This window comes from Mus musculus, chromosome 8 (assembly GCF_000001635.26).
Source record: "Mus musculus strain C57BL/6J chromosome 8, GRCm38.p6 C57BL/6J".
Classification (NCBI taxonomy): Eukaryota; Metazoa; Chordata; class Mammalia; order Rodentia; family Muridae; genus Mus; species Mus musculus.
Genome location: NC_000074.6, coordinates 12,208,301 through 12,280,389, shown reverse-complemented (window position 1 = coordinate 12,280,389; position 72,089 = coordinate 12,208,301). Strand labels below are relative to the sequence as shown.

At 48.0% G+C, this 72,089-nt stretch overlaps 1 protein-coding gene and 1 long non-coding RNA gene across 2 annotated transcripts in view; one reads left to right on the top strand and one right to left on the bottom strand.

Annotated features, from left to right (window-relative positions):
* The window catches only part of A230072I06Rik (RIKEN cDNA A230072I06 gene), a 6,216-nt gene extending 2,758 nt beyond the window's left edge, over positions 1 to 3,458 (bottom strand). Inside the window, exon 1 of the mRNA XM_030243896.1 lies at positions 1 to 3,458. This exon is cut by the window's left edge and continues 2,758 nt beyond it. Coding sequence (XP_030099756.1) covers positions 325 to 843 — 519 coding nt within the window. The 5' untranslated portion in view covers positions 844 to 3,458 and the 3' untranslated portion in view covers positions 1 to 324.
* A 36,828-nt stretch (positions 3,459 to 40,286) lies between these two features.
* Gm33029 lies at positions 40,287 to 45,724 on the top strand. Its single transcript, XR_378716.3, has 3 exons — positions 40,287 to 40,937; positions 42,400 to 42,543; positions 44,007 to 45,724. It is a non-coding gene; the product is annotated as a predicted gene, 33029 (long non-coding RNA).
* Positions 45,725 to 72,089: the final 26,365 nt, after the last annotated feature.

Here is a 72,089-nt window from a genome sequence, read left to right as displayed (position 1 = left end):
TCTTCCATTTCTGCTGGGTTTTCTCCGTTTCAAACTTAGGTCCAATGGACCTGTGTGGAGATGGCTACCACATGTTGGTACTCAGGCCTCCAGGAGCTGCAGGGCACTGATCTGGCCTCAGAAGGGGCTTTGAAGTCCACCTCCTCATTCAGGGTTGGCCTCCTTGCCCCCTCCCAGCCTCTGAGCCTGGCCTCCTTTTCCCTTCTGGAGGCTTCTGGGTTCTCTGCAGTGCTGGCTTTCCGATTTGTAGTTGAAAATTTCATTTCACACAGAGACCTGATACCTCTCTCTTCCGTTTCCTCTTGCCTTGGGGACCTCACAACCCTAGAACATCCCCCTCTGTTCAAAACTGCCTTGACAGGAAAATGGCTGAACGCCAAAGCCAGAACTCACATTCAGAAACATTTCCTGCCTGAGTGCTTGCTTCGATCTGGCCCCTGATCTCAGAGATGAACTACACAAAGAAGAGGCCGAGGGTCTGAAAGTTCCCGAGAGTCTGCAGTCTGTCCAGATCTGTCTCGCTGGCAAAGCCCTGACTCCGTGGAGCCTTCTCGGAGGACCGCTGAGGAGCTGCTGTGGTGTACTAGCTAGGCTCTTTCCACTTTCCTCTCTACCAGAGCACGTAGAAGCTTCCTCTCCCATGCATGGCATGCCTCTAGTTCCTTCTGCGGAGACCAGGACTGGGGAGGAGGAAGCTGATATGTGGGTGTCTCTTACCCCCAACTGCACAGTCCTTGCTCTCCCAGAAGTGAGTTGGCACCACTCTTCCTTCTTCTGGAGTAGCCAAGCCTGCAGCCCCACCCTCTCTCTGCCTCCCGCTACTCTCCTTTCACTACCTCTCATAGCTTCCTTTTATCACTACAGAAACCAGGCCACTGGCCCTGGGTGACAACTTCCACATGGTCCTGCCTCAGTCTCCCTGGGAGACTGCTTCTTCACTCATTGCACCAGGAGAGGACAGCCATACTAGACAGTCTCTCTTCATAATTCCCTGCCTAGGTTGTTGGGATCCAGGCTGGAGTACTGCCTGGCTGTAGCATCCCTTGCCTCTGGCCCCTACCACTTGCTCTTCAGACCTTTCTCCTCAGCACACAGCGGCAGTACATTTTCCAGTGTTCATCCCATAAGCTCCTCTGTCAGGGCCAGAACCCTATCAGGCTCCCTCACCCCTCCTGCAAAACGCCCACTTCCAACCAGTCATATGCCATGTTAATTTTATCTTCTGAACCTCTCTCCCAGGCAGCACCCTATAGGCACTCCCCTATTGCAGAGAGGGCCATCTCTAGGGTCCCCACTGCCCAACCCTCTGCCCCAGGCGAGCCCAGGGTCAGCAGGGCCTCATTCCAGGGAAGGCAAATTTCTCTGGCTCTCATGAAGGTCCTTAGAAAACAAATCACTTACGCAAGAGGCACAACTGTGCAGGAATTGGATCCCTTTGCTGACATGGCTAAAAATAACGTGCCTCGTTAGCACATTCAAACAGTTCGCAAAATTACATAGGACAAGCTAAAGACCAAGTCTGCGCTCGGCATGGGGTCGCCTTCCCTCCCAGGCGACTCCATGGGAATGCTTAAAAACACTTTCTCCCAGCGCACAGAGGCCCTCTGCAGAGAGCAACTTGTTCTTACCCTAATTACACTGGTAATTAGACCTCAGGTCTTTGGACCCCAACCAGCTCAGGAGTCTCCTCCCCCAGAACCTTGCCTCAGAAGAGAGTGGGACCTAGGACAACTGCTGGCTCCAGCCAGGCATAAGCTGCCTTGGTGGCAAAAAGCCTTCTAAAACCAGCTCGGCCCTTACATATTTGTTTGCTTGCTTGTTTTTCCTCTTGCCATGTCATAAACTGCTGGTGTTTATGGCGCTGCTCTGTGCCCTGCGTGTGCTGAAGCTGGGCAAAGAACCTTTCCTCATCTCCACAGAGATTTGATGCGACACCATCCTTTCTACTAACGCCTATGAGAAGGGGCGACCGATTCTAGGACACCTCACAGGGAGTCCTCAAGTCGATTCTTCGAAGCCTCCATTTGTGTGTGCATCTTACAAGGGGACAGCTTTGATTTGGTGTGAATCCCTCCATATTAAAATTCTCAAAAAATAAACAGCCAAACAATGGGCTGACCAAGAGCCAGCTCCGCACAGTGAGTTACATGTGGCAACCCTTACTAACTTCAGGGTTAGTTCTCTGGAACCTTAGATAAATGACACAAAAGAACACAACAACTGGGCTCAAATGCAGCTGGGCTCTGAGTAAGCCAGGGTATGACCCTACCTCTTACTCTCCCCTCTGAGGAGCTCTCTGTGACACAGGTGCCTGTCTTCCATGGTCACCACCCAGTGAAGGTGTCCCCACCTCCCTGAAAGCAAGGGTTCCCTAGGAAGCCAATGTCAACTGCGGTGGCCACTGTGCAGCCCAGGCTTGGAGAGGTGGAAGTGAGACCTGCCTCCCGGCCCAGGGAGGTCCCTGCTGACTGCATGGCAAGTTCACCTCACCCAACTTCCTGTCATTTAAGATGAGGACAGGATGTCCAGTCTCTCTAACTATAAAGCTCTCTGGCCCATCCTCTCATCCTTCCTTCCAAGAGAAGTAAAAGCTTCTTGATGGAAGAAATGAACAGAAGAACTTGAGTTGGAAACGTTAAGCCTAAAATCAGTCAGTCAGTTTGGCATGCTAGCCTCCTGAGTGTGGGCACAGACTGAGACTACAGGGCTAAGGAAAACACTGGTCCCTGGTTCTTAGTAAAACCAGTGGACAGGCTGACTCCAAGGACAGAGGGATGGTTTGTCTAGCCATTCACCAAGGACTGGTCTATCTGAGCAGATGCTTAGCCATCAGCAACAAAAACTGATGTTTCAGGGTTAATGTGGAAGGGCCAATGAGTGAATAGCATCAGGAAGGAATTCTGGGAAGGGAGGTCAGAGTCTCAGAGCTGGTGCGGTACATTATACAGAATATTCACTTGTTAACACAAACTATAGAGCTGTGTGACAGAAACACGCACACACACACACACACACACACACATATACAGGAATAGACACAGAGAGACATATATACACAGACTTAGAGACATGTACATACTCAGACACATATACACAAACATACCAACATATACACATGTATACACGGACACACAGATACATATACACACAAACACACAGACATGCAAGCACACTCACACACAGATACACAGAACAATTGTATTGAATAGGGCTTCGTTTGTGGTTTCATTTTCCTTCTATTAGGCTGTGATGAGCTTGGGTGATTGATAACTCCTGATGCCAAAAGTAAGGACTGATGTATTTAGAAGAGGAACTTCTAGTGGATTAAGTGGTGTAATTCCTGTTGATGGTCAGTAGCCTCCTAGGTCATGTGTTGGGACTAGACTGGAGTGCACATAGATACACACACACACACACACACACACACACACACACAAATATATATATATATACACACACACACATTCACATGGCTACACACAGACACATACACATTCACATGGACACACACATATACACATTCACATAAATATACGTAGATGTAAACATATTCACATGGCTACACATAAACACACAAATATATACATACAGAGACAGACACACAGACAGACAGACACACACACACACACACACACACACACACACACACACACACACGAGGAAGTGTGTTCCTTACACAGAATGGGGAAAGCAGGCTAGAGAAACTGTCTCCAAGGAAGCCAAGACATGGGATAAACCTCAAGTCAGTCTGTGTTTAGTTGTGTCCTAGAGTGGGAGGAGAGACAGGAAGAGAATAATGACTATAATAAGAACAAGAGCAATCCACCTTGGTCTAAGAACACACACCTTCCCAAGTGGTGATTCCCTGGGGTGCTTGCCATATTTCAAGGGTGGAACATCTAGCAATTTGCACAACCACACACACTTCAGTGTCCACAGAATGAATGAGAAGTTCGAGAACATCTCACCACACAGAAGCTGTCAGAACAGATACAAGAGCTACAAAACAAAACAAAACAAAACAAAACAAAAACTCCAAAAAAAAAAAAAAAACCAAACCAAACCAAACCAAAAAAAGACAAATAGAAACTTGGGGCTAAAGTACAATAACTGAAACAAACAAACAAACAAACAAACAGTTCAAGGAATTTCTCAACAGCAGGTCTGAGGAGGAAGAAAACAAAATCAAAACAGAACTAGACACCCATTGGCCTTAGAGCAACATGGCACCAGGTTATCCACTCTAGAAACACCAAGAAGTAAGAACGTTATGCGCAGAACCTCTGGAACACACCAGCTCCTGTGCAATGGAGTCTCAGGTCAAGACACAAATAGGAGGGTCAAATATTTGAAGGAATGGCTAGGAAAATCCTTCCCAAGGGAATGAAAAACGTTAGTCCCCACAAGTAAGTTGAAAGGATAAAGATAAAAAGGATATACTAACCAAACAGTAACAACAACAACAACAACAAAAAAGAGGTTCCACAGTCATATTTAAAATACACTTAATATTGTCACTATACAAAGGAGGCAATTTATAATGACTAGTGGGTCAGTCTTCCCAGAGAAAGGAACAGTTGGAGTAGCATTAGCACCTGGGGTACATGAAGTGACAATGGGGACAGAAAAGAATGCGGGAAGGGCAAACTCACAGCGCCCAACAAGACTACAGCACCCACTTTGCATAGTGGCAGGAACACTACACATGGTTAATAGAGAAACAGGAAATCTGAGATAGGCCAAAAGAGCCTGTGCTGACTGACAGCCCCAGCACCATGCCTCAGCAGCAGTCAGACCTGCTCTTCTGAGGGGGAGTGGACTATGGAGTGGAGTGGCTTGCAGGAAGCCTGTCTTCACACAGTTGTGAGGATCAGAAGTATATCATGAAATTAGACATCGGCAACAGAAGAAATGCCGAGAATAAAAGTAGTGGGAGCGTTGGGCATGGTGGCGCACACCTTTAATCCCAGCACTCAGGAGTCAGAGGCAGGCAGATTTCTGAGTTCGAGGCCAGCCTGGTCTACAAAGTGAGTTCCAGGACAGCCAGGGCTATATAGAGTAACCCTGTCTCGAAAAACCAAAAAAAAAAAAAAAGTAGTGGGAGCGAACCTCTGCCCCTCTAGAACATTGATGGGTCAAGTTGTTTTGGAGACATCTCAAAGGAAAGAAGTGCTTTTATGGGAGCCAAAGCAACACAACGTGAAGAAACCCACAGGGTGGAGTAAGAAGTGCTCACCACAGTCCGCATTCCACCAACATCCACCCTTATCAGGGGAAGGTGGCCAGTGAACCACTTTGCACAGTAGGATGCTGGGGAATAAAGAAAAAGTGATACAAAACAAACCACAGGGAAGAGAGCTTAAGGTTAGAGTAGAGCCCTGCGTGGGGGCTGTGACTGTGTCCTAGAACCAGGGAGTTGGGGAAAGAACGGTCAGGAGTTCAAGGCCAGCCAGTGCTACATAAACGTTTTTCTCAATAAAACAAAACAAAGAAGAAATTTAAAAAACATTAAGGTAGAAATGAATGAAATCAAGAGTTAAAACATGAAGAAAATTAGCAGAGAAGATAATTGTTTATCTTAAAAGACTGATGTTACCGAGAAAATTCAGAATGCTAAAAATTTATATAAAAGACTTAAATTACCAAGGTCAGCACCAGAACACTGCTACCAGGAAGTGACACGTGGCTGAAGCTGATCAAGTTTTCCACGAAGACCAAATGGTTTTCAGGGTTGACTCTATAGATTAAAAGGCACAGAGGAGGTGAGGTGTTTAATCTTTAGTTTGTTCTTTGTGACTGTTACTCTGTCACAGTAGCCAGATGAGGGCATTGCAAGAGGAGGGAAGACTGGACACGGGTTGAGTCACAAGAATTTTCAAGAAGCAGCAGCAGCACACAAGCAGGTCGGTGGGTCGGTCGATCATCCAACAAGCTCCCACAGCGCTTCCAATAACAACAGCCAAGACATTCAGGATAGAACGGTGGATCAGTCAATCATCCAACAGCTCCCACACCGTTTCCAATAACAACAGCCAAGACATTCAGGATAGAAAAGAATGTTCTGAATCTTCGAGGGAGAAATCTCAGAAGCAAAACCCAACACTTCCCCCAAGATCAGGAGCAAGGCGAAGGGCCGAGTGCTGTCTGCTTTCCTCTCAGCACCACTCTGAAGATGCCAGCCAAAGCAAGTCGGCAAGAAAGATGTTCATATCGTAAGGGAAGAAATAAAATACTGTCCATTCACACATGGCCTGATTTTGCACATATAATCCAAGAAACACACACATGCACACACACAAATACACATCAGTACTAGAACTAATGTATGTATTGTGTTACAAGACACAAGATTATTGTACAAGTACTAATTGTATCAGCTTTGTGACAACCAGCAACAAAGAGTCTAACAATGAAATCTAAATCCAATCATGTTCATAATAGCAGCAAAATTAATATAACTGGGAATAAATTTTACAAAACAAGTGTCATTTATGTGCTGCAAACTTCAGGTTACCATGGAAAGGAATTAAACAAAACATAAATAAAATATGTCTCATGTCAGCAGATTAGAAGAAGAAACAATGTTGAGATTGGAAAGGCCTCGAGTTCAGTGTAACATTGAACAACATCCCTGGCTGGCTGGGCCTAGTGGCATATGGCTGTAATCCCAGGATTTGCGAGGCTACAGCAGGAGCATTTCTCCATGGATCACACAGTGAGACACTGTCTTGGGGCAGGGGAATCGGCTGAATTCTTTCCATGCATGCTGAGGTGAGCCATATCCTATGGAAGAGCAGAGGGACCAAGTAATCATGGTGCCTTGATGAAGGGTCTCTATCTCAAAACTTTCCACAGTCCCAGCGCCCACATGGTGGCTTGCAACCATCTGTAATGAGACTTGATGTCCTCTTCTGGTGTGCAGACATATAGAAAGACAGAGCACTTATATACATAAACAGACCAAACCAAACCAAACTTCCAACAGAACAAAAGCAAACAACCTGCTCCTGCCCCAGAACGCAAACTCAAGTCAGTGGAAGGGAAGGAGAGTCCGGAAACAGACCAACATTCTTAGTTAAAGGTGACCCTCAACCAGGGTGCCCAGGCAAGTCAAAGGGAAAGAACCATCTTTTAGAAAATAGTTAGAAACAGACTGAAACGTGTCAGACTGGTTGAGATCACACGCTAACAAATGCAGCAGACTTTGTCTCTCACCACAGAGCAACCTGATAAAAGACCTCGGCGAAAGGAAGAGGTGGATCGCTCTTGAGAGAAAACTGGGGCATCAACAGTTTTCACTCTCTGTTAGCTGACAGGCTCTTAGGTGTGGCATGGAAAATGCAATCTACAAAAGGAAAAAGTAAATAAAGTAGAAAGGACAGCACCAAAAAACTCAATCCAGGTTACAAAAACAGGATTTTCAAATGATATACCTGTTAAGGGCCTTGTCTCTGAATATGTAAAGTGTTCTTGCAATTCAGGAATTAAAGGACCAATAATCCAGTTTTAAATGATCGAAGGATTTGAGTAGGAATTCCTCAAAAACATACTCAAAGGACAAGTACACGAAGATGCAACAATACGCAGAACATCATTAGTCAACAGGGAAATTCAAGTCAAATCTGCAATTGGGTGAGACTTCAAATCCATTGGATGCAGCAGAGTTTAAAGGAAGTCCTGATGCAGATGAGAAAATCTGTAGCCTGGTTCTTGGCTGATGGGAATTCCAGATGAGTCGGCTGCTGTGGGAAGCAGCCTGGTAGATTCTCAAGAATTTAAATGTCAACTTATATGACCCAGAAAGTTTATACCTATGTGCATAATCAGTAGAATTAGAAAACGTGTCTATGCAAAATAATCTATGTACATTTATCTAAGTCAAAGTTGTATCTAATAACCCCAAGTGGAAGCAAGCCAAACGCTCATGAATTAATGAATAGATAAATCAACTTCAGTACAGCCATGCAAATGGAGTATTATGCTGCTATAAATGTGAATGCAGTATTGATAATCACTACAAATGGTAAACTTTATAACCTTCATGTATTGTAGGTTTCCATTTACATGAAATGTCTAAAATAAGCCAATCCATACAAACAAAAACAATCTATGGGAATGTAGTAATTGACTGCTAGTGACATGGGTTTCCTTAGAGGATATTGGAAGGCGTGATAGGGTTACTGGTGAGTGTTGTCTAAGTTCACGAATATTGAAAAACTACAGAACTTTGTAATGTAAGAGGGTTAAAGGTATAGCATATGAACTTGAATCTCCAGCAATTGTTTCAGGTAAGTGAAGACAGTGGGCTAGACTATTAAGCACTGTGTGGGTTAAGTAACAGTTCAACACGTATGTGTGGATCATGGTCCAACTCTGAGTGGGCTCTGCTATCCCTAGCCAGTGGTTTGCAGAGTCAGAGTGGAATATTCTGAAGGAAACACTATACAGCATGATTTGACCATTCTCCATTTAGACACAAACCTCAAACAACCTCTCTCTCTCTGTCTCTCTCTCTCTCTCTCTCTCTCTCTCTCTCTCTCTCTGTCTGTCTGTCTCTCTCTCTCCTTCCCTCCCTCCTTCCCTCCCCTCCCCTTCTCTCTTCATCTGTCCTCTCTTATTTTAGAAATTATAACTGACATATGAGTATCCTTGAAGCCCACTTCATATTTGTATGTTATAATTGTTACTATGTTATAATTGTTACTAATCTTTTTTTTTTTGAAACACTGTTTCACTATGTATCCTTGCTTGGCTTAGAACTGGCTATAAAGACTGGTCTAGCCTAGAGCACATAGAGATCCATCTAGCTCTGATTATGCCTCTCCTGAATTCTAGGATTAAAGGCATTTACCACAACATCTAGCCTATTTAGCAATCTTTTTTAGAAGGTATTTTTACTTTATGTACATATGTGTGCATTTATGTGTTCTGTGTGTGTGTTCAGGAGCCTGTGGGGATCAGAAGAGGTCATCAGATCCCCAAGAACTGGAGTCACAAATGGTTGTGAGTCACCACGTGTGTGCTGGGGACAAACCCAAGTCCTCTGCAAGAGCAGCTGAGGCTGTTGACTGAAATAATCTCTCCAGCCCCTAGAGTTACTAATATTTAATAGCTGGAGAGCTGGAGAGATGGCTCAGGCAATTAGAGTGTTGCCTTAACACAGGAGGACCTGAGCCTGGAAATCTAGAAACCATATTTTAAAAAGATGGTGTGGTAACACTTACCTATATTCCCTCCCTACAACAGTGAGAAGGGCATGGAGACAGGCAGACCCCTGGAAGCTCAAAGGCCTGGTTTGAATGACAAGGTTCCTGAACACAAGGTAGAAAGTGCCTGAGATTTTTCTCTGACTCTACATGGATGACGTGCATGTATGCACCCCTAACACATACAAATGCACACACACACACACACACACACACACACACACACACACACCACGAATGCATCCCCCCCTCACATTCCTTTAGATATTTCTGCATGTGGATTAAGGATGGCTAATATCAAACTCGAAAAGTGAGTCCTGCCTGAGAGTGTTTGCAAAACAATGATTATATTTATATTTCTCATTCACTTCTGAAGTTTGTTCTACTTAATTCTTTTTTTGGGGGGGGGCTGGATTTCCTTCTAGCCTTCTGTCTGTCTAGTGTGTGCGTAGCACCAATGGACTGTCTTAAATGTTTAGTGTTCCTAAATGACCAAGACTTCTTTAGTGTTTAGAGAAGAGAGAGTCCCTGGGACGTGGCTTTCTTAGGCTCAGGAACTAAGCTGAAGGACCCACTCTGCCTGATTTCAAGACTCATGATAAAGCAGAAAGCACTCACAGCCATGTGGGTTTGGGTGAAGAGACAGACACTTCGTTTGGTAAGACAGAATAGATCCAAGGCAGAACCACACAGAGAGAGCTGCAATTCTAGATAGATTCATTTGTAGTTTCATATACTCCAGAGCTCGGCTGACCTGTGACTTTTGCTTCATAGAGAGTTGTGAGCCATAGATAGACTTCAGCATCCTTGAGGTTGTAGGTTGCCTGTCTGGAAGCCTTTGAAAGTGTGTGTGTGTGTGTGTGTGTGTGTGTGTGTGTGTGTGTGTGTGTGTGTGTGTTGTGTGTGTGGTATGGGTTATGTGTGGTGTGTATGCATGTGCAGTGTGGTGTGTGTGTGTATGCACTTTTGTAGTATGAGGTATATATGCTTTCACATGGGTGGGTTGTATGCACATATATGTCCATATGTAGTGTGGTTTGCCTGTGTGTGTTCGTATTTGTTTCTGAGGGTGATTTTGCAGGATTAGACAGATACTCACAGTTCTGGTGCCTGTGCACCCTGATTTTGCCTGGGTGTCTACTGAGCTGGGCTTGGCTTGCCTCCTTCAAGGCACCTGCCTTTTCCTGTCATTGTTCAAACACCTTTCCTGGCAAGCTGTGCTCGCCTCGCCTGGCCATTTGAGATGCCCACATCTCCATGAAACTCTACCCATGGTTTCTGCTGGGAGCTGTGGACATAGCCTGTACAGACTGGTCCCGGGTGTGTTGATGGGGAGGAGACACCCTTGCTCATTGTCTCCACAAATACAAAGGCTTCAGGATGACTGTTCAGGGGCGAGGGAGGGCTGGTGATGGAAGTGTTGCAAGTGCAGGCTTGGGAGGAACTTCCTAAAATGCTATATTAAAAAAAAATTAAATATATATGTTAGAACGAGCACCCGACTCCAGCTTGTGTGCAGTTGCCTAAATGGAAAGGCAAATGAGCCCGTGAGAGTGCACAAGGCAAGAGCGACAGAGGAGGAGGCTTGCAGCGTTAGTCAGTCCTGTTATGGTTTCCAAAAGTGGTGGCCGAGGCGGCTCAGGAAAGTTAATCCTGAAGAAGCAATTAGTAAACCAGATGTTGCTAGTCCCTCTGTCCCAGAGTGAGAGGGATGGAAAGGCCATGAAGACATCTAGGCTGGGCGTGGTGGCGCACACCTTTAATCCCAGCACTCCAGAGGCAGAGGCAGGCGGATTTCTGAGTTCGAGGCCAGCCTGGTCTGCAAAGTGAGTTCCAGGACAGCCAGGGCTATACAGAGAAACCCTGACTTGAAAAACCATAAAAAAAAAAAAAAAGAAAGAAAGAAAGAAAGAAAGAAAGAAAGAAAGAAAGAAAGAAAAAAAAGAAAGAAAAAAAAAAGAGACATCTAGGCTGTGTTTCCTGCCCTTCTTGGAGGGGGAGATGGAGTGGAATCGAGTTTTACATATCCCCCCAAATTTTTTTTTTTTTTTTTTGCACTATGACCCTGTAGCTCTTCTCACTGGGTCCAAGTGATGTCCCTGCCCAGGGTTTGGCAGCTCATCATGTGATCTGCTTTGGCCAATGGTAGCTAGGCCAAAGAGGAGAGGAGAGGTGTGCTTGGATTCCCAGGCTAGCCCTTTCACTTCCTGACTTTGCTCATTAGCAGAACATGAAGTCTGACTAAAGGGGCAAGGGTGGGAGGCAAGCACAGACAGGGGCCCAGCCTGCAGTGTGGAGCTAGCCCAGTTGAACCCAAATACAACTGGCAGTTCCTTTGAGTTGGATGCCTGAGTAGAGGCTGGCAGGGGTGCAGCCCAAGGGCAGGCGAGCAGGAGTTAATGCAGAGGCTGAGGGTCTAGCACCGTCCCCTCTAGGAAAGCCCATGTTCTGCCATGGTGGACGGACATGCTGGAGTCACTCACTCATGTTAGCCAGATCACAGGGATGTTGACATTAGCATGTGGAAGCTGCCTTCTCAGCAGCTTGGAGCTTCACTATCAATTAAATGACTGAGTGCCCCGGGCTTATCCTGGGTGACATGAGACCAAGTATCACAGCCACAATACACAGTGGCTGTCTGTCAAGTAGCCCAAAGGACACATGAAAGCACGGGTCACAGTGAGGAGGGAGCCCTTTCCACGACTGAGTTCCATGGCGGCTTATTATCCAGCCTGAAGGACCACCGGCTAACGGACCCCGAGGGCTGACCCTCCTGTCAGTGGCTTCGTCCCATCTGCTCTCAGCACACAAAGCCAGATACAATGAGCAGAGCGTCGTGAAGCAGAACAAATGGTGTGGACCCGTCATTCACCAGCACGGTGACAAACAGCCCTTCATAACAATTATCTAGTTAAAACACCATTAACAATTAATGACATACATCACAGAACTTATTGAACCCATTAAAGACTAATTTACTGGCTATAAAAATATGGCATTAAGAATTTATGGGTCATTACCTTTTATTCTGGAATGAAATATTGGGGAGAGAAACTCTTAGAAACCGTGGAAAACAATTACTCATTAAAGCATATGAAATGAGACGGCAGGGATCGGCAGAGGAGAGAGAGCGAGGGAGTGAATGAGTGAGTGCCAGGCAAAGTTGGAAGAGGCTTTCTTCAGGCAGAGGCACTAACTTTGTCTGACTTTGAATTGGATGAAGATTTTATTTCCAAACAAGATTAAGATCTACAATTAAAGCACTCAAACAGAGTTATTTTAACGTGCAACAAAAATCTTCTTTTGGGAAAAAATGTATTAGATCATGACTGATAAAAAATTCCAATCATGATTAATCACCGAGAGGTATTTTGGGACACTATTAAAGAAAGTGTAACAATGTGGAAATTAATTAACTAGACCCTCTTAAGGGTTTTTAAAATATAATACCGTGTAACAACTGTTACGGCTTTAAAAATGATTTTTTTCTTTTCTACTCTGCAACCAAAATCAGCTTAATTTCATTGTCGTTTCCAGTTTATTTCTTTGTAATTGGACCAACTATGCATTGAGGTCCTCTGTGTGTAAGGACTACTGTACAGTAGTGTACCGTAGTGAACTCCAAGGTCTGTGTGCACAGCCCATGTCTTCTATCTGTCCTGAGCCGTGTGCCTGAGGAGTTCCTAGGGCCTGGTCACAGGGGCACACTTGCTCTAAATTTAAAATTCTAGTTGTGCAGAGGGGTTGATCAGAACCAGCCCCAGTGTTTTGAGCTTAGAATAAATCTCTGCGTCCGTGAAACTGAGAATGCAGAAACATAAGAGATAGAAAAGGTGGCCTTCCAGCCCCTTGTTCTGTGGGTCAGCCCACTCAAACACCACTTATGTGGTTGTTGTGATCAAACACCGAGGGAAACAACTGAGGAGGAAGATTTATTTTGGCTCAGTTTCTACAGTCCTTGGTTCCTGTGAGGTGGAACGTCATGATGGCAGGAGTAGAGAGGAAGGAAGGGAGAGGAGGAGGAAAGATGGAACGGAGGGAGGGAGGGAGGTGAGGAGGGAAGGAAGGAGGGAGGGAAGGTGGAAGGGAAAGAAGGACAAGGAGGAAGGGGGGTAAAGGGGAAGGGACCTGGGTATAACTTTTGAAAGCCTGCCTCCAAGTGATATACATTTTTTTTTTTTTTTTTTTTTTTTTTTTGGTTTTTCGAGGCCCTGGCTGTCCTGGAACTCACTCTGTAGCCAGGCTGGCCTCGAACTCAGAAATCCACCTGCCTCTGCCTCCCAGGTGCTGGGATTAAAGGCGTGCGCCACCACGCCTGGCTGTGATATACTTTCTTCAACTAGTCACTGTCTCTTAAAAGAGCACCACCAACTGGGGACCAATCATTTGACACCTGAGCCTGTGGGGACACCTCATGTCTAACCCTAACAGTAAGGACACTGAAGCACAGAGGGGACAGTGGTCCTCCTGGGGAGACTCTGTCATCACTAAGGACAGCAGAACTAAAACCACATCCCTGCCCCTACCCATGGTCTTCCGCATGGTCTGTGGTGGTCACTGACCACAGCCATCTCTCTGTGTCCCAGGTGGCCACCCATTGCCTCGCCCAGATGAGCGTTTGCAGGTCATTTAGATTTCCATCAAGTGAGAAACCTGCACCCTCTCCCATGAGCTTCACCCACACAGAGAACAAAACCTTCAACTCTGGCAATGCCAGCATATGCTTTCTGTACACTGAGGCTACCATTTCCTCTTCAGAAGAACTGTGGTCCCCTCAGAGCCTCTGTGAGGTCTTCTACGAAGCCACAGTTACATCCCTCCCCAACGGGAATATTCTCTCCCAAAGCAGGAAGATTGCAAGGATTTGGGGGTCCTGACTACCTCTCCCAGGACCACCCCTCTTTCCTAAGCATACAGCTGCCATTTAACCGGCTTCCAATGGCCCCAGAAAGACTATGTTGTCGGTGTGTTGACAGGAAACAGAGACACAAAACTGCGGCACGCCAACTCTGGTTTCTCACCAACTGGCTGGAGCACACTCAGTGTTTGCAGACATTAGACATTAGGTGGAAAACGGATGTTCAGCACACGGGCGGTGTTGGGGTGTCCTTATACTTATTCTTCCTCCTCATGTTTCAACCACATTAGGACAGCGTGTCGAGGGCTGCGAACAATCTGTAATTCTTAATGACTCCACGCCAGCTCAACAACAAAGAAGTAAATTTCCTTCCAAAGCCACAGCCATTTGTTTTCACTTGGCTTTAATTTTTCCTAAACGTAATTACAATTATTAATATATACTCTTTGCCTTGAAGTTTATATTCTAATTGCTGAACGAAAGAGGTGCCAGATAATAATAATAAAAAGAAAAAAAACCAACCCAGTAAATAAAAGACAGATAAATTCATAGTTATTCTGAGCTGAATTCTTATATACATGTTATAAATTATAAACTGCTTACAAACTAATTAATACTTGGAAGATTGCTAGCTGTGCTTTTTTAGTAAAGTAGAACTTAGAGAGGCTCAGATATGTCATTGCACAATGATGTCCCCAGCCCTGGGGCACTTGAGCAAGTGCATGCTAGGGATCCGGTCACATGACTGATGACTTGGGGGATCTGGTCACATGACTGATGGCTTGGGGGGTCTGGTCACATGACTGATGGCTTGGGGGATCTGGTCACATGACCGATGGCTTGGGGGATCTGGTCACATGACTGATGACTTGGGGGATCTGGTCACATGACTGATGGCTTGGGGGGTCTGGTCACATGACTGATGGCTTGGGGGATCTGGTCACATGACCGATGGCTTGGGGGATCTGGTCACATGACTGATGACTTGGGGGTGACTGCTGGGGATGTGCATCGGAAATTCATGCACACGTGTAAGGGGCCGTCAGTGGGCAAGCTGCGTCACGGGCAGAGTGCTCTCAATGGACTGTTGGTGGGCATGCCAGCTTCTTGAGTATTTCAGATGGGCATATGGCAAGATGCCCAAACCAGATTTTCAACGGCCGTGATCCCAGTCACATTGAGCTTCAACACAAGTGGCCACTGCCATTCATGCTTTGAACATACAAAGGTGGGGTCAGAGCCACCCAGGAAGTCCCAGTCCCTACCCTTCCCTTCCCTTCATTTCCATTAGTAGCTTATAGGATGCTCTGGAATGGCCCAGATGCAGTCTGCTCAAAAGGGATGGCTTTTAAAGGAAGGTCCGGATGGTTACTGGGTGGGATGCGGTCCACGAGGTTTATTGTAGGGTCTGCCTTGGAGTCAGAAGATTCGAACATGTGCTCAAATAAAACACAGCAATGGTCTTTACCATCTCTCAAAACAGCCACACAGGACTTCCAGGACCCCCACCCCGAGTCTGCTAGCTTCTTCCTCTTTCCCCACAGCTGTGGGATGATGCTAACCCTACATCCGTGCGCATGCTCAGGTCCTTCTCACGGCTCCAGATGTCTGTCTGTCCCTCTATGTGTGTGCTTCCCAACCTGTCATCTGGAAAGCTGGGTTTCCTGGGTCAGTATCTCGGAAGTGGAACCTCCTATGTCTTCCCCATCCTGTACCTCAATCCCTGCTGCAAACTGGAAAAAAACTGTTCCAGAACTGAGATTTTTCACAAAGGAATGCCTGAAAGAACAGGGTATCAGGTGAAGTGCTGGGAGTCACTTCGGAATGCTGGGCAGACTCATCATGGTGGAGGACCAAGTTCTGAGTACTCCTTTATCTTAAGAACCCTTTTTTCCTCTCCTTAGCTCTGTGCCATTGTTGAGAATCCAGGCAGAGTTTAATCACTTTTGAAGCTTTTGCTCAGAAAGATATTTACAGGCATTCATCTCTGTCGTTAGCCTTTGAACAATCAGTCATTGTACAATTAACACACATCAGACTATCTCGCTCTTCAAATCTCTATGCACAAACCATAAATCAAACAGCCCAGGGCCCTTTAATCACCTACCTCTCCTCCCCTTCTCCCGCCCCACCTGCACCCTGCATCTTTCTATCGCTGAGGCTTTTCATAGGAATTTAGGAAGACTTGGAGCCAAAGCCACCCAACCTTTATGGGCTTCTCAGAGAGCTGCTGAGGGGAACCAGGCTCCCAGTGAGGCTCCTAAGTCTCTCTCATGGGTCATAGTGTTGGTATCAGGACCTCTGAACCAGTGACATCACATACTCGGGACCTGCACACCTGTTGCCAAGGCAACAGCCACCATATTCCCAGAATGCACTTGGCTCACCTGCCACCTTTACTTGTGATGATGTCATCATCCATACATAAAGAAAGGACTCCCCCCTCTCTCTCTTCCCCCCTTCTCTTTCTGCCGTCACCTTGCCCCCCCCCCTTTACAATAAACCTCACGTGGAACTGTTTGACCTGTTGTGGTGACACAGGACAGCTCCTTCTGATAGAGCCTTGGCGTTGAGGGTTGTTAGAGCAGCCACGAGTCCCTCAGGGCAGGCTTACACTAGACAGACTCACTCTTATCTGAAACCCAAACTTCACTGGATACCTGCACTTCACCTTGCAGCCACGAGGACTTCACCATGCTGGGTGGCATGACGCGTGCTCTCTGAGGCAGCTGTGGGAGGAAGTACTCCCCTGTGTCCTGAAGCATCCAAGCCACTTTGATGTGACTAGTTCTACTCTTTCAAGAGGTGGAAGCTGGGCTCGGACCAGCACCTCCGCCAGAAGCAGTCTCTTTCTGGTTTCATTTCAAGTAAAAAGTCACCAGTGACTTTTTCTTAGGACTTTCTTTTGAGGATGCTCTGCCTTAGGAATGACACCCATGTAGGCAGAGACAAGGTAAGCATAGAGCAGCTCCACAGGGCACCAGTGAGAGGCGGATGGATTCCTACTCACCCCCTATACTCCCCCCCACCACTTGTCCAGTATGCTTCCTTTTATTTTAGAGCAGGTCCGTTACCCTGGATTGTCAGGCATCGGCCAGCTGAGTGAGGCAGGCAGGACTCTGCCTCTGTCGCTCTGTTTGTATCTGGGACATCCCTACTTCAGCCATGCTGCCCCCAGTGGTGTGAAAACTAAAGGGAAAGCCTGACTTGGGAAGGTGTACAGTACAAAGAGAGAGAGGCTCAGAGTCATCCCAGAGCATGTGGGGTCTCCAGCCTCTGAGGGAAGGTAAGAGGCCACAGAGCTGCTTGTGTGTGAGATACTGAAAGCCTAGTGACCCCCCAGCAGGGCTGCGACAGCCCAGGAGCATCAATCAGGGAGAGCCCTGTGGGATGAAGCTCAGGATGGGGCTCCCTTGGGGAACTTGAGGTGACGCTTCCATGGGCGACAGCATCCCACAGGAAACCATCGTATTGGCCACATCTGTTCCACTTGTCCAGGAACTTGGTCCTTTCAATTACCCCCCCCCCATATGAATTCCACTGCTGCCAAGCTTGCCTGATTGTGGAATCTGTTTGGGGGTGGGGAGGGGATCACAGATATTCCTGTCCATTATCTGCTGGTCATGGCTCATTCAAGTCTCAATTTACCTTAAGACATATATCATCAGTGGCTAGGGAGGTGGCTCAGTCAGGAAAGGGCTTGATGCAAAGACTCAGGGCCTGAGTTCAACCCCTAGAACCCATGAAGGAAGTCTGGTGAGGGCTGCTTTAGTGCGGTTGCAATCCCAGTGCTGGAGAGGCAGACACAGGCAGATCCCTGGGGCTCATTGGCCAGCTTCACTGAAGTGGCAAGCCTCTGGCCAGTACGAGATCCTTTCTCAAAAATCAAGGTAGATGGCTCCTAACATACGACACCACCACACAAGTTGTCCTCTGGCTTACACACACACACACACAGAGAGAGAGAGAGAGAAAGAGAGAGAGATCTATACACAGACAAACTCACACACACATACTCATACAGAGACATATATCTACACACAGACAAACACACACAGACACACATACAGATAAACACACAGACACACATACACACATACAGAGACACATATACATATACTCTCTCACACAGACAGGCATATATATATATATATATACATATATATATATATATATATATATATATATATATGTATGTATATACACACACACACACACACACATAGAACACAGACAGAGACAGACACACCAACATACATACATTGCTATGTTTATGTGTGCACATACACGTCACAGTCACATACCCATCAGTCAAAATTTGCAAGGAATGTGGTGACCTTCTTATTGGAGGTTGGGGTGGCTGAGGTGCCGTCATCTTTCCAGGGGGAGTATATCCCTCTGGTTTGCTACCTCAGTCCTTCTTGGAACCTCTGCATCCTCTTTTGTCCCCCAGTGTCTGGACCTTCCAGACTCCAGGCTCTTTGTTAAGAGATGACCTGCAATCCATTAGCAGAGCTTATTTACATCACAATAGACCAGGCCCCACTCTCCTTGATTGGATCCCGGTGAGCCCCTCCTCTTGAGAAGATTTTACTTGAAGATATACTGAGGAGTGGACTGAGTTGGGAGCCCTGTCGATTCCAAGGGTTGGGAATATCCATTTCCCTGCCACATGTGAAAACCGAGAGACAGAATCTAGCAATAAGTAGCTGCAGCTTGAAGAAAGGCGTGAGACCCTTCACTTGCCATGGGAACTGTCCATTCTCTTCCAACCAGTGTCAGTTGGATGCCAAACTGCCATTTATAACAACTGGGGTCAACCTAAGCTCTTAACAGCTAACCTCATATGACCAAGACCACACATCCCAGCAGCCTCAGTGACATCAGTAGCCCTTTCCATCTCAGAGCCAATCCTAGAAAGCAAAACACACATACCCTCACCACCACATAGGACCACTGCTTCTTGTCACTGGCTCCAGTGTGCACAGGCCAGTAGTGACGCAGGGCCTTCCTTTCCCATCATGAGACCTTCCTATCTGACTGCCTTGGAGTCTCTGCCAAACCCACTGTGGCGTTAAGGAGTCCTTGTTTTCTTTGTCTGTGCAGTCTTCATCCTTGTTCACAGAATGTCCCATTGGCATCCTCTAGTCCCCAGGCGGCTGTGGGACCCAAGGTCATCAGCTACTTTGCTCCTTGCTCTATGAGTTGTCTACAGGAAGTTTCACACATCTGAATTTCAGAGCTGTCCCTGGATGCAAAGTGACTCACCCCCTTAAAGGCACCATCTGAGTCTGTGGCCCTGCCACACTTGAAGTCAAAGCCCTTCTCGGGATGGAACTTTTTAGGAATTTGGCGATTCAAGGAAACAACCCCCTCCCCCATACCCACCCTAACAAGCTTGACCGCCTCAAAGCTCTACTGTGCATGATAAGTAGACGGGACCATGACACTGCAGGCTTACAACTACCATGTGCACAAATTTTGACATCTCAGATTCCTGGGAAAAAACAGCAGTCAACTATGCATATTTAAATCAGGCACATCTGGCTATCTTCTATACCAGCTGAACTCCTTAAATGTTTAGCCCTCATGTCAACTCTAATGACTGCAACACTCGACGTGCATAGCAATGAAGCCCCCAGCAACAGAATGATTCTGTCAGCTAGGAACCTTCTTGAAATCATCTGACACAGCCCTACTTACTCACACACAAAAGCTGAAACTCTGGGACACAGGCTGTATGCTAGCAGAGCTGTGACTGGATCAATCTAGGGACCTTTCTCTACCACAAAACTTGCTCCATGATATAGTCTAAGTATCTGGCAACCCATCCATTCTTCCTTCCATCCACACCTTCTTCCACCTACACATCCTCCCATCCCTCCAAACTCTCAGACACACTTCCTACCATCCATTTTTTTTCTATCCTCATGCAATTTGTCCTAGAAGGATGCCAAAGGGTCTATTGCATTTTGGCCTACTACCCAGAATCCTCATTGCTTTGTAGATACCTTCTGAATGCTTGTGTTGAGGGGCTGCTCTCTAGCTTGGGGTCCCTGACTTCTGAGCTGCTGTAGAGTTAATGAGGATTGCAGAAGACCCTCCTGGAGGGGATTTTGGCAGCAGGAGTATAGAGCCCTCACATGGATGTTCTGGCTTAGCTCTCAGACACGTGAGTGTGTTCCTCTGCAAATGTTACATGTCTGGAAAGCATGTTCATCTGTCAGCACTTGGTGTCTATTCCTGCCTGAGTGGACAATGGCAGCTGGCCAGAGAGGCACTGGTACTATTGGGTGAGTGAGCCTGTTCTGCTCAGGAGACCTCTGCAGGCAGCTGCTCCTTCTCCTGATGCTCCAGCCTGTGTGTGACTGGGTCCCAAAGAGAGTAAGCACCTAACAATCCCGGAGTGTGCAGCTCAGTCCCATTAACCTTAGAGGTCCCCTCACATAGGAGACCTTGTTTGGGTCCCCAACCAATCTCATCAGTTGAACAGCGATGGGGTGGCTGGGGAAGGGGTGGGGGCAGTCGTTCCTTTTCCACAGACCTTGGAATGTTCCTTGCCACATTCTCTAAGACCACCCAGCTTTACCAGAAAGGAATCAGCAAACACCTCAAGAGGAGAAGCCTGTGCCCTGCAGGCCTTCTTCCTACTTCTACCTGCTGTGGTATTTGGCAACACAGGGTGTGAGGGTCTCTGGAGCCCCAAGCTGCCATCTGAAGTATTCACTGACTAGCCTAACTCTTGTATGTGTGGAGAGTTCCCATTTTCTGGCCTTGATGCCTCTATATCAGCAAAGGCCTGGAGGCAGCACCTACCTACCCTGCTTAAGCATCCCCCAACCTGCCAGGGTGTGATCCTCCACTTTGGCTACCTGAGAGAGAATAATAGCACATGGTACCATGGAGTCTTTTTCATGGGCTTCCAGTGGGAATCTGGCTCCCGTGTGCTGGCATATGCATGCACCTGCTACCCAGTGGAACATTGAGTGGGGGACAGGAAAGCACCATACTGTTAAGATGTGAGTGGCCACTGTGTGGCTGAAGACCCGGGAGAACCCACAGTCTGAAGGAGAGACGGGAAGCTTCTGTTCAGAACTCATCACCATTACGTACCAGGATTGTTGGGTCACATGACCAGGCATGAGGGCCATGGTGCAGAGATGGTCCTAAAAATACAAGCATCCCACTGGGAGCTAGAGATGGAAGTGAGCAGGGGCCTAGGCACAACACACTGCGTGGATACAAGGGAGGCTGGGTGTCTCAAACCATCCTGAAGAGAAAGAGGTCATGGGCACCACTCCCCGCCCATTCCCCTTGCTACATGGTCAGGTTTCCAAATACCATGCGCTTTTAAATCAGAATGCTGGAAAGCACATGTTAGGAGCATCTAGGAAACACGTGCAGCAATGTCTAGGCTAATGTGTCCATGGCAAACGTCATCATGCCTGTACCCGTGGAGGGGGTGTGCATTGTTCTGGATACTGCAGACACTGCATCTGCAGAGGCACAAACCCCTTCTGGAAAATGGCACCAGGAACCTATAATCCAACACATCATCTCTCATCTGTATGTGACCTGTGGTGCCTGGAGCGGTAAGGGCAGCTTGTGTGTCTTTACAAGTTGTGTTAGGCAACAAGGACAGGGAACATGTCTGGTTGTGCTCAGAATCAATGTAGTTTTTTTTTTTCTTCACAATATTTTCTCTCATTGGGTGGTTAAATGATTAGATGCTAACCTGCAGAGGTGGAAGGCTGGCTGTGTACGGGTGGGGGGGGGGAACAAAATTATCACATGACATCTATGGAAATATTTTTCTATACAAAAGGGATAAATAGAATATTCCAGGGAGATTACCATAGTTTTGAAAAGAGCTTAACTGTAGGATGGAGGTAGAAATGCATGCTCCTGCTTTGAACTGGCTATGAAACACGAGCCAACGTGAGGCCTATGATCTCAGCTTAAAGACACAGTGATAAGATCGAAGGCTAGAAATGAAAACTTCTAAATCCTGTAGGACAAGAAAGGCAGAATTGCAGAGCACCGAATATGAGCTGAGAACATGGCGGAGGAAGAAAATACTGTCTGAAGTGATGACTCAGAGGACAGAGCATGAACAGCAGAGTTAGGGACGAGAGTCACAGACCCAAACACACAGAGAGACACAGACTCAACGGTGTGGTCCAGCAAGTGTGGCTTAGTTGAAACCCGAATCTATCATTTAAAATGACACATTACACATCAAGGCATTAAAGTAACAATGGAAGACATGCCAGTAGAGGTATTCCAGTCAATTTGACTTCTAAGCATCAAATACTTCCACGTACAACTGAACGGATGCTTATAAAACAGCCACAGGTAGACACAGCCGTTGGTTTTCATGTGAAAATATAACACAAAGCAAGGACAAGATGCTGAGATGAAAAGCCAGAAGCCAAGGGTCCATTGTCTAACTGGGCTATTGTTTGTGGATAACGGCAACAGAAAGATGCTTTTATGAACCCCAGACATTCCTCCACATAACCCTCTTAAGAATAGTGCAAAGATTACTCAACTACAGGTGAATACAAACTATGAACCAAGACCACGGTCTATATGGAGACCAACCATGAATAGATTGCACACCAGTGATTGATGTAACTATCAACCTTCTGAAGAGTTCACAAGCCAAATGCAGAACTCACTGTACCTTTAAACAAGGGAAACAGGATGCCTCTCAAGTAAGACATTTTTAGGCAACTCATAATAGATATTGTTCTTTTATAAGGAGGCATCGGCCAATCATAACACATTGTTAGAGATGAAGACACTGAGAGACTTTTGCAAAAGTCAGAGGAGGACCAGAGTGCCTCTTCCTGGTTAAAGCACATGATGCCATCACAGTCTGAGAAACCCAGGAGCATCAGTGACTATGCCAGTCAAGCGTTTGGTGCAAGAGTCCTGGCGTGAGCCCTCTGCAGTTCAAGGAGAGGATGCAGAACACTTTGTTTTTACTGGTGTGAAGAACAAACATGTAACAAGAGCGGCTAGCTCAACTGTTTGAAAGTGTGTGCAATGCACACAAAGAACTTTAAGGAGCAAAGAGCATCCCAACCTCAGAATGAGGAGAGGAAAGCAAATTGCAGCTTCATAGACAGTCTTACCTCTCATCATGTACTTCAGCGGGGATGGCAGGGTGCATTGGTCAGCACAGAACTCTGTGGGGATGCTAGAGGTGCATCGGTCATAAAACCTGGCATGAGCCCTCTGCAGCCTTCACAGAGGCCAGCATGACGACATCACCTTTACAAATAAACTGAACTGGCTCATTTTTACTGTCAACTTGATACAACCTGTGAAGAGGGAGCCTCAGTTGAGGAATTGCCCAGTTCAGATTAGCCTGTGGCCATGTCTGTGAGGGAAATTGCCAGGGGTCACTCACTCAGGACAGGGTGGACACCAAAGATCTGAGACACAGAAGAAAGCAGGTTCTGCCAAATGCCTCTCCCTCTAGCATGGCGAGAAGAGTTGAAGTGGGGGTACACTGAGCGTAACCATAGCGACAATATAGCCCAAACTCAGCTCTGGTAAGTTCACCGGCCAACGAGAGGCTGTGCTCTTCTTAGGAATCCATACCATTAATTCAGCTTCCCCCCATTCCAGCTTCGATGTTGCTGGTGTTTGTTTTTGAGTTTGTTCACAACTGTTTCTTTTTTGAGATGGGACATCATGCAGCCTAGGGCAGCATCATGTAGCCTAGGGCAGCATCATGCAGCCTAGGGAATCCTTTAACTCGCTACATAGTTGAGAATGATCTTGAACCCCTGATCCTCCTGCCTTCATCTCCCAAGTGCTGTGTTATAGGCATTGCCACCATACCTGGCTCTGGTCTCATGTTCAACAGAAAACAGGTAAGTCATGGAAGAAAGAAAGGGAGGGGGGAGAAGGAAGGAGAGAAGGTGGGTGGGGGAGGGAGAATGGGAAGGAGGGAAGACAGACAGGCTGGGTCACCACTAGAAAATAAAGCCATCAAGAGAATGAGACTCAGGAAGACCCTGGGTCAGAACAATCAGACACGAGAGACTTTAGAAACTGTGATTGATAGTTTAAAGGCACAATGGCAAAGTTGATCAGCATCAAGGAACAGACAAGATTCCCAGCAGCAGAGAGATGAAAAGGGACACAAGAGTCAAATGTTAGTGATGATGATGTATGCATACAAATAATAATGCCGTCTTACTATGTCTCTGCAAATGCAAAATATAAAATATGCATATGAGGGCAGCTGTAGCCAAAGTGGGAAAAGAGCCACATAGGACTTCTGGAGGAGATCTAATAATTAAAGTAAAAGCTTCCCTGTTGTGGTGAGAGGTAGGTTATCTCAGTGGTTAGCTCATGGGTCACAGGATTAGAAGAGACAGGCCTGAGGACATCACGTGGCATGCAGAAAGGGAAATGAAGGTACAAGTGTCAAGGGATACCTAGCACCACCCCAGAGTTTCTCACAGGGACCTGGCCTGCCTGGAGGGAGTACAGGGTAGGGTTGGATCAGCAGGTCTTGTGAGATAGAGCAGCTGAGAAGTTCCAGATTTGGTGAGAGGCTGCGGATTGAAGGACCCAGATGGTCTGCAAGCATAAGAATGGAAAAGAGCAGAGCCAAGGCAGAGTGGAGGGGAGGGCAGGGCTGACAGCACCTCTGAGAAGTAATGGGGGGAGGGAGTGACCACAGCAGGGTCCTCTGACACTGGGACACCGGAGATGGGGAATTGTCTCCAATGAGCTGACAATGCATGACTGTCCACAGAAGATGCTGTGACCCATCAGACAATCTTCCAATGCCTAGGACACAAAGTGCACTTAGAAAACTCAGGTCAGCATGTATGCTCATTGGAGCTCTGATTACAATAGCTAAGGCAAGGAATCAGCTCAAGTGCTCATCAACAGAGGAACCGTAAGGATGTATGCACGCATACGCTCCCACATGTGCACACACATGTATGCACACACACGTGCACACACCCACAGACACACACATACAGACATACACATATACATAGAGAGAAACACATACACAGACACACACACATAAACAGACACATACACACAAAACATGTGCATGCTTGTGTGCACGCACACCCACAGACACAGACAGACACACAGACATAGAACACACAGAGACATACACACACACATGCACATACACACATGGACACACACATGCATGCATACACACATACAAACACAGCATGGGGAATAGATTTTGGAAAGAAAAGAGGAGAAGGGGAACAATGGGGATGAACACAGTCAATTGATCAAAACCATCATTATAAAACCCACTGATTTGTACAATGTATGGCAATTAAAGAAAAACACAGAAGAATGTGTGCTATCAAAGAAGGAAGGCAATGCCAGCTAGATGGTGAGAAATGGGAGGTGAAATGACATAGTGCTACTAGCCAGAGGATCCAGAGGCCAGGGGTAGAGCTCTGGAGGCACTGTGGAGTGGGTAAGGGGCTCTGCCTGCATAGCAACAAATTCATATTCCTGTGTTAATGCCTAGGTTAGTCACCCAAAAGAATAGAAACAACTGGTGGGAGCTAGGTTGGCGGAAGGAGAGAAATGAAATAAAACAGCACTATTAGTCCAAGAGCATCAAGAAAGGGAGAGAAACACACACAGATATACACACACACACATACTCACACACACTCATACTCACTCACATACACATATACACTCACACACTCACAATCATGCACACTCACATACATTCACACACATTCACATATACACATTCACTCACATACATACTCACAATCACATACACATACATTCACACACATTCACATACACACATTCACTCACATACACACACACACACTCACATACATACTCACACACTCACATATACACTCACACAATACACACACATACGCTCACACACACATGCTCACACACTCACACATACACACTCACACACTCATGCACACTCACATACACTCATACACTCATACACACTCACACTCACATACTCACACACATATACTCACATACACACTCATACACTTACACACACTCTCACACACACACACACTCACACACTCACATACACTCTCACACATACTCATACACTCACATACACTCACACTCACATACACATTTACATACTCACACACACATGTTCACATATACAGACATGCATACTCTCTCTCTCTCACTCACACACACATTCACACACATACACCACCAAGCAATGTTTGGAGTGGCACCTGTGCTCAGCATCCCCAGCCTGAGGGGCAGGGCAGCTCCAGAGACAGGACTACAGCCATGTTGTGGCAGTGGCTGCTGTCCCACTGGAGACTTGGGCCCGTTTCCAAGCTTGCTAGTTGTTGGGGAAGCTGGTGCCTCGAGGCCCTAGCCTGAAATGCCCTGTTTTCCCAGGGTCTGCATAGATGGCTTCCTCAGACTCACAAAGGGCTGTTCATGTTTCAAGACTAACAAGGCATGTCCCTAAATCTCCCCTTAGGCGATATCACCTATCCTGGCACGCTGGCTATCCCACTTCTGTACATGTAGATGGAGGGCCATGTGGGCTGGGTCCATGGGGCAGGAGAACCTAATGGCCACTGGAATCTTGCCCTCCACAGACAGGACACACAGGAAGCCCAAAGAGCGAGCCCAGACCCAAGTTCAAAATACCGTCAAGTATATGAAGAACAGTTCCCCTTCTCCTGCTTTCTTCTTTATGGTCAGGATCTATGCTATCCACATCTGCCACATTGGCCCCTCTATACATAGTGCTGCAGGATTTCCATATTGTTAAAGTTCTGAGAGGTGCCATCCTCACCACTGCACCACTGTTTCTTCTCCTTTCTTACAAGTGTTTTGCCATGCTTGTTTTCATGAATATAATGTTTTTCCCTTAGGAGAAATTCCTGAGCATGGCACCACAGTGTCAAAGGTTATGACATTCAAGAAGTCACATGTCCTTGGTTGGGAGATGGCAGCAGAGGCACCATAGCCTCCAGCACACTGGGTACCATGTTTCCCTCGCTAATAACTGTTTCCTATGTTTCAGAAGTGTGTCGCCATCAACCTGAAACTAAGAAAACAGTGACTGTTTCATGAGGTACCAGCTTTAACTTTCCACCTTAATGCTGTCCCAGGGAGAGCTTCTTCCAGCCCACCTCACCCCTTGGATGCCTGGTTACCATCTGTTTTTTTATTCCCCCACTTTAACATGTGGCATGTGTGGCTTTGTGTGCAGAGGCTAGCATAGCGAGTTGGAAGAGGGAGCCCAAAACAGAGCTTTAGATGGTATTTCCTTAGTGTCTGTCTCTTTCATCAATGTATTCCTTCCCATCCATTCAGAAAATGGCTTCCACATCAGCGTACATCCTAAACTCTCTCATCCAGCACAGACCAAGAAAAACCTCTATTCATACCAGGTCCTCAGTCTATTGCAAACAATAAAAAAAAAAATCAACTGAACATAATCCTGAACTTTCCTGTTTTATACGATCCTGTGTTGCCCAGTTCTGGCTCTTCGTTGGTCTATTTTCCAGTCTATCAGGAAACCTTCATGTGAATCTGCCCTATCCCCTTGTGAATTAGATTTCCTAGAACACGAGCAAGTCTGCCTGAGCCTAGGCCTCCTCATCTGGAGAATACAACACGCGGCAAGGCTCTGTGAACCCAACTTCTGCAAGTCCTGTGAACACAACACCGGAGTCCTTACAGAAACCAGCAACTTCTAGAACATTCTATGGCCTACACATACCAGGACCCTCTTCCCCAGAGATCATCACACAAAAAGCATCAACTTTACCTGTCAGGAAACAGCTGTTTTCCAGTTTCTGCTGCTCTATGAAGCTCTCTGAAGTAGATACCACCTTCTTCTATGGCGGTGGCAATTTGTAATCCAAATGGGCTCTCCGGAACATGCTGACCTGTGACACTGCCCCTGGCCTTGGACTCCACGAGGGAATCAGCCAAAGTCCTGTGTATGGTAGTTGGTAGTGGAGACCCAGGCTGCTCTCCTGGTACTCTGCTGGCTGGGATTGCCTTCTTCTAATAGTTTGGATTTTAGCAGAAAAAAAAAAAAAAAAAAAAGGATGCTTGGGTGTTTGGATGTTCAAGGGTGAAGCAGAGCCCAACTTCTTCTTGAGAAGCACTGAATTCTGACATCAGGGGACCCCCAATCTTAAACATGAAGGATGAGCCTGGGACATGGAGGAAAACGGTTTGTCACAATGGGAATTTTTCTCTTCTCGGGAGCAGGAGGGTGTGGGGACAGGTGTGGGCACAACTCCACTGTGGCTAAAGCTGAGGATGCAGAGTCCTTCTCCCTGTGTCTCCCATGTCGGGGATGCGCCTACCTGGTGCAGACTAGGCTCTTCCTACACCTAAAGCTTCGTCCCCTCCAGCTACACAGTTCTGACGTGGTGACAGCGTCTCACAGTGTCATTTGTTCCCAGAAGCAGTTGCCAGTCAGCTCACCCAAGCCCTGGAGACCAATGAGAGGTCTACCCCATATTGTTTGATTTCCATTTCCAGCCACCTTCTCGTCCAGGTTCTAGAACTTGTCCTCAGTCGCTGCTGTCATTTCCCAGCAGCCTCCTGGACACACATTTCAAGACAGTTCCCACTGTGTCCAACTGTCCTCAGGGCAGCCCAAACTGAGGCCCTAGAACTCCTTGCTCTTTGCAGCCCTCCAGGGACTAGGCTCCTTTGCTATGAGGCTTCCATGCTGGTTACATATCTGTATCTCCAGGAGACTCAGTGTGACGACTGGTCTTTATCATCAACATCATTCAACCTAGAATCCCCGGGCAAGGGATTCTCCGTGACCAGGTTAGCCAGTGGGTAACCTGGAGTAATCATGGGGGATTGTCTTGATTCTCTTAATTGATGTGACAAGACCCAGCCTCCACCTGGGTGGCATCATTCTCAGGTTTTGGGCTCTCAAGAGTATAAGATAATGAAGTTATCTCTATGCATGTATTTAATGTCTCTGCTCTTGGATGTGATGTGACTTGCTTCTTCCCATTCCTGCAAGGCAGTGCCTTGACGGTCTTCAGAGAATAGCATTGGAGATCAAAGGCAGCAGTGGCCAATGAGCCTCTCCTAGCCTACGCAGAGCCGTTTGTGTCATGTGACTCCATTTAGAGAGCCGGATGTGAGCCATGGGGTGTGGAGCCCATTCTGAGACACCCAGCCTCAGTGGCAGAAGATGGAGCCAACGTGGGGCAGGAATCAAGGCTGGAAACCCATGTGAAGCGAAGCAGACACCACGACTTCAAGTAGAAATCCAAATGTCTGGCTCCCTCCCCGATCTGCACCAGGTATGCTGAGGACCAAAGCAAGGTGTGGAGAAGATCCTGCCAGTTCTCGGTGACATGAGCCTGACAGCTAGTGCCAGGCTCCATGCTACTGTCACGTTAGCAACTGAGAACAGTGGGCTGTAGCTGGTTCATGTCCACTGCACTGGCCAAGGGATCCTGTCGAGCTGCAGGGTGACGACCTGGGCCTGCAGAGCAGAAAGATTATGTCACAAGTCAGGAAGTAAATTTTGATGAGCAGACCTGAATATTCGCTATTAAAAATGTAATATTCACAGCAACACACCTTCTCTCCTACACACAGAGAAGAAACCCCCTCCTTCACCTGTGGAGTGACGCCTTACTCTTTCTTTATGTGTAATCGCATGTTGACAGACACACCATCAATGAATCAGCAGACCTCACTGGGTCACTCTGAGCCTGAGCAGCCATCTTTTCTTTCTGGGCCACATTGTCATCTACAAGGCTCACACACAAGAGCCACTCCTAAATAAATGAATAATCACAGAGATAATCTGTAATGATTTAAGTAAATTCATGATTTAATGAATGTTGGGTCACATGTGGGCTTCAGGCCTTGGGCCGGATATGCCAGTGAGGCTCCCATTGGACCTTGAGGAGGCTGAGGCATGGCTAGCAAAAGGGTAGAACCTACAGCCACTGCCAGGGAGGCAAGCTTCTGCTCAGGCAGGGCTGAGGGAGAGTCTTGGTCTCTGAAGCACACAGGAAATGCAAGGATGTAAACTACGGAGAACTTTCATCTGTCTGAGAAGACCTGCCAGTCACGTCCTGAGGCAGGGGTTTGGAAGGCAAGCACTCCAATAGCAACAGAGGACATGCAAGAGCGAGCAGGAAAGCAAGTTCACACGGAAGCTGTGGATGCATCTTAGGGCAGGGAGTAATGCTGAACGCATGAGAAACAAAATGGATGTTGGCAGGATAGTGTGGAAGTTAGAGTCTAGCTGTCACTCTTAACGTGAAAATTAATAATTCCATTAAAATTATCTGTCTTCAGAAATGGGCAGGATAATCTGACTCACAGAAAAATGAATAGGCAAGAATGACGAAGATATTATCTTTAGATGTGTGTGTGTATGTGTGTCTGTCTGTCTGTCTGTCTGTCTGTCTTCCAAGGAGTCCAGAAGAGATCCAGTCCTGGATCCCCAAGAGTCAGAGTTATAGGCAGCTGTGAACCCCCAGACATCGGTGGTGCTGGAAGCTGAGCTTAGGCTCTCCGCTGACACAGAACCTGCTCCTAACTGCCGAGCCACATCTCCCGACGACAGATATGATTTTTAAAAGAAGGTACTGAATCTCCACAGGCAGTCTCCATAGATAGTAAAGCATGTCATGTGGCCCCACACATAGATCTGTGACATCTCTGGAAGTCCAGACCAGACACAAATGGTGTCAGTACAAATGAGTTAAAACAAAAGATGGGAGACTTACAAGGATGAGAACTGCTCTTTGCCAGCTGTCCACCATTCACTAGCTAATGTCCGAGTAGGTCAGTGTGCTAGACGCAGTAAGTAAAAATGCAAGGGCAGAGGAACGAACCACACAGAGCAGAATCAGATTGAAGCCACACTCTGTCAGTTGAGATGCTCAGCCAAAGGCTGCCTCCATGACCACATTTGACCTAAAGGGTTTCTGTATACCATGACCATACATGGAGGGTAGCCCATTGCCAGAAGGAGAAGGTGAGTCTCAGCCAATCACTAGCTAACAAACCTTGCTCAAGACAAACAGGTGACAGTAAAGACAGCCAGGTTGTGCCCACCCCCCAATCCCCTCTGTTTGTTTTCTCTCGGGGTGGGGGGGATTGTCTTTTTGACACTGGGTCACACTTTGTAGCCCAGGCTGTCCTACTACATTCTCTGTAGACCAGGCTAGCCTTAACATAAGCAGATCATCATGCCCCTGCCTCCCAGTGCTGGGATTACACCTGTGCCTCCCGTTTGTTTCTAGGTGCCGATTCCTTTTCAGTAAAGGCAGTTCCTGGTGTGTCATCAGAACTGGGGGGTTGCCAAGTAGGGTGCTTGTGTGAAAGTGCCAGGGATCTGGCCCCACGTGGAAGGGAAAGTCTGAGACAGTATGGGAGGTCATCTGGTTCCCCTAGAGAGGATCCCTTACTAAGATGTTAACACTTTTAGGACCTAGCTGCTCATCCAACTGGACCATCATTAAAACTCAAGATCATAAAGTTGTTAAAAATAAACTGCAGATATAGATATAGATATAGAGATAGAGATAGAGATAGATAGATAGATAGACAGAGATATAGATAATTATATAGATCTCTCTCTCTCTCTCTCTCTCTCTCTCTCACACACACACACACACACACACACACACACACACACACACACACACACACACTGTGGGAGTCGTAAGTGTTGTCTTTCTCACTGCCATCCAGGGTGCCCAGGAGACTTTGGGATCAATATCATTTTCACCCAGTGCTCCATGCTGGCAGCCCCGTGCCCACTGGTAGGAAGGCTTACTCTGGAAAATGGCAAGCACTCACACTCCCTTAGCTTGGGCTTCAGGCCCCTGTGGATATGAGGAGTGGAGGCTGAAAGAGGCTGACGTATCCAGCAGCTATGTACCTTTCCCTGGCAGGCTGGCTGTACCAGCTCCCTCCCACGGCCCCCTTTGTGTCCCTGTAGGGGTCCCCCTGTCCCTTGGACCCACGTTTGTGTCCTTCCCTCGGCTGGAACACTGAGCCCAGCTGTTGTGCTTCTGAGTCCACCATAAATGCTGTTCCTCTACTGGCAACTCATCCCATCAGGGTGTTTCAGAGGTGACACCAAGAGCCCCGCAGGGTGTTTCCCTTGAGTTCTAGCACACGTGTGGGGTAGTTGGGGATGCACTCTTCCATTGAAAAGGCCTTGGTCACTGCCCAGAGGCCACCCCTACACCAGCTTTCCTAACTGGTGCTATTTAACTGATGAATTGCTTCTCATTATGTCTGCCTCCCATTCCTCGGCATAGCCTGGAGTCACAGGTTCAGCTGGTGGCTGGGATGCAGAGACTGATGACCACACCCCAACTCATCTTTCTGTGAAACAGCAGATCCTGCTTGCTCTACTAGAATGGCCAGGCTCCCACTCCCACCCTAGCCATTTTCTCATAAAGATTCATCTTCAGGCAACTCCAGATCCCCACCCCCACCCCACCTTCCCACCCCACATCCACCCCTGCTCCTTGGGGCCTGTGAAATGCTCTCCCTGATTAGGAATTCTTTTCTGGAAGAAGGCAGAGTTAACTATCTAATACCCATGCCCCTCTTATCAGCCTTGACTGAGCCCTGGTTCTTGACCAATCAGACCGTTGCAATATATCCTATTGTCCCTTGCCACACTGTGCAGATATTTGACTAAGGTTTCCCAGTGAAATTCAAGTAGAACAGGCTGTGTAGACCTCTCAGTCTTTTGAAAGGGCAGGAATATAGCTTTCACCTCTCTTTTTATGCCCTGTCCTGCTGCTCAGAATTTGATGGGTGGAGCACCAACAGCCATCTTGGACCCTAAGAACCAAGACCTTAAGCATGGCAGGTAAGGCAGAAAGGTCAGGCAGGAGACTGTGAACCCAACAGACCATGAGCTTAGCGCCATTTCTATCTCTCTCCATTGTGCATTCTTGAGCTTTCTTATTTGCAGGGTTGTAAACCCACCACAACTGATCAGGGCTCTCCCCTAAGGAACTTGTTATGAGTTCCTGACCCAACACTAACGGTTTACTTTGGGCTATTCATTCAGCTATGAATATTTCCATTTCTTCCTGGAATAAACCAGCATCCCCGGACCATGCCATCTCCTCTCCAAACAGGCATGGTCATTTCTGATTCCCAGTGTGACTCATGGCGCAGGATACAGGGCGGGAGGCTTGTTCTCTGTTCCTTCCCTTCTCACAGTGCTAGCCTCTAGCTCCAGGAAGGCTCAGCAGCTCACACGCAAGGTCTGATCATTAAATCCCAGTGGGGTGCAGGGGGTTGGCAGTGGAAAGACTGGCGATGAATAGAGAGATTCATGTGTGGTACTAAATTTAGACAGGCTCTCTATATTTAGTTTAGATATCAGTTAGGAAAGTGTTCAGCCTAGAGATGTGCAGATCAAGGAAGAAACAGGGCTGAATTCTGGATTGCAGACATTATTATCTGATGTATGCAGCGATGGCTCATTGGCAGAGTGGCCCTCCCCTGTGGGTGGACACCACATGCCATCGTGGTTAGTAGAACTCATATAGACAGCACCAATATACATGATCCCCATTCAACTTGGCATGATCCAAGGGTAGGCCACTCTAGGACCACACAGGACACTGTCTGGGGATGGAGAGGTAACTCTGCATACAGAAAACAATATGCAGTACCAAGAGCCTAGTGGTTCACCCAGGGCACACTGTAGGTGGGATAACAGGGCAGCCTGCTCAGGGCTGGCACAATGTGGCCCTGCCTGTCTTCTCACCCCACACTCACATGAAGGGATGGGATGGGAGCTTCTCACTATGTCTTGGATCCATGGATCCCGGAAGACAGTAGGATGTCCTAGGGCCCTAAGCCACATGATGCTCACAGTGTCTGCTGGGTTTGTGTGGGAATGCAGGGGTAGCTAAGAGTGTCCTCTAGGCTGGCCCTGGCATGGTCCACCAGGGAAACACCGACCAGACTTTTCAAGTATGTTTGCTATGTGTTAGATCCTCTGCCCCACAAAGGCCCATATGTTGAAGATTTGCTTGGTCCTCAGCCTCTGGTGCTATGGGACAGTGGTGGACCTTAGGAGTTGGGGCTAGTGGAAGGAAGTTCCATCACTGGGCATTTCCTTGAAGGAATCTGGCCCTTCTGCTTCTCTCTGCCTCCTGGGTTCCTCAACATCCCCACCTTCCTCTCCGGCACCAGCCTGCCACAAGGCCCTGTACTGCCATGGGTCCAGCACTGTACTAAGAACTAATCCATCCTTTGAAGCCATGAGCCAAAATAGGCCTTTGGTCCTTAGCCAAGTATCTCGTGTGTCTTACCACAGTGATGGAAAGGTGACTGAACACAGTCAACCTTCTCAGGTCTCAGTCACCCCAAGTGCCTGGGCAGGGCCTCTTCCAGCTAATGGGGACAAGGGTAGTTTCTAGGATATTCTCTCACCATGTTGGTTACTAGAACATTCTGTGTCTTCTACATATTCTCCACCAAATGGGTGCCGTTCCTGCTGCCTGTGAGTCCCTACAACAAAGTACAACCGACACACTACACCCCATACAACAAAGTACAACCGACACACTATACCCCATACAACAAAGTATAACCGACATGCTACACCTCAGCTTTCATGAGACAGGGCTGGTATGGCATGTTTCTCACTCTCAAGAGCCTCAGTTATCCTACCACAGGAGTGTGACTCACTTTCGGCTGGCTCACCCAAACCCAGCCTAATGTCCCATCCTCCTCCCCCCTCCACTGTGGAAGCACTTACTAGACACTTTGTGGCTGGATAGCCAAGGGACCCTGTGTTCTGTGGAACAAGAAACTAATACCACATCTTACCTCCCTATGCTTAGCCGTGACCTCGTCTTTTCTGCCTTGAAAGTAGAAAACATGGGGGCTGGATGGATGGCTCAGCAGTGAAGAACACTGCCTGATCTTCCCAAGGACCTGGGTTCAATTCCCACCACCCACCTGGCAGCTTACAATTATCTGTAACTTTGGTTCCAGGGGACCTGCCACCCTTGCACAGACATAACAACAATGCACAGGAAAAAAAATGATTTAAAGAAAAAAAAGCTTTTTTAAAAAAGTGGAAAACATGAATGTGGAGACCACACAGCAGCCATCTTGTAAGTATCACTATCAGAGGTGATTGTCAACCCTGTAGGTCTCCTCTCCCTTAAATGCTCTCCTCCATTTGCATTGGGTGCTCTTTGCATAGAAATCAGCCCGACTGGCAGGTTCTCATTGTGGCTAACGGTTGGGGGTGAATCCTTTTTACTAAAGATTCCATGTCTCTGAGGGGGACCAGATTGGACCACACTGCCTTCCTAAATTTATATTAGGCCACAAAAGTGTACCACAAGCTTCTGGTGGGTGTGAGAAACCATTGCCTTAGTTTAGGAACAAGCCTGAGCTGGGCAAAATTCCAGAGGCCCAGCTTCTCTTGGAGGAAAAAATGGCAGATCTGAGTTGGGAAAAGATGCTTCTAGCCTCCTGGACAGGAGGCCCCATGACAGAGGGACCATTTCTTCAGGCCTCAGTTTCCCAATCAGTATGGGTTGGTACAGCTACTGCAACCAATGGTGTGGAAGAGGCCTTTGTGTAGGGCCATGCACAGGGAGGGTTGGAGTCTCTGTTCCTCTGGGTCTCCCTGGCTTCTCTCTCTCTCCTCCTACCAGGAACCTTTCTCCACCTCCACCCCCTAGCTTCCCACATGAAAAGGCAAGGCTGAGCCAGAGTTCCTGGCCGACACTGAGCAAAAATGACCTGGGTCATAGGAACTCCTGCATGCTGTTCTACCATGCCTGAGATCTCCCAACACACTCTTACACTGTCCTCTAGATGTTGGTTGCCCAGGCTGGGAACCTCTCAGCTAATTCATCTCTCTCATTTTATCCCAAATCACTGCTAGGAGTGGAGGAAGCCTGACTGCCCCACTTCACTACAGAGGTGATTTTGAAATACTATGGGGGTCACAGTCTCTCAGGCCTGATGGCACCCCTAGGATTTGCATATGCATATGGGCATACCCAGTGATGGGTGAACCCTGGTGAACAAGGCTTTTCTTCAAACATCCACTAACTTTTCAGGACTACTCTGTCACTTTGTCACACCATGCCAGGTGGCAAATATTTCTTCCTTGGTAACACCCTGGCTCTGGAGATCCAACATGTCACTGTCTCACCTTAGAGGTTACCAGGGCCATCACAGTAGAAGCTAGTGGTGGGAGTGGGTAACCTGAATAGAGACCTACAGAAGACCTGTCTCCCAGTGCAAGTGAGGGTTCTCAAGCATCTTTCACAGCCCATTCTCCAATACAAACAAGTGCCCGCCCACCTTGCTTCTTGGCACCTCTCCCTGCTGCCTCACCAGCCCAGCACATTGGAAAGGACCTGGGCTCCATCTGTTCCCTGCTAATGGAAAGTGGAGTGGGTAAGCAGAGATGTGTTTTCAGGGCCAGGGGACTGATTGACCACTCTTTATGTCCCTGGCTTCTGCTGTGGCCCCAAGTTGTGTGACTAATACCTGTTTGCATTGTGTGCAAAGGTTGGAGTGGGGGCTTGCTTGTGCTGGTGCCCCGCGTTCCTGTGAGCGTGGCAGTGGGCATTCACTGGCCTATTTATAAAGATGATTGTTGCCTGCAAAGGTTCTAGACAACCACTTGTCACCCTCCAGGGAGAAGCAAGGCTCCTCTTCACATCTGAACTTAATAAAGAAGGAATAATGTAAGCTGCAGAGCCGGGACAATGTGTGCCTCCTACTGTCCCCTGCTGACTTTCTGCTTAGCATTGTGTGCACAGCAAACAGCTTGGGTGCTCACTGATGCTCCAGTTTCCTCCAGGGGACACAAGGAGAAACTGACTGATTTACGGTCGCCCCCCCCCCCACACCACCACCAAATGCTCTCCTCTCTACCACCTTCACCAGATTTAGCAGGGGGCTTTCTGTCCTCACCCCTAAATGTCTGTCCTGATGAGGAGAGCAGACTGTCATGTTCTGTGTTAAGGGCATGAGACAGAGAGGGGGCTCGTAGAGAGGTGACATAGTCTTAGGGTCTTAGGGGAGACCTGCCAGGGTCTGGAACTGAGACAGCTGTCTTCACTGAGAGCACATTTATCTTATGGGAATTTAATGGGTAAGACTAAGAACTTATCACCCATGGGAGCCATACAACACAATTCCTTAGCAAATACAGGAAAAATTGCTTGTTTCCCAAGCAGGAAAACAGAACCTTCTTTCTCCACAATGGCTATTCACTATCCCCTGTTCCAACCTTGGCAAAATGTGTGTGTGTGTGTATGAGTGTGTGTGTATGTGTGTGAGTATGTGTGGTGTGTGTGTGAGTGTATGTATGTGTGTGAGTGTATATGAGTATGTGTGGTATGTGTGTGAGTGTGTGTGTGAGTGTGTGTGAGTATGTGTGATGTGTGTATGAGTGTGTGTGTGTGAGTGTATGTATGTGTGTGTAAATGTGAGTGAGCGTGTATGCGTGTGTATATGAGAGTGTGTGTGTGTGTGTGTGTGTGTGTGTGTGTGTGTGTGTGTATGGAGAGGACAGTAGGCTGATGAGCACTGGGTCATCAGCTGGCATTTGAGAACCTGTTGATTTGGAGCAGAGTTCTATAGCTCTGTGTGTGACTGTGACACAGAGTGAGGCTTCTGAGAAGGAACCTCCTGCCCTGACGTACATCAAGCAGTAGTAATACAAAAGAGGAGTTATTAAACATATAGCTTTTTAAAAGGAGCTAATTTCTGAAGAACACAGACCAACAGGATCTTAGAAGTTGGAATCAATCGATAGCAATCCCATGCAGCTAAACATATTATGCCTGCTATATGAATATACATTCATGTGTCCAGTATATTTCAACATTCCTTTAGGCAGTGGAAGGACCATTTTTTTAGTTGGGTATTTTCTTAGAGTCAGTCACAGAGTTAGTTTGCCTCCAAAGCCAACCCATCTCATAAAGATGTTGATGGGCAAATGCCAGATCAGAGGGAAGAGTGAAGATAACCTCCTGTCAGATATCCTCCTGATATCTTCACCATGTGCTCATGAAGCATGTTCCTCGGGAATCTCGGGTTGTGCTGTTAGATGTGCAACGTGGTACATATTCTAGTGGAACACTTGCTATGTTCTGTGTTAGCATGCCTATGTCCCCACTTCTGATCTAGAGGGACACTTGCCCTTGTATTCTGTGCCCAGATAAGCATCTAATAAGGGTTACTAATCAAAATAGATAAGGATTGAAGCAACTCAACAACAAAAGAACTCAGTTTAAAATGACCAGACTGGGTGTGATGGCTCGTACCTGTAATCCCGGCATTCAGGAGACTGAGGCAGGATTGTCCTAAATGTGAGCCCAGTATGGATGACATATGATATAGAAAGTATGCCAGCTGAGGTTTCAGAGTCTCAAAAAAAAAAAAAAGCCAGATTTACATAAACAGTTTTCAAATGAGGAAACAGAAATCTTCAACAATTACTGAAAAAAATGTTCAAAGTGACCAATTGCTATAGAAAAATCACATTAAAACCAGAACAAGCCATCACCTCACACTGTAGGAGGGACTGTCACCCAAGAGACAGAAGACGGTAGAGCTTGGTTGGCACACATGAAACAGGAGCCATCGTGGAAAGGAAATAGAACTTCATGTAGTCTTTAGGAGATATAGCATGGAGAACCTTCCAAAAGTTAACAAGAGAGTCACGTACAACTCAGCAGCTCCACTTCTGGCTTTGTGTGCAGAAGAGCTGAAGCCAGGATGTCCTAGAGACTCCTCCACACCCACTGCTCATTGGCCACCAAGTGTGGTGGTTTGAGTGAGACCACAGACTCTGGTGTTTGGACATTTGGTCTCAGTTCCTGGCACCATCTTGGGAGGTTATGGAACCTTTAATAGCTACTGCCTCACAGGAGGAAGTGTGTCACTAGGGACAGGCCTTGAGGATGGATAGGACTCACTTCCTGTTCTCTTCGCTTTCTGTGTACAGACGAAATGTGAGCAGTCAGCTTCCTGCCCGTGCTACCGTAACTCGCCTTTCCCAATATAACAGACTCTATTCCTCTGGAACGGTAAGACAAAAGGAACCCTTCCTTCGGTTGCTTCTGTTTATGGTGTTTTATCACATTAACAGAAAAGCCACCAATACACCAGGTGTCCCTCAACCAGTGAATGAGGCTGTGAAAGAAAATTACAAACATAACCGAATAGGACTCAGCTGATAGGAAAGAAGACTTGTCACGTGTGACATGTATGAGTCCGGAGGAAACCATGTGAAGTCACAAAGAAAATACTGCACTCCCTCTGATAGCTCACGATGGAAAAAGGTAAAAGAATGCACTCAGAGGAGAGGGCCTTGGTATAGCGGGGCAGGGTACAGCAGGAGATGGTCTGCTGGTGAGACGCATATAGATCAGCACAAAGGCTTGAGGCTAGGTGGGAGAGTGGGTTAAAGGGTAGTTCACTGTGGTGACTGCAGTTATTAATGAGTCATGAAAGCTACCTTAGAGTGGACTTCACATGTTCATACTACAGAAACAAGGCAAGCAGGTGATGTGACATCTGTGGAAACCACTCTAGCTCAAAGGATGCACATATTCTGAGACACAATAGTCATGGTAAACATACTCGATTGTGGGTCAAAAACGGGGTCTTGTGTCTGCTCAGGGCTAGGACTGCTAGGAGAGGCAGGACACGGGAAGTTTGACTCTGTGTACACCTACAGCACTGACAGGCAGGCATCAGGCTGTGAGAAGCTGCAGGACCCCACTCCAGAGGTGGGAAAGCAAAGTCTGGGGTCCCCGTGGAACTGCCAGAACTGGCTCGGGGTCCTTGGGTCTGCAGAGAGGCCGAGGACAACAGGCTATCAGACATCCCAGACACTGCTGTATGCCTTGGAATAGCTGAGAATGGGAACACAGAATGGGGGCTGGCAGGCGGACTCTGGCTGGGGGCCGAAGGGAAAAAGTCAGGGAGAGAGCGCTCTGGCTGGTTACCACGGGGACGAGAGTGCTTGTCTTGCTTGGGCTGCTAGCTTGGTTTGCTGGACTGTGGCTGGAGCACAAGGAGGCCTCCTAGCAGGAGGTTAAACATGAGGCTCATTAGGAGAAGACCTGCTCCATTGCTCCAGCACTGTGGTCCCGATGAGAAGAGACAGCCCATGGTTTTAAGGTGTTTATTGTAGAAAGGCAGAGAGAGGAAGAGAGTAGGGAAGTAGAGGCCGGCCATGGCCATGTGGAGAGATGGGGGAAGGGAAGGCAGAGAGAGGAAGAGCAAGGGAGCAAAAGTAAGAGCAAGAGAATAAGAGAGCGAGGAGGGGGCAAGCAGCCCCTTTTATAGTGGGCTGGGACATTCTGGCTGTTGCCAGGTAACTATGGGGGTGGAGTCCAGGGAGAATAAATGCCAGGAGCTTGGGGCATTGCCTACATGACTGATGGCCACACACCTCTCTGCAGGGGACAGGCGGAGCTGTGTGAGGTTGTAGCTTCGGAGCCAAGGGCCCAGGAGGCGTGGCCAGAAACCTGCTGTCCCTTAGGGTCACCAGGGATCAAGACCTGTGCTTGACTGGGGACCAGGTTGTCTGTACATAGCTCAGATATCAGTTCAATATATGAAACATGAATGAGCAGCTACTCCTTTGTGATCAGTAGATGGGTAGACATGTGAGTCTCAGAGAAAGCTGGGGTGTGACCAAGGCTCTGATACCTGCAGTGGTGAGGGTAGCCTGCCTGCCTGCCTGCCTGCCTGCCTGCCTGCCTGCCTGCCTGCCTGCTGCACCTCTTCTCTTGGACCTTGGGGTCTCAGGGAGTCAGGACAAAGAGTGATGTCTATCCTGAGGAGGACAGGTGGTAAGTATTTGTAAGAATGTGGAAGCTGAGCGTAGAGCCTTGTGCCTGTAACCCTAGCACCTAGAGGTTGAAGTAGGAGGGCTGCTACAAGTGTGAGAGCAGCTGAGGGGGGTAACGGTTTGTAAGTGTGGGACTGGGAAGGGAAGAGGGAGGGGAGGAGGGCAGTCATCAGGATGTAAAGTGAATAAATAAATAAATGATTGAACAAAAAAAAGAAGAAAGAGGAAGCATTCAGGTACCTTCATAGGGACACCCAGAAGACACAGGGATGTGCTTGCCCCTTGTTTGATGTTCAAAAGATAAGGATTCATGTCAGAGCAACAAGAGAACCACACAAAGCCCCAAGAATAGAGTCCCTGCCCTTGCTCGCTGCTCCAGTATTCACAAGCTAGCTCCACTCACCCTGGATGTCAAGGGAGGCGCCATCTCACCCCTGCAGCATCAGGCACTGAAGCTGTGGCTGTGGCGTTGCCTACCCTGGCATCTGCATGCTTTGCATTTGTTGGGTGCTTGCATCTGTTCCACACAATGAGCAGTAATTTTAAACCTGTTTAGCACGCATTTAACCCAGATCCTTCCTTTGTGGCCATTCTGCTTGCATCTGGGCCTCCAGCGCAGAGAGGCCGTGGGGAACAAAACCTGTGCAGTGCGGCATCAGCCAGCAGCTGCATGGATGTCCAGACCCGGAGAAGGGGGCGAGCCACTCTGAAGGGCACCACGGTCATATCACACGTGACCTGCAGCCTTCTGGGCTAGCTACTCCGTCATCTGGGTTATAGATCCCTCTTGGGGATCAGAACCCTCAGATCCGCTGAATAAGATAAGTACCAGGAAGGAAGGAACCTTCCACGTGACCCTGTGGACGCACCAGGCGAGTCTCATCCGCCATGGCACCATGCACCGGATGCAAGACAGCTAAATGCCCCAGGATGACTAACACGCACCAAGCTGAAGGGCCGGCAGTTAAGGTTCATGAGAGATTGCTGCCAGAACCTTCCATCCCATGTGTCCCATTGTGCTTCTGAGTGCGGCTCCAGAGAGGTCACACTGTGCAAGCCTTGGGATGGTCCCCAGGGCTCTGGCTCCTCTCTGTGACCCTGGCTAGGGATTTTACTCAGTCTGTTGTCATGTCAGAGCTAAAAATGAAAACACCGTCCTGGGAGCCTCACCCCACCCCCCACTGTCCTAGGGAAGGGGTCCATCCTGAGTTGGATAGAGCAGTGTGGGATATCCTGGGATGGAGTTGTAGGAGCCTGGGGACCTCCAAATAGCTGGTGGCTCTCCAGGTCCGTGGACTTTAGAGACACATTGAAAATACATCCGTGCAAGTCTAAACTCACCCCTGAGGCGTCATCAAAATGATATTTTTTTTTCTCATGTGCTTCTCACATACGTGCAAAGATGGGTGGACTGCATAGAGTTACATATTTGTAAAGTGATATTTTTTTTCTCACTACAAAAGGCAAAAACATGCTTCTCACATATGTGCAAAGATGGGCGGACTGCATAGAGCTACACATTTGGAACACCCTGATTTTTCTACCTGAAGCATGAGCGCTCTCAAGACAGTAGCATCGACAGATGCTGGCGATGGAAGCATGCATCGGTAAGCAAAATGTGGCGGCCACGAACCACACAGGGTGACCGGACACCACAGACGTGGCTTGTGGGAGAACTGAGTTTCTAATTTTACTTGATTTTGAAGACATCAAATTTGTATTTAAATGGAAAAAGGTACACGTGGCTAACAGCAACCATGTTGGACAGTGCCTCGCTGTGTCTAATGCTATACAGCACTTCCCCAGCACACAACAGAAAATTCACACAACAGCACGGACACGGAGAAACTGTCCTTAAAACTTGAAGATTTACTTTTCTTTCATATGATTTCTTTGCCCTTCCACTGCTACACAGCAGAGGCATCCCTGGAAACTGAAGACGAGAGGAGCAGAGTCCAGTCACTGTTTCGGCCTCTGCTGCCATCCCTAGGGACAGATGTTAATTTGGATTTCTTCCATTTATTTTAAAATGCTGTCTTATGCATCCATTACACATGCAGATTTCTTTTTCTTTTTCTTTTTTTTTTGGAAGCCACAGATCAATATAAAGGCGATTACCAGTGTTTTTAACCTTACCAAAAAAAAAAAAAAAAAAAAATAGAGCAATAGATCAGGTCTTTGAAAATAAAAAATTTAAAAATTTGTCTATTACAGAATAAAACTTATTTTGGCTCCAGCATCCGTTAAATCAGTGGCCACAGCAGGTTTTCACTGGGTGGTACTTTTACAAAGTGTGTGACGGAGAGCACTTGGCACAAACCAGTTACAGGAGTAGAGAGAGTACCTGCTGTTGCTCTGCATACTCTTCGCTTGCTGATAATGACACTCGAATCTGCAGCAGTAGAATACATGCAGTGATAGGACTTGGTTGGTGGTGCCCATACAATGTAATACAGTGACAGAGCTAGATATGGTGGTGCGAGTTTATAATTCCAGGGCAAGAAGATCAGGAGTCCAAGGCCCACTTCAGCTTCACAGTGAGTGCAAGGGTAGCCTGGGCTACATGAGATCCTGTCACAATCAACCAACCATCCACAAAGCTGCATTTAAATAATATGTAAGAGGTCTATAAGATGTACTTAATTTGACAGATCACATGGAGAAATGGCTCCTTGTTTTGTTTTGTTTTTTTCTAACCCAACTCCTTGGAATATCTCCTTAGACCTCAAACTTCAAGGCCACAAGCACGTCACTACAGAGGGACGGTAAGAAGAGAGTCGTACAAAATGCTTGGCAAGGGAGAGAGCACCCCCTCTACCTGTCATGGTGCGGGTTCTTGGGGCCCCTTACCTGGCAGACCATGTCCCTGCTTGGGCTAATTTGTTGTTTGAAGCTGATGGCCTTGTTCCACGATCCAAGGAGTTTTTCAACCACTTTAAAAAACGAATGAACAAACAAACAAACAAACAAAACAGGGCAGTGGAATGAATGTGTGGTCTTGTCAGATGCTGGAGTGTAGACAAAGCCATGGCTTCTGTGTTGGATCACCCTGTGTTCATTTCTGGGTTAGCAGGTACTTATCAGTATGCAAGACAAGACCTGACCTTGGAGCATGGCAGCGTCATTTGCCCAAGAAAGGGACACCGGTGACCAAGCCAGCATTCCCTGGAATGTTCCACAGAGCCTGGGAGCAAAGGGAGCTCGTGGAGTTTGTATCTTCTGCTGTATCCTGCAGGGCTCACTGATGTGGGTAAAGAACCCTTGGATGAAGCCACCCAATATCCTGATGTCTGAATCCAAGGAAAGAACTGTTGGAAAGCCAAGCAAGAGCCAGCATTGGATGGCCGCCTCCAGACCAACCCATGGGCCACAAAATTCTATTTTTCTCCCATGCTCTTAGACAACATTTATTCCTTAAAAGTGAAGAATGGGTTTCACAGAATGGCACAAGAGACAAAGAGGATCTTGTCAGAGATGCTATTCAATAATAAGCTAATAAAATGTTTGAATGCCGGAGTCATCGAAGGCAGGTAATGACACATCTCCTGCTTCTCTTTATTTTATTTTTATAGGCCAGATAAATGAAATTAAACCATCTCTCCTGTTCAACAGTTTGAGATGCACAGTTAATAACAGCTGTCTCTGCTCCCACCACGCAAGGCTGGGCTGCAGGATGTGGGGGTCATCTCCACGAGGAGGTTGTGAGTGGCCGTGGGAGTCATTATGGAGAGAAGTGGGAATTGCCTGTGTTTGGTCTAACAGCGATGTTGCTCACCTAGCAAACAATGAATCAGTCTTCCCTCTGGAACCCAGGACCCTGGACACCCCCCAGGCAGCTGGACTTAAGTGAGCTGTGGAGTCCTAGGAACTTCTGTTCCCAGTTCAAGTACAGCTTGGGCAGATTCACTTGTGGCCCAGCCAAGACTTCAAGTTCACAAATTGTTTAAAACCATCTTCACTTCTCATTGGTAAACAGCATGTCTACCAATCTATATTGAGAAAATTAGTGTTTTCCTGCCGTGTTTTCTGGTACATTACCTAAACTCAATGTGTAACCTACACACGGTGTCTCCCTGCTTGCTAGCGCTGGATCACAATGTTTCATACCAACGATGGGCGTCTCAGCAATGATTTGACAGATAATAAAATAAAAAGAAGAAGGAAAAGAAGAAGAGCAAGCTTGTAGTGCGATTTTTCTAGTCTGTTCTTCCCCAACTCCGTCATTGGACTGGAAGGAATGAAGACATACAATTTAACCAGTATGTTTACACACGTCTAACTGATACTTTTCTTTGGGAAATTAATTGAATTACATCTATAAAATACTTACATTGTAAGCTTATCAAGCTGAGATGAGTTCAAACAATTAGAAGAAGATGTTTACATTACCAATAAAAGATTAGTACCTCGAGGAGCAACAGTGAAAGCTGTCTCATACTCAGAACCTTCTCATTAGCTTCATGACACTTTAGAGGGAGTGTGGAGAAAGCCCCGCAGTGAAGTCTTGACTGAATATGTGCCGTTGATGTCGGCACCACCACGTACCTCCAGACCAGATGTGGATGTTGAAATGTACTAAAAGAGTGCACCATAGCCTTCTCTACTGGGTGTTCATTACAGAGACCCGTTCCTGTTGCGGTCAGCTAAATTGGGTCCCTTTGATCCAGATCTGTACCCTAAACATTGCCTTCTTCTTTATCTGTATGTAATAATCTATCCTCCTCGTCCTGCTACATGCAATAACATCGTCTCTCTGTTCAACCCGGTGTAATAAACATGCTTAATATCTGGGGTGCTGTGGTTTTTCCAACAGAGAGTTCAGTTCACCCAATCCCAGCTTCCTGTCTGCTCATCTGTCTGTCTGTCTTTGTCTATCTGTCACTTCTTCATTCTCTCATTGCTCCAGAAAGGTCTACACCTGGAGTGATGCAGGACATAGCAACTCCAGCCTCCAGTGTCCTCACCATGACACTCAGCACTGCTGTAGCTTTGCTGCAGCCATCTGTACCCGTGTACCTCTGAAGGGAGTGCGTGCCCGAGAGGCACGTCTGCCTGAGGACCACATCTGCACAATGGTGCTTCACGGGGGACCTCGAGTGCTGCCTCTTGGGCGGCCCTGGGCGAGCACCTAGCACACAGCTAGAGCAGCTTAATTGAAAACACATTCTTTACAAAGGTCCCCGTGACCCAGATGAATGGCCCTGCGCTACATTACAGCAGGAATGCAGAGCCAGATCCGGATAGAGCAGAGACAAAGACTCACATTCCCAAGGGAGCAGGGGACTAAGGAGACTCCCCCTTCAGTCCCCAAGTGGTGAGATAATCAAAGCCAAAGTACTGGTTGTATTTGGCCTATTGCTGGACAGATGTGACTCTCCGTCTTACTGCCTGCTGGCCTCACTTCTGCCTGGAAAGGCCCAGACAGTGGTTTTCAAAGTGGTCTCAGTGCGAGGGGCCTCCTGAGACCACCTGAGCCCTGCAGGGTCTGAGCCTATGTCAGCTGAGCCTGTAGGGGGTAATTTGCCTTGGTCTGAGAGTAATATGTAGCTATCCATGATCTCCAAATTGAAAATTCCTTCTGAAGGGAGGAGGGATAAGCCTCAGGAAGGTAAGAAAACCTCGCAACCTCAACAAAACCCCAAACCCAGAAGACTCGTGAGGCCCCTCCCTGAGGTTAGACGGGCTGTACTGATGCTGTGGAGAGGAGACTGTGAACGGGCCCAGCCACCTGCACATCAGGCGGGGAGCGCAAGGGTGAAACCTTCCTATCACTCAGCGTGGTGAAGAGGCTGCCTTTGAGTCACCCATACGTACGCAAGTTGTCCATGAGTAACCCTAGTAAAACCACAGGCTCACCAGGCTAGATTTAGGCAGAAGTCTTTCTCTGGTCTGTCATCTGTATGTCCTATTTGGTGCTGAATAGATCTCTGCTCTATGTCTCCCCAGAAACTGTCACACAGCAGAGATCCCTGGTTTGTGTGTAGGGACAAGGCAAAGAAATCTTGGCTCCAAGGGAATCAGTGTGATGTTTCAAAAACAGAGGAGAATGGTTCACACCCATTGGGATCAAAAGGCCAGGGCGTGCCTTCTGAGACCTAAATGGAGGTGCAGCCATTGTATGCATACTTTGTGCATTGCTGGCTCCTCTTCATTTTGGGTGCAGCCCTGGATTTCTCACAGCCTCAGAGAACACTATGTGGTTTCTCTCAGTAAATCCTGCCAGGAAACTGCTCCAGGAATGGTGGACACTCACACCAGGATAGTATCCTAGGCTCAGATCTACCCTCTAGGCTCTGGTCTACACCAGCACACTTGGGGACTCATGAGTCCTCTGAGACTCCAGGGTCTGGCCTGGAGTGAAGCAGTGATACCCAAACCTGTGACTTCAGCTGTATGGTGGCTTGAAAGAGGATGGTCCCCAGGTTTCTTGGGGAACTGTTTGGAAAGCATTAGGAGGCATGGCTTTGTTGAGGTATCGCCTTGTTGGAGAAGGTGTGTCACTGTGAGTGCGCTTTGAGGTTTAGAAAGCCCATGCCAAGTGCAGTTCTGCTCTCTCTACCTGCTGTCTGCAGGTTAGAATGTGACGCTCTCAGCTCCTGCTCCGGCACCATGCCTGCTTGCTCCCCACTGTGATGATTCTGGACTGACCCTCTAAAACTGTAAGCAAGGCCTCAACCAAATGGTTTCTTTTACAAGAGTTGCTTTGGTCATGGTGTCTCTTCACAGCAATAGATCAGTGACTAAGATAAGCTGTCACCAGTTCTCATATCAAAATGCCACCGGACTTGAACAAAGATGTCACCATAAAAAGTGGTACTGTCTCTAGGGTCTTATCCATATAGTCACCCACACACTGTGAAGAAGCCTGGGGTGAGGGTTCCTGGTGGGAGTGTCATAAGAGAAGGCCAACTAAATACTGAAGTCTACCTCTAGAGCTGTAAGTCTTGGACAAGATGCTTCACCCCCTGATCCTGGGGCTCCTGCTGACCCCAGAATGGCTGATAAGATGGCTGCAGGTGTGTGTGTTCCAGAGCTGTGCCCGTGTGACTTATGGGTGCAGAGAAGGGAAGTCCTAACCGGAGGTTGACCCAGGTCACATGACAACCCACATGTCAACTGGAACTCCTTAACTCAGTGTGGTGGGTGTCTCTGTGGTACCATCATGGGAGATGCTGAGCAATCGGCCTCCCTTTACAGCTCCTTTTTCCTTCCTTGCTCATCCTGAGAGCCTCCTCCTTTGTCTTCCCTTGGGAGTTTCTCAACAGTAGCCAATTCCTACAGATCCTGCAGTTTCTAGCCATGTAGAGTCTGTGCTCCTATCAGAGGATGGAAACCAGGAGTGTATGCCCTTGTGGCTTTTCTATGACTTACTGCACTGACTTCTTCTATGACTATCCGGCTGAATGCTTCTGCACATAAGATTAGTGCAGCTTTGAGTACATTAGGTCTAGGGGACAGGGACACCACCTGAGGACTTGTCAAGGGCCGTACGTTGACAGTCCTCAGGCCACAGGACCCAGGCCTCATCCCTGTATCCTGGCATTAGCTGTGTGGCTTTGGATAAGCTGCTCCACTTCTCTGGGCTCTGGGTGCCCATCTGTCAAGTGGCAGAGCTGGGGTGTGGAAGCCATCGCTCTGTGCTCTGGGGTGTGAGAAGATGACACTGGGCCTAGTCAGGCCGTGCTGCAGCTCAGTGAAGTCTAGGAGCCTGGCTTCCTGCTGTTACATGAGGTCCCAGCTCAAAGGTGTGGGCCTCAAACCCCGCCATTGTTTTTGCAGGGAGAAGACCGACTTTCTGGTTAAATATATATTCAGAGAGCATTAAATTGTGCGTGAACGCCTTAGAATCATTTGAGTGGAAGTTTCACCAGCCCTGTAGGCGCAGAGGAATGGGATGATCACTGAGACAATTCTCCTTGCTGACTCTTTAAAGCTGGAAACCCAAAGCCAAGCATTGCCAGTAAACCAGGCCTCCTATCCTCTATTTGTTACCAAGCCCACAGCCAGCGAAAAGCCCACATAGGTAATTAGGGAATAAGGAATAATTAGATAACGAGGTAAAAATCAGTTCATTATTTTTAGCTAATTGCAAATGAAAAACAACCATTTATGGCTCAGAATTCTTTATTCTGGTCAACCATGTGCCAAGGAATGCTGGGAAGGGCCAGGGACCCTGAACCGTTGGCCACGGTGAATTTTCTGTGTTTGTTAAACCCAGCGTGGGACCCAGGTGCATTTTACTTTTTTTTTTTTTAAATCAGCTTCAAAAAAATGGTTTTACCAGCTCCCATTTGCATAATATGAAAAACTCAAACAGACCTTTGAGGCTTAGGACCGAGAGGGCTTTGCCCTGCCCAGTGTGCCAGAGGCCTGGCCAGGCTGTAGAGGTTGTCCTTGACAAAATTCCACAGCCTCTGTTTACCTTCACATTTCTAAGCAGCAAAGACCACACACACACACACACACACACACACACACACATACACACACACATACATGCATATACATGCATGAGGTTCTTGTTCTTTGCCCTCGAATCTTCAGTTTGCCTGTTGCTGTCATATGTGGGAAAATGAGAACCTGGCCATGGAGGCAACACCCACACTCACATGCGTCCCCTTCCCCAGCATCTGCTATGGTGTGTAATGTTTTGGTTTAGTTTTTCGTGCTGGTCCATCCCTCAAACACTGTGAGAATCCTGATTCCTCTTGCAAGGTACTGGCAGCCCGTGCCCTGTCCTGGGGAGATGTTCTCCTTGGGCCACCTTCTCCTCTGGGGAGAATTCTGCCTGGAGTGACTGGATTCAAATTTCTAACAGGAACCCATCTTTCTCGTCTTATCTTTGAAGAGAATTTCCCCTGTTTCCTGGCTTCACCTGCCCAGAGGAGAAGTCCAAAGAACTCTGTTTAGTTCTGCTTTGTGCTTCAAGACTCTAAAAACATCCAGAATATTAATTTTCTGGTCCCACAGTCTTCCTAGAAAGGAGTTCTCCAGCCTCCTGCTGGTCTGAAGTGCCCAGACTACGACCTGGAGGACAGACATTCTCCATTGTAGTACTGAGACAGTTCTGTTCCAGGTTGGCAGCTTCCTTCCTCATCACCCAGCCTCCTGCTGGAGTGGTCATGGCTGTCTCCCTGGGAAAATGAGCACCAGGGACCCAGCTGCTTCCAAAGCACACTATTTGCCAGCACTTATCTAGGAGCTCCATGCCCAGCCTCCCACCAGGACCCTCCCAGGGATCTATGGACAGCTCTGCTTCCAGTCACTCTCTGCTGGCTCAGCCCATCAGCTTCCTCAATCCCCATGCTTGCTTCCCAGTCTCCTTGGTTTCCTGTCTTGGGCTCATGCCTTTTAAAACAAACAGCATGTCACCAGTGTTTTGCTGAGGCCAAGGAGAGGCTAAAGCAGGCTGTCAGCCTGTCTGTGTTCGCCCTGCATGGAACCCCTAAAAACCAACATGGCCATCCTGCACCCCATAGGCAGTGAGGGGGTGGGTGGAACGGCCCACTGCGGTGCAAAGCCGGGCACGTGCCTCAGATACTCAAGGTTCATGGGCAGACACAGCATGTAGGACAGGCCCTTGAGAACACATGGCCCAGGTCCATTCTGTCTGCTAGCAACCCCAGTCATGTGACCTGTGAAGTGTGAAGACATGCCCTGCAGTATCTTCTTGTGGTTGTGTGTAGGCACTTCCCTAGGACTCCCAGAGCCAGCCTTTAGAAAGAACCCTGTGTTTGGGTACAGTCACAGGCCAAGCTACAGCTTGGGCTTGTTACGGTTCTGTCCTTTGCGCCTCTCCTGAAGCTAGGCCTGGCTTTGGGATTCAAGAAGTCCAGAGCTACACAGTCAGTAGGAAGGAGGGACTTTGTTGGGTCTGGAGGTGGGGGACAGGCAGGAGTATGAGGGGGTGTGTGGTCACACAGCCCCAGAGAAGGAATCAGGGGATCCCAGTCTTGATCCCTTTTCCAACCAGAAATTCCTGAACTGTCAGTGTGAGGCCACAGGACAGGCTCCTTGGCAAGGAGGGGCTTTTGTCCCAGTTAAGCTGGGATGAGGGATGCTAATCTCAAAGACAGAGAGAAGCTGTGGTGGCAGTTGAAGACACAGAAGGTCCAGCCTCCACCAACCATAGAAGGCTGGCTATGTAGTATATCAGGACCCAGTATAACCCACGGAGCAACAGTAACTTTGTGTGAAATTTATCCACAAGGCCCTGGGTTCCGTCTCATCCTCAAGACTATGCTAAACTTGTAAGATCTCATCCACAGGACCAAGCAAGGGCCAGGAGCACTTGATGTGGACAGACCATTGATCACATGGGAGCTGTTCAAAGACTCTATAGTCTAATGAGAGAAGATGGGTTTCTCACACATCCCAAGCCTGGAATGGCTTCCTCCCCAAGCATGGCTCCTGAGCCTTACACTAATTCACTGAACATCCTTCCATTTTAACTTCAAGGCTTAATGACCCGAAGGGTGGAAATGGATGAGGAGGAACATGCCACCCGTAATCTTCCAATATATTTGTCATCGTGATCATTAATCTTACATTTTCTCCCTCGGGAAGAGACGCACAATCAAGGACACAGAGGCTCTGCACCACTGGCTGGCACTTTTAAGTTCCTTGGCATAGAAACCAACTTCACAGGCAGACATAGGGCTGGAGTGGTGGATGGGAGAGGCCCCTGGTCTGAGGTCAGGTAGAGGGTGTGGAGAGCCATTTTGATGAAAGATGGGTGGCCAGAAAGGGTAGGGTGAGCTCTTACCATACTGTGTCTCCATGGGGACACTGCTGGTTCAGTCAGCAGGGTGGGGCCCAGGCTGAGGCCCTACACTTGGCCTGGCTGACCTGGACGGAAGCTTGCTTGGTTCTAGGCTGCTGCTGGATCTCTTCCCTCCATTCCCATGCCTGCTGGTTCCACTCAGCTCACCTGCTTTCTAGAGGACTGTGGCGGTAAGTTTAGTCTTCTGGGTTCTCTGCGCTTGACCTACCCTATTTCCTCTGCCTCGTGGAGCTATGGAGCCATGCTGCTTAATCCAGCATTATTAAAGAGAGCTGGGCCAACCCCTGGATAGCCCTTCACCTCCTTCTGTGTCCTATTTGCACGGACAAAGGCAGCAAGGGTTTGGAGGTTGCTGGGGAAATGGTCCCCGTTACTAGCAGACTGAAGAGAGAGTCTTCTCTTGATTGCTGTGGCCCTCAGGGTTTACAGAATGCCTGCTACATACTCAGCTCCCTGAAGACTGGTAAGTCCATGGCTGTAAAGGAAACATATTAAGACTCAGGAGGTTCAGCCCAGGAAAAGACCCTCTCCAGACAAAGAACACGCAGACAGCACATGACCACAAACTGCGAGGGTGCCATGAGACGCACACCCAACTGTAGAGACTCAGACTAGAGCTAAGCTGTGACCTGACTGCTCACCTCCTGCTCTGGGGGAATCTGATTACCTTCTCTGAGTATCCATTTCCTTATCTGGAATACGGACATAGCAACCCAGTTTCACAAAATGTTACAAACATGGAATGAGGGAACATGGTTAGAAATTGTGGGTGCTTTGTAAGGTGCCGATACACGACAAGCACTGCTGAAGGTACACTTATTACACGTACCCCTATCTCCAAGTATTCATCTGTGAGCCCTACATGTCCTCAAAGGGGGTCTTGAGAATACAAGGAGGTTGTTAAGTAGCAGCTGACCACTGCTAAGAGAAGGGACAGCTGTTCTTAATGGGACGCTGATTCAGCAGAGTCCTTGGTATGAGCCCAGAATAGATTCCTGGGAGGTAGAGATGGTTTGTTCTCTCACTTCTGAACCCAGCAGGTCCTATGGTCCTAAGGTGGTGTGGAGACTGGTAATAAATGCAGGGCCCACACCCCTAGGTGACAGGTAGGGTGCAAAGAGGACATTCTGCAGAGATGAAGAACCCATGCAGAAACCCAGACGTGATGTTGCCTATTTTACAGTGAACACCTGATTCCCCCTAAGCAGACGCCTTTACTTAAAGCTAAGTGGATAGAAGTCTCCAATGAGACCCAGGCCGACTGGCCAGGACAAGGACACAGTAGTATGTTCAAACAGGAGGGCTGCTGAGCACAAGCCCAGCCTCAGGGATGGGGAGAGCCCAGGAGAGAAGGAGAGGACACTTCCAAATAGCAGATGAGCCAGGGAACATTGATCCAGGTACCCAGATCAACATGGACCTTATTGTAGATGGGCCTGGGGCTGTTCTCGTGAACCAATTCCTTAATGAATAAAGGAGCCAATCACTGGGCGAGTTGGAGGGACTTCCTGGTTGGACGAAGGAAGAGAGGAAGCAGGAGAGAGTTAGGTTCTTTTTGGACGGGATAGCATGAGGACAAGATGTAATTATGAGTGTCTCCCCGTTTCAGTAGCGGATCCGTCGGGATTCGCCACCGGAGGATTTAGATTTAATAAGGCTTACAAGTTAGGATTTCAGTTGTTGCACCCAGCGATTGAGTTACTGCTGTTTCTTTTTTTTTTTTTTCATTTTTTATTAGGTATTTAGCTCATTTACATTTCCAATGCTATACCAAAAGTCCCCCATACCCACCCACTCCCACTCCCCTACCCACCCACTCCCCCTTTTTGGCCCTGGTGTTCCCCTGTACTGGGGCATATAAAGTTTGCGTGTCCAATGGGCCTCTCTTTCCAGTGATGGCCGACAAGGCCATCTTTTGATACATATGCAGCTAGAGTCAAGAGCTCCGGGGTACTGGTTAGTTCATAATGTTGTTCCACCTATAGGGTTGCAGATCCCTTTAGCTCCTTGGGTTCTTTCTCTAGCTCCTCCATTGGGAGCCCTGTGATCCATCCATTAGCTGACTGTGAGCATCCACTTCTGTGTTTGCTAGGCCCCGGCATAGTCTCACAAGAGAGAGCTATATCTGGGTCCTTTCAGCAAAATTTTGCTAGTGTGTGCAATGGTGTCAGCGTTTGGATGCTGATTATGGGGTGGATCCCTGGATATGGCAGTCTCTACATGGTCCATCCTTTCATCTCAGCTCCAAACTTTGTCTCTGTAACTCCTTCCATGGGTGTTTTGTTCCCAATTCTAAGGAGGGGCATAGTGTCCACACTTCAGTCTTCATTCTTCTTGAGTTTCATGTGTTTAGCAAATTGTATCTTATATCTTGGGTATCCTAGGATTGGGGCTAATATCCACTTATCAGTGAGTACATATTGTGTGAGTTCCTTTGTGAATGTGTTACCTCACTCAGGATGATGCCCTGGTTACTGCTGTTTCTGAACTAAGTCTGTGTTGCATTTTCCTTCACACGGCAGCTCGTCTGGGCTCCAGAGAGAAAGGTATGGCAGCAAAGGGTGGGTTTGCCTGCGACAAAGGTCGCAGGGGTTCTGAAGCATGGGGCTGGCATGGTAGCAACCCACAGTGGGAACCTAGAGAGCGGGGTGGAGATGTTTTGGGAGCTCTGGACCAGAGAGTCTCCATGAGATAAACACAGGTCTTGCCATTGCCTGCCAGTGCTTGGCTGGCCAGGCCTCTGGGCAAAGAGTTGCCAGCACAAGGATGGGAATACGCTGGTTCATCTTTTTAAAATAGTTCCTGCAACAGGACCTAGCCAGAAATATTCAGGAACCACAGATAGGAAGAACGGAAGAAAACCTCTCAAGATATTCAGAGAAAGAGAGAGAATAATGACCACAGGAGAAAGATTGAAAAGGCTTTGGTTTCTCAGCATCGGTAAAGTTCAAAAGCTAGAAAATTCCAGAATACTACCCATAGCCTATGCAGAGATGAGGACCAGCCAGGAGTCCTGTCCATGTGCAGTGATGAGTTGTGCTGGGGATACTGCTTATGCTCAAGTATACAGAACCTTTCCCAGGAGAAGGGACATGGGGACCCAGGGAGCAGCAGGCCCTGGAGCCAGCAGACAAACATAAACACACAGAGAAGTGTGATGTCACCTTATCTGGGTGCTAGGCGATTCTGAAACTGCAGAGACGGCACAGGGAATTGACGGTGATCCAGGGGGCAGAGTCCTGAGGCTGTAGATGCTGAGAGTCCGTGAGGAGTTGGGGAGGTAAGTGTTTCAGTGCTCTAAGGCCCCAAGATAGACAAGAGCATGCAAGTAGCGCCCTTCCCGTGACGGGAACACTACAGGATCCCAGGAAGGATGCCTGGTATCATGGTCCTTCAGGAAGTTGTCAGAATCACAAGAGGTAGGGTACCGTTAGTAGAGGTGGCAAGTTGCTGACACCCTAGCAGAGCCTCCCTCAAACACAATGAAGGGAAGGTCAGTTACAGACTAAACTGCAGTCCCTCATGCAGCAGCAATAAAACAAAGCCCTTGCTTAGCAAGGTCCCAAATGTAGTAATATGCAGCTAACATACAGAGATGCTCAGATCTGAGCTGCAGAACAATTAATGAATCATATTCTGTGGGCAGCAAACACAACATAGAAAAGTCAGAAGGCCAAGGGAGGCAGAAGAGATGCTGTGTCTATAGAAAGCCAAGGGTAGAAAGGATGACAGAGCAGTTCCATATACTGCATTGTACTGTCCATCAAAAGAGATTTTATTTTCAGAAGAACCAAAAATGTGGACGTTGAGCTCTCTCCGGACACCAGTGTGAGGGTTTAGGGAGCCAGTAGGACAGAGAGAGACTGCAGCTTCCGCTGGGTCTCAGCACAGCAAGACACGGGATGCGACGGTTCCTAACACAACTATGTACTTTGAAATAAGGGTTGTCATATTTCAGGGTCTTTTCTACAGACATTGGAATGGACTGAAAGCACGGTTGGCATCCCCTCCCCCCCCCCCCCGAGGAAAAATATATTATCAACCTCAAGCTTCTGTTGATAACAGCTCAGTAACCTGGGAACAGGGTCTCCCAGATGGAGCTGGAGCTACAAGACCCCAAGATCCACTTCCTGGACTACCTATGAAGATGTGTGCTCAGTAACTCGAGGATTTGTGAGAGTTATAGGTGTTCCTGCATCTAGGACTGATGACGGGTTGGGAGGGGGATTGTCTTGTTGACTCCCTTTCGACCTGAAGGCATATGTGCTTGTAGAAACTAGCCCAACTTATTCTTTGCTGGCCCCATGGCCTGAAACAATAAGCATTAGTTTTCTAGAGTAAAATTTTTTTCCAAAAAAAAAATATATAAACCTAGTAATTTTTTTTAATTCAAAACAGCCTTATATGAGAGGCAAACACATATGTGTTGCTCTCTCTTACCTCTGGCACTATCCACAAAGAGCCAGGAAGATCACAAAGGAGACCTGGGAGAGAGCAATGGGACAGGGAAGGCAGGGAGAGGCTGGTCTACACAGGAGGAATCAAGGCCTGCTTCCTTAGGTTCCAGAGACACACCACACCCATGAAATCCAGGGAGTCTTTTTTATTATTATTATTTACTTTACATCCTCTCACTGCCCCGCCTCCCTGTCATCTCCTCCCACAATGTTTCCCCCCTTCCCTCCCCCTCCCACTCTCCTCTAGCAGGTAGGGACCCCCTGGGTATCTGCCACTTCAAGTCTCTGTGAGAATAGGTGCTTCCTTTCCCATTGGACCAGACAAGGCAGCCCAGCTAGAAGAACATTTCCCACTTACAGGCAACAGCTTTTGGAATAGCCTCAACTCCAGATGTTTGACCAACATGAAGACAAGCAGCCTATCTGTGTAGGAAGCCTTGGTTCAGCCAGTGTGTTCTATTTGGTTAGTGGTTCAGTCTCTGAGAGCCCCAAGGGTCCAGGTTAGTTGACTCTGTTGGTCTTCCTATGGAGTTCCTATCCCCTTTGGGCCCAGCAATCCTTCCTCCTATTCTTCCATAAGAGTGCCCAAGCTCCATCAACTGTTTGGCCTTGGGTGTCTGTATCTGTCTGAGTCAGTGGCTGGGTGGAGCCTCTCAGAGGACAGCTATGCTAGACTCCTTTCTGCAAGCACAACAGGGTTAGGGGTTCTAACAGGTGTTGAGCTTCAGTTTCTCTGGCCAGATAAGAACAGAACTAACTAGTCAGGTTGGTGGGCGGAGTTAGCAGATAACAGTAGGGATCCCAGAGGACCACATGTGAAAGTGATGGTGACTTGTAGTCAGGGCCACTGGTAAGGAAGAGTGGAGCGGCCTGGGTCTGCTGCTCCTTGCCACGGGGCAGGTGGCTCCTTCTGGGGAGGGAGAGGACAGCAGAGGGAGAGGCTGGGGGTGTGGGAGTCTGTCACATGGGCAGTGCTGGCACATCTCAGCATTAGGCTTTCTAAGCCTGGCTCTTCCATGCTCCAAGTCCCTGCCACTCCCAGGACCCCAAAGTGGCATGGTAGCCCCGATTATTTATCTTTTCTGGGGGAAAGGCAGCTTGCTAGAAAAACTCAGTTTCTAAGCAGAAATACCCACTTCTTTCTAGGTGACTACCAGCACAGCTCTCTGTAGACCTTCAATTCCTTTCTATGATACATTAGTACAAAGGCAGAGCAGAGCTAGCCTGGGAGAAGTGTGTGTGTGTGTGTGTGTGTGTGTGTGTGTGTGTGTGTGTGTGTATCTGTGTGTGTCTGTGTGTGTCTATGTGTGTCTGTGTGTGTGTTTGTGTGACTCTGTGTGTATGTGTGTGTACATGTGTATGTGTGTGTGTGTGAGTATATGTGTCTGTGTGTATGTGTGTATTTGTGTGTCTGTCTGTATGTGTGTTTATGTGTGTGAATGTGTGTTTATGTGTGTGTTTGTGTGTGTAAATGTGTGTGTGTGTGTGTGTGTGTGTGTATGTGTGTGATGCCAGTAGTTAGAAGACAAGGACAGGGTGGTGGAGAGTTTGAGGACAGCCTCAGCTACACAATGAGACACTGTATCAGTAAAAACCAAACAAAATGCAATACAATCAAAAAATCAAACCAAAGCACACAGAAACAGATGCAAAGAAAGCTGGTCCTCACACAGCAGCCCAAGAGTTCCCATGAAGATTTCTCTGAAGGAGTCCATGTCTCCCAAAGCTCACAGTTGGGGACACTTCACAGGGCCAATGAGGTGCTACCCTTGCAGGTAGCTGTCCTGGCAGGACAGCTCCTCCCTCAGCCTTTCTGATCCTGGTTCTCCCTACATTCCTCTTCAAACAACCACCAAACCCAGCAACTCTATTTCCTAAAAAGCAAACAACACACACACACACACACACACACACACACACACACACACACACAATGATCAAGAGATGGCAGTGGAGACAGAGGGGCCTGGAGGCACTGCTGTTTGTTTGAGTCACTCGGCCAAGTCACACACAGCTACCTTCTGGAGGAAGGGTCTTTTCAGAATTAACAAGCTAGCTATAGTCCCCAGAGGCTTCCACTGTGTACCTCGAGACCTTTGAGCATCAGGCTGGGCTGCTGGCATTTGTGAGGACCGTGGAGTGTGGGCTTATTAGATGGCAGGCGGCTGTGGATGTAATTATAAAGGTACAGCATAGTTACAGGGAGTCACCTGGCATGGCTTCAGCATGAGTTCCCATGAGAGGAAAGGAAGAGAAGGACCATGGGTGGGCTGTGAAGCCTGGAGGGCAGCTCTCAGCCAGTGGTGGTGGCTAGGGTTCATACTGGTTATGGAATCATTGATCCAAAGTCCAGATGAAATAAAGGAAGAAATACTGCAGGACACACACCAGCCCTGCTGGGACTATGGGGGAGCTGCTGGCCTGGGCTCCCAAGATTCTCCTGTGCAGGCAGCGAGCCCACATCTTGAAGCTTAGAACCCTGACCTGTGAAGTCTGCAGGACAGAAGCAAAGGTCGCTGGGCAGGTGTCCAGCCCGATCTCGGCAGGAACTGCCCAGAGGTGGCATTTCAAGGAGCTTTGCTGCAGCCCGGAGCCCAGACTTCAAACAGCAAAATCAAGTTGGGCCCTTGCTTTCAGACGCTTCTGGGCCGCGCGTAGAAATTCTCAAATGTCAGCCACCCAGCATGCAGTATGCAGTGCACTCCAGCCAGGCAAGGTATTCTACCCCAGCACTGTGCTGCAGATGAAATGCCTGAGGTACCTCCTAGCTGGGGCCCAATCAAAGCAGGAAGCACACACTCTCTCTCTGAATTGGCCATCTTGTGTATTATCCTAATAGAGTATTATTTTTAAACTACCACAATATTTTAATTACATTCTCAGCATGAGTCATTATGTACCTGAGTGAGAAAGCACTTCTGACTAATTGCACGCTGGAGTCCCACGGTATAGTCAGCGAACTTCACCCGGGGACGGATTGACAGCGAGGTGGCAGTTCTCCCAAGGCTACCTCCGGATGAACCAGCTCTTCCGCCCTCCCCTCCTCCCTTCCTTATCCCTCCTTCCCTCTCTTCGTTTCATTCGATAGTCTTTGCTGAGAATCCCCATATATGTTGGTGGTCCTTCTTGTCTCCAAGTCACCAGCAGAGCTCCACACCCAGCTTGGAGCTTGGCCCCAAAGGCCAAGTTTGCTTTGTTGCATGGGAGATCCAGGAAAACAAACAAGAAGGCTGAGGGACTAGCAATGACAGGGCATGGCATGGAGAAAGAGTAGTCCAGAGGAAACACCCCACTATGGCCTTGGCGGAAGTTGCAGAGTGTAAGTTAACTACATAGAGAGGCTCTTGAGGGACTTCTGAAGTAGACAGGAGAGGACACCGCTTGAGCACTTGGCCGCTTGACCATGGTGATGGGACACTGCTTGACCATGGCACTTTCTCACCTCCTGCATCAGTTCCCATCTAGCTACCCCAGTGTCACAGAGCAGCAGGAAGCATCACCACACTACTGAGGGATGTACATGGAGAATGGAGAGATGGCTCCGTTGGCAGTCTTTGTTCTGTAAGTATGGAGACCTGTGTGCAGATGCCCAGTACCCACTTGGAAGGCTGGGAGCTGCTGGAAGCTTCTGTACCTACTAGCCTCCTCATAAACAAAAAATCTGGGTGTGGCTGCAAATGCCTATAATCCTAGCTGTTGAGGTGGAGAGAAGAGGACCCTAAAGCTCAGCTCATGTCTGTAAGCTCCAGGTTTAGTAAAAGACTGCCTCTAAAGAAAAGTTGGAGAGCAATAGAGGAAGATATCAGAAGTTGGCTTCTGCCCTACACACACACACACACACACACACACACACACAAGAATAAGAAGTAATTTCTCATGGCCTTAAAATTGCAACATCTCATGGTTCTAACATAGCACAACACAGACTTACAAGACACCAGGAGGCCTGCTCAATTCCATACCTGAATTTCCAACTAGGGAACCTCGATGATCTGGAATGTGTGTTTTGGAGACCACAGGACAGGCAAGCAAAGACGAATGAATGTTAGTTACGACAGTTACAGTGTGGTTGGAGCGCCACTAAGCCAAACTTCTAAGGCTCTCAAAGCAGGCAGGACCAGAAGTGTGAGAGATGGTGGTAGCCACATACATAACCAAGTTCTGGGAGGGTGGTTGGCTTTGTGTGTGTTGACCATGGGGGTCCCCAACCCTGAGCCTATCACTCCTTCTCCAGCCCCCACCCCCACCCCCACCCCCTGAGTGCTGTCTGTGATGGGGCTGTCCTGTGGTCAGCACAGTGGCCAGCAGGCTGCATGGATGTGTCATGCCTCGCTAATTAGGACCGAGCCTTGGGAAGAATTCCTGAGCAGTTCAGCAATTCTAAGAATACGGAATAGGAATAGGCTTTGTTCCTGTCTAGTTCTTTTCTTCTCCTTCCTTTCTCCGCAGCTCTCCATATTCAAGAGGACTACCTCTTGTAGCTCGAAGTGCCCTGACCTGCTGGAGAGGGGCTCTTTTGTCCTCTGTATATTGTACCCCAGCACCCACCCCAGGATGGACTGTACAGGGGAGGGGAGGAAATCACCCCACCTCTGCAGGGCCTTAGGAACCGAGAGTTCCTGCCCACTCCATGAAACTCCCATTTTAGGACCAAGGGCTAACTGAGATAAACTCCGGCCCCACTCTCAGTTAGACTCACTCCTGTGTCCGTACTAGGATACCCGAAAAGCAGGTGTCAAGCAAAAGAACCTGCGGCACCTTGCGTCCTGAAAAGCTAGGGTTCTCCTGGCTCTCCACAGCCGCCCCTGCCCCTGCTGCCTCAGTGATGGAGAACATGGCCTTTGAGCACATGCAGATGGGAAGAACAGGCAGATGGATCCCTGGGACTCCCTGGCTAGCCAACCTAATCTGCTTTTTCAACTGCAGGCTAACGAGAACCCTTATTTAAAAGAAATAGCGTGGGATGCTGAACAATGCCACCTAAGATTGTAGTCTGGTCTCTCAGTACACGTACACACGTGCACTCCCAATTGCCACCCCCCTGACATGAATGATTAACCCCAAATGTTTTAGCTCTAGGGTCTCACCTCAAAAGGAAGACTTTGATCCATCTTCAACCACTTGAATCGAGGGAGCTCTGGGCTCTGAGGCTGAGGGAGGACGGCTCGTGTGACAGTTGTGGCCTTACTACAGTTCGGGGCTATGAAGCACTGCCCTGCAAAGGTGATCGGCTAGTCCTAACATGAGTGTGCTGATTCTAAATTCCTTACGGAAAAGAAAGCAATGACTGGACATTACTCAAAGCTACAGTGATGAAAATGAAGTATTGATATAAAAAGAAAAGGAGAGAGACAAAGACAGAGAGACAGAGAGAAAGAGACACACACAGAGACAGAGAGAAATAGAGACAGAGATAGAGACAGAGAGATAGCAAGAGAGACAGAGACAGAGAGTTAGAGGCAGAGAGAGACAGAGATAGAAAAACAGAGACAGAGAGAGACAGAGAGACAGAAACAGAGAAACAGAGACAGAGAGACCAAGGGAGACACACAGAAATAAAACAATAAAGTTGAAGAACCATACGGGAACTTTCTATCTCGTAAATAACGTTTTAGAAAGCCATAAAAGAGACTGATTTTCCCCCCAAGATATGTTGGTCCAGCTGGGGAAAAAAAGTTCTAAAGCTGTGTTATACTGTATCCCCAAATGAATTCCAGGTAGATCAATTATATACACAAGAAAATGCATCTTGGCTCTCAAGGCCGCGGCGTCTTTGTCGATGCTCACACAAATACTAGAGGGGGGGAAAAAACGGTAGAAGTATTTTCCATAACCTGAGTGAGAAAAAAAATCCTATGATCTAGAGTCCACAAAATAAAATGTTTCTAAGGGTCAGAGATGGCTCAGTGTCTGAAGGTTGTTGTCAAGCTTGGGGTCCTAAGTTTGGTCCCTGGAAGCCACACGGCAGGAGAGAACCAAATCTCTCAAGCTGCCCCTCCCCCCCCACAACAAAGAAATAAATGCAAATGCCTAGTTTAAAAGATTGTCATTACATGGGGCTTTGCAACCTTGAACAATGTCATAGAGGTACAGAAGGTGTACAGTAACCCTGCATACAGTAATTGACTGGCAGTTATAACAAGTCAGTGCCTATGACAATCAAGGTGACAACCTTCCAATCAAACCCAAAGTGTCCACCCCTACTTTAGTGTGACACTGTGTCTGCTATGAAAGACCAGCATGCTTTTCTTGTAAGGTCTTATAAATAGACACACAGCATGCTTCTCTCGCCTTCTTCCTATTGCTGGGAATAGTTGAAGAGTTAGTCATGATACTGTACATGCCAGTCTCTTGTTCCTCCTCCTAGAACATCATGTCACCCTGTGGCTATTCCATATTTCCCATATCCATCCACGCCATCCACCTGCAAACAGGCACTTGATCTCTTCACAGCCGACAGTCACTAGCCTGCACCCCTGTCTTCCCAGGCATCCCCAGCATTCAGAACCCCCAAACTACATGGTCAATTTGCTCAACCCCTATAGAGGGTATTAGGTCGAGTTTTCTTCAAGAGACCACATGACTTCCGTGCCCACCAGAGGTTTGAGAGACACTCGGCACTGTGTGGATTTTTTTTTTTTTTTTTTAGTGCAGCAATCCAATTGGACATGCATGTCTTCCTATAGATATTTACAAAAATTTTCATGGTGATTAATAATGTTGAATGTCTTTACAGGTTCATTAGCTGCTATTAGAACTTCTTTGGTGAGATAGCTATTGAAACCTTTCGCCTATCTTTAATTGGGTCATTTGTCTTTTTATTATTGAGTTTGAGAAGTTTTTTACGTGTCCTGGATGCAAGCCTTTTTCCTTCTTTCAGCCTGATACATGACCAGCAGACACTTCCTCCCAGGCTGCGCCCTTTCTTTCACTCTCTGTCCTTTGTGGGGCAGAACTTCAAACTTCTAGTGACATTTAATTTATCACTTTTTTGTCTTTTATGGACCACACTATCTGTGTCATACTCAAGAAATCTTTGCCTAACCTTACATTAAAAAAAAAAAAAAAATAGAAAAGTTTTGAATTGCAAGAAGAAGCAGGAACAAAGAGAGAAGACAAATGACTAACTGGATCAAAATATTTGAATTCATACTGGGGAGCGCCAATTCATCTAGCAGATAAGGACCTACAGATCCATGAGCACAAGACCAGCCATCCAAGAGAAGTCCCCAAGGGATGCTGGGAGACATTCGTTGTTGCGGCTCTCGCAGAAACTCCCAATGCACAAAAAGAACTGCAAATCTTACCCGAATTGACACACCCCTGCTCCCTCAGCTCAGCAGGGAAAGAGTTGTGAGTCTGACTGAGCTAGTGGGAGCTGGGGGGAGTGAGGAGACTGCATATCATGGGGTCTCTGTCACAGATCTGCAGAGAAAACGTGGCCAGTCCCTGGGGCCTGGGTGACAGGAGCCCTAACAGTCACCTGGAAGGACTGGGTTCTCATACACTCGCACAGCAGGGTGGTTTGAGGTCACAAGATACTATTTTATAAAGAACTGGAGAAGAGCTTGAAGGCTAGACAGAGGCATCAAAGGCTCCGGGGATCACGGTGCTGCGCTCGTTAATGACGTGCCCGTGTGTTGAATCACATTATACCCCATAAATACATAACCGGTGTGTGTCAGCGAAACCTTTACAACTATAAATGCACGTAATCTTGACCTAGAAATACTCTGGGAAATTAGTACTTTTACTCTACTGATACATGTGAGAAATATGTGTGTTCAAAGGGACTCACGGTGGCACCGGGCAGAACACAAAGTTCCGAAAGTTAATGAAGGAAGAGACCCCAAAAGAAGCCCAAGGCTCATCCAGGAAATCAGACAAAGGCTGTCCCCAGGTGAGGTCTTCCTCCACAGCCTGGAGTTCCGGGTGGGCTGAGCTCACGCGAAGCTTTCAGTCTAGTCCAAGATGAGAAAACAGGAGGAAAGGCTGAGACTGGCAATCAGAAGGGCAGAGCCCTGATTTTCAGGGGGGTTGCTATATTTGGTCTACTGAAACCCGTGCATGAATTGGTCATTCAAAAGAAAACACAGAGAAGGTTAGGAGAAAATAAGCACCAGGAAGATCTTCCAGACCCTGAGCCAGCTCACTAGAGGAAGTACATCACTCATAGAGTGCTCTGGGCTCCTGCTCTTGACCAAGTGTGCCCAGTATGCAGCCGTGCAGCTGCAGGAGGCAGGCCCAGGACAGTTAGCAATGTGTCCCAATTCAAAACTATAATCTAACCCAATGTAAATGACAATGGCTTGCATCAATGGCAAAAAGTCAGACATGCCTGGTAGCCTTATAACCCCTTAGTGTAGCTCTATACTTCTCTGTGGTGAGAGACACTGGCTTGTCCCCTCCCAGGTGCAAAGGGCCACCTCAGTACTTGTGGGTACTAACTGCCCATCCAGAACCTTCCTGTGAAGCCATCTTACTTCTTAGAACAAAGAGTACATTTGCTCATACTTATTTCCTTTATGTCTTCTACAGCCTTCGGTGGACAGTGGCTCTGGGAATTAGCTGAGGACCAGACTGAACTGGGGACCACGTACCTGCCTGACAGAAGCAGGGGGCTACACAACTCACAGGGTAGACTTGTCTGCTGTCCTGACTCCTCTCACCCCACCTGGCAGGAAGACGAAGCCATTTTGCCTCTGTGGTTCTCAGACCATACCTCCTTTTCGGCTTTGAGGGCAGGGCCTGCAGGCCTCTCTCCCTAACGCCAGTTATCTGGAGAAGTACAGATATCTGGAGGATGCACACACTTTCTGTACATCCAGGCCACCTCTGTTTCTTCCATGATAGTTCCAGAATGTTCTATGCCACCCCACCCCCACCCCAGTCAGTGTCACAAGTACGAGGAGCTGTGCTGGCTCAGACTGCTGTAGAAGGCTGGTGTGGAATGGCCCCCTTAAACTCTCAGCAACACAAATGGCTGCAGTAGACTTGTATAAGACCAGGGATACTAACGTTCCCCCATGGGGAGGAGTAAGCATGAGGCCCTGCCCCAGGGATACAAAAGCAGGTACTAGTTACTGAGACATTTTCCTTTGGGATACGGATGCTTTCAAGTTGTCTGTGCTCCTGTGTTCGGGCCTAATTAAACTCACTGTTCACCTGAGCTATAAAGACAGACTCTGAAGTCTTTTCTTCCTGTTCTACTCACGGTCTTCCTGCCCTCTAACATGCTTCTGCCAGAGGTGGGAGTGGGAGCGTCAGATCTCGGACCTGACAGCCTGAGCTTCTTCCCCTTTAATCAGAGTAGGGTGTGGGAGAGCATAACGCACAGCGAAAAGAACCAATGAGCTGGTGACGTCTGTACTGTGGCAGCTTCCCACCTCCCCTCCTGACCTGCATCCCCTTGCTACCGTATTCCCCTGCCACGCAAAAGCTGCATGCCTGCCTAAAATCGTAAAATCTCCACACACACACACACACACACCCACTTAACTCCTGGGCTCCTGAGCACCCCTCGGGGCACCCCTTCTTTCCCACTTCCATGGAGGCCCAAGTGCCCCCTCAGTCCTGATTACATTGTGCATGAATCATGTTTTAATGTTTGCTTTAATACACACAGAGTCTTTAAACAATAATAATAAGAGGAGAAAAAAATCGGCAAACAGCATCAGAGAGAGGAAATCTCTTTCTTAACATAGAAGCGGGTCTCTTGGCGTCACGGGGGAGAACTGAACAGCGAGCCTGACAACATAATTAGAAGATTGTTACTGGGAAGGGAGAGGCATTCTTTATACAGCTCCTGCTCTCTCAATAAGATTATCCTCCCTGAATAGCTAATCAGCTTTTTTCCAGTTCCCCAAATCCGGGGCTCGGGCTCCTCTCCCCGTTCTTCCCGCTCGCTTGCTCACTAAATGGCAAACGGTGACACCTCGGAGGGGAAATTTCAAGTGTTAACGAAATTTCAAGTGTTAACGGGATGTGAGCAAACATGGAGATGGAGGGTGCGGGGAGAGGGGGGCTCCGGAAGATTAGCAGCAATTTAGGAAGACGGCACTGTCACACCTGGGTTGACAGCGGCTGACAGGGGCTGTTGATCTCTGCTCCCACCTCAAATTTGAGTGTCACACTTCAACAGAAAAGAGCAGAGTGAAGGGATGCTTCCTGGAGTCAGAGTGGAATGCACAGCCCATGTTCACAGCACTTAGGACGAGCAAGGGATAGGTGGAGCAAGGGTCTACCCACCCACACCATCCATGCTACTAGCTCCCATCCAGAGGGCAAGCGACCAAGGGTCAGACAGTTGTGTTGCCCAGAGTAACCATGGAGCACTGGACTGCTTCTGGAAGGGAGGGTCTCTTTGCGACAATCCTGGAATCTTACAGAAATGACTTTTCAAAGCGGCTGAACCACTGCTCCAGTCTCCCTCCGCTGACACTGGTTTAAACTATGTAGCTGTTGCCTGAGCAATTCTGGATAACTGAGGTGGTGCTGGAAAACCACAGGACCAGCTGGATCTACTGAAGTATGGGAAGGACTCCCCTGTCAGTGGTCCTGAGAACTTCCGCATCCCTCACCCCAAGTACCACTAGGGTAGGGGATAAGTTTGCTCACAGGACCACTGCTGACCCGCTCCACTGCTAGCCTGTGTTATGGGAGACCAGAAAAGATGGATGCTGCCCCGCCCCTGAAGGACCAGAGTTGAAGAAACAGTTCAGATTTGGGCTGTGGATGTGAGCCCTGAGCCTGAGAGGAGGGAAGGATTTCAATGTCCACAGCCTGTCTGTGAACGGGGATTCCTCAACAGGGTCCCCTCCGTAGTTCAGAAGAGCCGCAGAACAAAAGCTACATTGTTACAACCAGATTGGGAAGGGAGGGGTGCTAGAGAGACGGGTTGCTCAGTGGGTAAAACCCTGAACTTCTCTTGCGCAGGACCTGATTTTGGTTCCCAGCACAGGTCTCAACCTCCTGTAACTTCAGCTCCAGGGGATTTGATGCCTCTGGTCTTCCTGGGAGAACTCAAAACAAGTGTATGTAACACACACAAACACACATACATACACACAAATAATTCTTAAAACAAACAAACAAATACATGCAGAGGTGTGGGAGGTGACCATCACATAGGGGACAGAGGTCATCCCACACACTCCATCATCTCCGATCACCTCAGCGCTCAGAGCAGAGGCAGCTCTAATTCCTCCTCTTAGAAGATCCCACTTCCAGCTTAATCGTGGTGAGTGACAGGCGCTTGCGCCTAGACCTTCTGCACTCTGAGCCCAGGCTCCCTAAGGACAATGTGGTGAGCTGGACCCCAGATAGCAGCACATACGTGCATGCCACCGCTCTAATGAACATGTGCACACTCCTTCATTCCGCCCGCCAAAGCAATAGCCACCTCTCTTGCTTTCTGGTCACAGAGACCTTGTCTGTGTGTGACTTGAGCTGTCCTTTTTCCACAGAGCAGCTGTAACCACAAAGCTGGCCTGGCCACAGTCTGTAGTGAGCATCTTGGCCCTGGTTGCTTTGGTTACTTTTTTTCCTTGGGGAATCTTTATGGCAAAGTCTTGGCTGACACCATGTCTACAATATGTATACCTATGTTTCATGAGACAGCCCTACCCATGGGCTTGACGTGGCTTCCTGTGACCGACCCTCTCCTTGTCACTTGCTCCCTGGAGGCTCATATCATGCAGGTACTAATCTTGCCTTGCCCCTTGATGTCCATGCTGTTCTCAGATGTCCAAAATGTCTCTGGTAGAATCTCCTCTGAAGCTGAGCACAGCCCCATTGAAGACCACACCACATCCCAGATGGCAGGGACGCCCTTTCCCATGAAGCAGTAACCTCAAAGCCCGAGGAAACTCCTCACACCCCTTCTGAAGGTGCCACCTTCCACTGGGTATCACTGACACCAACATTCCAGGGTCAGAAGGAAAAATCCAGGCAGAACCTTGCCATGTTCTAGGAAGGGAACCTACCACTTCCCAGTACGGCCCTAGAGAGCTCTTGCCTCTAAACTTCCCTCGAGAGTAACTAAAATCAGCTTCCCTGCCCAAGGCGAAATTCACCCAATTATGGGACTGAATCAGAAAACATGCAGGGACGGTTGGCTTTGTTCTATGTGTTCATGCAAGCCGACACCACGGTCTACCCCAAAGTCTCCCCGAGCCAGGCCGTATAACAGGGATGTCCACCTCAGCTGAGAACAGTCAAGTCAAGCATGAGGCCGCACTCTGGTGAGTCAACCACAACTGCCACATGATGGCTGTGCCAGCTGTATCAGTGGACATAGGAAAGAGTGGCCCTCAACGGCTGGTTCAGGCTGGGGGGTGGGGGGTGGATCGCAATGGTTTAAAGGTTTGCCTCTGAGGGTGAACATCAAAGTAGATGCTGTTCACACATGTAGGAATAGAGGCTGGTGCCTGTGTGCTGGGGCTTGCCTATGCTGGATCTTGATGGTGCAAAGACCCCAAGGCCTATGTGCTCAGCTTGATGCCTCAGTGGCCCCCAGTAGCTGCTGAAGGGAGTCTGGCCACTGTTTTCCTTGGGGAAGACCTGGAAAGGCATCAACACCTTGGCTCAGCCTCAACCTGGATAGCACAGCCCAACAGATGTGGTGTCTGTGGTCCCCCCCACCCCGACATGTGTCAGGGTTTTAGCTTCAGCCCAAGGTGATGAAACAAGTCACACATACTGCCTAGGTCTATAGGGAATGGGTTCTCAGGACCCCTGCCTACAGAATGGTGAGGCTGGGGTACTCTCCAGATGGATCCCTGACTCCCCCTGGCTGAGCCTCGGCTAATCTGCTAATTAATTGTTAGGTATGAAGGTATTTTGTCCACCACGAGAGCCCCTCAGTTACCACACAGAGGATGACCTGATTTTACACACTTAACACGAATCACCAGGGGATGTCTTCTCATCAAACAGCTCCTCAATTTTAATCAATTGCTCATTATTTCCACACACCGACTTATTTCCATGATTCCACCATGTGGAGCAATCATGAGATGCTCCGTTGAGGGTGCCTGGCAGGATGCAAAGCCCACCATTGACCTGAGATGGCTTGCTAAGAGCCTAAGCTGCCCACCCCCCAACCCAAACCCACACCCGTCGGTAGCCAAGGACATCAGGACACTAAGATTATTAGCCACCGGAGAAAGGCTAAGCTGCTAGAGGCTTTGCTTATGATCATAGGAATGGGCTGTCGCCAGCTTACAGTGGGATGCATATAGGCTTGGTTTCTGTGACCAGGTCCCCATCCTATGTCAGTAACCCTGGCTGATAACAGCCACGGAGCTCTACCCAACCTCACACAAGACAAAGGCTCCGAGTCCAGGATCTAGTTCTCAAGAGATTCCATTGGTTTGTGCCAAAGCCTTACATCTTAAGGTAGGGGCGATTCCAGGCTGAATCAGAGACTGATGAAGGATGGCAGTTACAGGACCATTCAGAACAGCTGGAGGCATGGGAGGCCCCTCAGAGGCACAAGGGCAGGCTGCCTCTCAGACCAAGCAAGTACACCTACCCACCTTCAGCAGAAACAGACACTCCCCTTGGGTTGATAATGGTAATATCTCTTCCTACAACAAACCCAGCATTCTTCCCTTGGAGAGACTCACAAACATGCCCATCTACAGAGCCTTTCAGCATCTTGCCTGGAGGTAACTTTCTTGGTAGAGAGGAAAGAATGGCCATGAAGCAATAGGTGCTGTGGAGAGTCGGGAAGAGGACACAGCATCTGCAAATGTCAGGAAGTAAAAGGGAGAAGCCAAGCCACCTGTGAAACCGCACAGCTCCACAAGAGTTTCCACGACATCTTATTGAAGAAAAGAGTGTGAGGGCAACCTCAGTCCTCTCCTGAAGATGCGTAGACATCATAGCATGCACTTCTCCCTAAAGACCTGGCGACATCTTAGAATGCATTTCCTCTGGCTCCAGGACATTTCCTATTTCTTCTTTTCCCCCAAATCCCTGCTTCCTTTCTCTATAGTGAAAAACAGTCTCCTCAGGCCATGTAGACACTGCCGACTCACTGAGCATTTATCTACCTTGTTGGCAGACCCAGAACGAGGCTCTGTTGGAGCATCACTACCCTTGGGACAGAGGTGGTGAGCTCTGCCATGGTGGGGATTAAAATAATTTATGTTCATGTGTCTCAGCATCAGGGACTGAGCCCAGGGCCTTGTGCATGCTAGGCCTGAGGCTGAACTCCAGAGTCCACATGAAATACTCAGGTGTGGTGATGCCTGGCTGTAATTCCAGTGCCGAGGAGGTGGGGACAGATGGATTCCTACAGCTCACTGACCAGGCCAGCCAGCCTACTTGATGAGTTCCAGACCAGTGAAAGAGCCCATTTCAGAAAAACCAAAGTGGTGGGCTCTTGGAGTTAACTCTTGTGCACATACGGGGGGGGGGGGGGGGAGGGAGCGAGAGAGGTGTTCATGGCCTGGTTTCCAGCTCAGCCCCTGATGGTTACTTTTTTGAGACCTTTGCACTTTCCATGGTCCTGAAAAAACTGGGGCTGGTCTTTGGTAAACCAGGCTCAGCAATGTTACACAGGCAATGTTACACAGCTTGCACGGTAGGAGAAGGGCTGGACTCTTGTGTCCAGTGTGGTTTTCTCTGCACTGCTCACATGACAGGGGACAAGCCTGTGTGGTCTCAGGCCACAGGCTCAGCTGGGGACCTGGGTGGGGCTTGTGACAGGGGCTTGTGCTCCCCGTTCCCACACTGACCTGTCCCTTGGAATCCTCACCTACTGATTCTGCAGGAAACTGACCAGTCCCTAATCTACTTAAGGAAAAAAAAGTGGTTTTTTTTGGCACTGGATAATTTGCCTTAGAAATGATACAACTGAGGTATTAAAAGCAAGTAGGTAAAGATATATAGAAGGCATTTGTGTATAATTGTTTCCATGCTGTCTTTCCTATGGTGTGTGTGTGTGTGTGTGTGTGTGTGTGCATGTGTAAGATATGTGTATGTGTTCATGGGTGCAGAGGTGAGCAGGCACACGTATGTACATGCAGGTGGAGGCCATTACCAGGTATGTTATCTTCCTCAATTGCTCTCTACCTTTATGGGGGGATGTATGTGCACGTGTGTATGCGTAAGAGAGAGAGAGTTTGTGTCCTAGTTTGGGCTTTGTTGTTGTGATTAAATGCCCTGACCAAAAACAGCGTTGGGGGAAGAAACCTGTTTATTTCATCTTATGGCTTATAGCTCCTCATGAAGAAAAGCCAGGGCAGAAACCATTCGGGAGGGAAGCTTACTGGCTTATGCCTCATTGCTTGCTCAGTCTGCCTTCTTATATCCGACTGCTTATCCAGAGACGGCACCACCCACAGTGGGCTGGGCCTTACGGTATCACTCAATCAAGGAAACATTGTATCCCACAGGCAGTTCACAGGCCAGCCTAATAGAGGCAGTTCTTCAGTTGATGCTCCCTCTTCTCAGTTGATCCTAGTTTCTATCAAGTTACAAAAGTAATGAGCATAGCATGCATGTGTGTATATATGGAATATCTGTGGATACATGTTCATATGTGTGCATGCAGGTGGAGGCCAGAAGTCACTGCCGTGCATCTTCCTCAGTCAATTCCCATCATACAAGAAAGGTGGCAGGGGGTGGGGGGAGTAAGAAAGAGAGAATGAGATAGCACAGTACTAGTATAAAGGTCAGAGGACAACCTTTCAGAGTTGGCCCTCTCCTACCTTGTTGGAGTCAGGGTCTCCTGTTTCTGATGTTGTATTGCATACTCCGGGCTAGCTGGCCTGTGAGCTTGTGGGCAATTCTCCTGTCTCTGCATTCTATTCCATCATAGGAGTGCTCAGATTATCAGTGTGCACTGATTTTCATCTGGGTTCTGGGGATCTGGACTCAACCGGTCATGCTTGTGTCATCAGCA